At 37.8% G+C, this 72,089-nt stretch overlaps 1 protein-coding gene across 1 annotated transcript; it reads right to left on the bottom strand.

Annotated features, from left to right (window-relative positions):
- Positions 1-36,205: 36,205 nt before the first annotated feature.
- On the bottom strand, positions 36,206-41,386 carry LOC129742402 (uncharacterized). The gene has a single exon (XM_055734301.1). The coding sequence runs from the start codon at positions 41,384-41,386 to the stop codon at positions 36,206-36,208; it is 5,181 nt and encodes a 1,726-aa protein (XP_055590276.1).
- Positions 41,387-72,089: the final 30,703 nt, after the last annotated feature.

Raw genomic sequence — 72,089 nt, 5'->3', positions numbered from 1 at the left:
GCATCCGGTGAGTCAAATAAAAACCCATGTCTTTGGAGACAGTCCCCAAATTGGTTTATTGGAGATGGCCTTCTATGGAACAACTAATGAATTAATTCTTGACTGGTGCGAATGTTAGTAGAGGAGCGAGCTACGTGCGAGCTTACGCCACTGTTCAGGCTGACCATAGGTCTCGTGAAACTAACTTAGGCCGAAAAGCAGAATGTTTCAAAAGCCGCTCAACTCCTTTCCCCACACAACTGCTATCTACAATTCGGGAAGAACGTTTTGGTGGTAGAAGAATAAAAATTAGTGACAAAGTTCATCCGCACCTGTAACAATTGGTTCGATACATTGAATTCGTGAACCATGTACCGTGAACCGCGTATGTCATCTTGAAACGACCATTCATGGGAGATGAAGATCAAATTCGAGCTCTGGATGCGATGATGGTCATAATGAAAAATATTCGAGGAATTCGGCAAGATTTTGTTGTATGTAGTAACATTGGCCACCTTTCAGAAATCCGTCATCATATCCTATCGCTGAAGAACCTGTTTTTTGAAATGCGATGCAAATATGAAGTAAAAAATATCATTACATTCAAGGTAAAATAGTGGTAAAATGATGGCAATACTATTCAGAAACTCGCGCTTAATGTGATTTTCTGCCGCTCACAGCCATTTACAACGAATATGTAATTTCTGTATCGTATTACCTTACGCCTTAAAAATTGTTGTGTTATATATTTTATATATTAAATTTTATTTATTCTAGCTGAATCAAGACCTTTTGGAAAATCTTATTTCCCAGCTGATCGAATGGATGTCTAAATGATAAACCAACACCTTTCAGCAGAGTTCACCGTCTAAGAATAATTATACCTGGCAAAACACCCGGTATAACTCAGCGTAACACAAATACCATAGAGCATGTCGAAAACCGAGATGAATATGTGACTGCTGTTATGTTCCAGAGCTTCTGATCGAACCTGTTGTAAAGCTCATGAATGATAATAGATTACCATTATCGTGTTTCGAGTGGGAGGAATTCCGGTTACTTTTAATTCCCATTTGTGCAGCATTAGGTTGCACATTGAACCGAGAAACTATCAAAGGTCACCTTCAAATAATGTCGTCATGAATGGAGAAGATTCTCGAGAATGAGATGAAGACTAAACTTATAAGGTTGATGCTGCACCGGCATCTACTGGGTGTGAATGCGCAATACGCCTTACGAGACAAAGTGGTACGACCACTCGGTAATACTTTTTACTTTAATCAAATCATTCCACGTTTTCAACATCAGATGCATTGAGCATGTTTTGGATTGCCTTAAAATGCTTTGAAAACTGTTAAGATTTCTAGCACAGACTTATTTTTCTAGGACTTGTCCCATTGTATTGAAGTTTTTATTGACCCGAGATACACGATACACTATTTTCACCGTTTCAGAATGACAATCCGTCAACCGGTCAACGCCTACTAAGAGATGACGGCCTGATTTATTTATGACAAAAAATTGACCAATTTGAGCAAGCCAGCAATTGATCTTCGTTCGATGCATAATGCTGCGGAATTGTGCTACAAATGAAGCTTCGCTCGGAAGGAAATAAAGATGCCGCTTTGATAAAGAAACAAGCAACAATATTGATAACACATCCGTTATAAAAAAAAAGAATTAAGGAACCATCCATACCCCAAATGGAGCGGGGAACTCCAACACGGGCAATACAAACAGAATATTTTTTGGAACGCAGAAAAATCATATGAAATAACATGTCGTTTATCCACTTTTATTCCTAATTCTGGTTTAAATAGTTTTTGAATATTTTTCGTTTTATGAATACTTTCATATCTTGACCTCGAATTTGCCATTTTTTTCATTTCAAGTCTACACAAGAAATGTAAGAAATTTTCAAAAAACCTGATCCATGCATGAAGGCTTGATAAACCATACTGATACATATCATCCCTGGTTTGTTATATTAAAACTCACAAAAAACAAAAAAAAATAAGACCATTTTAAATGAAGTATGATTTGGATTTCTACAGAACCATATTTGCTTACCTTTTCAATATGGTTCATTTGTTTCGGAGTTGCATTACAAATTACGCAGGTTTGCAATGATTTATTAGAAACTATCGCATAAAGCACTTGTCCATCTATCATTGTTAGCAGCATTTCGTATTCGACTTTTATTGAACAGTTCTTGATAGTGCATGTAAATGAACTAGAGGTGAAATTTGCTTGTCGACATAGCTCTTTTCATTTGCATGAAACGTTTGAATTTTGAAATCGCAAAAAGCATTGTAATCGCAAAGGATGACAGAAGCGTGTTGACGATCGCCTATTGGAACAATTGTTGTAAGAAAAATGTGGCCATCGTCGTGCTTCAAGGATTCGATGGAAGGTGTGATCTAGCAATGACTGTGACTGTGACTTAGAATCTGTTACCGATATCTCAGCTGGATAATAATCACGCTTAACATCTATAAAAAATGATATGGAGGGTAAATGCAGGGTCCGGCAATTGAAGTGCCACATTGAAATAAACATATAAATTGATCAAAACAACAACTTTTTATTTCAAATTCATTCAATTTCTCTCGAAAACAAACTACTTTTTCAAGATTCATTTTTATATTCAATTATTCAAGAACAACTTTGAATTTGAATGTTGACTATATGTGCAATGAATGATCAGGGAAAAATGTCTTTTTGGATTTCAACCCTCAACCCCTACTTGAATGTGAAGTTTTCCCTCATTTGTAAATAAACCATGGGTCGAGATAAAGCATCATTTGAAAAGCCCAAGAACCTCGAAGAGCAGAAAGTCGCGTTTTTAGAGCAGTGTTGAGTTTTTGTACAAAAATATCATTCTCAACATTTTGTACTTCGTTCATTGCCATCAACCAACTGATTTTGATTCGAATAATGAGATGTGTGCTGCTAAACGCCCAGTTACTCGAGAAAACTGAAATATTATGTACTACCTAGTTGAAATTTAAAACAGTTAGTTATTGAGAAAAATCTACCCGGAAATTGTGTTGCAAGTTCATAAAAAAACCTTCTGATTAAAAAAGCTCTCGAACATTTGATAAACTAACACCTCAAACCCCCCGCCCCCACCGAGTCTGGCATCACACAGGAGGATAGCTGGCATTCCGATACTCGAACAAGTCTTGGTAGCGAGTTAGTTTTGCAATTTCGATGATCTCCTAGACGAAAGGATCGTTCCGTTTCACAATGTCATGAACTACAAGTTGCAAAAATGAACAACACAGCGAACCAGATTTAACCTTTTATGAAATGCTTCTTGCATTTTTGTGGACCAGGTAGACTAAACTATTTTTCTAAAAAATCCAATACGCGAGTGAGTTAAAATTTACTAAAGGCATACAAAAAAACAAAAAATAGTGTTACACAGATAGACTCTCTCTCTCTCTAATTCTCGCAAACCAAGAAAGATCGACATAATGGCTTATCTTGAATTCTCATAAAAATAGAAACTAAACTTAGCACAGGTGAATTTTAGAACCCTTTTGGCAGCCAGTCAGCCTTTCAGCTTCCGGGCGGCTGGCAAGATATTGGCACCGTTGTCTGACGTTATAGAAAAGATTTGTGAATTTCAACTCCATATAAACCCAGCACCTCCAAGATCTTTGCCATAAGAAAGGCAGCAGTTTGACTACCTCTAACTTCCAGCATAGCTAAAATCCGTGAAAATGAAATGTACATAATTGGCGCTAAAATTAAATTAAAATACAACGAATAACTTACCCAAGATTCTCACAACTATTCCATTCCACTTTAAGTATTGAACGTTTATGCCCAACATGTGGCGATTGAATCGGAATGCAGAATCAATTTTAACAGAGTTGAAATTATTTTCCGTCTCCCCGCTAAGATGTTTCCGGATTCCGAAAGCAATATTTTGCAGGTGAACAAGACCGAAAAGCCATTACATAACCTTAAAATCATCCCGTTCGGAAAAATTATTTAATATGTTTTAAGATTTAGAAAAATGTTGGAAATGTTCACTTCACTACCACAACCGAAAAAATAACTGAAAATCAAGTTTCTTAGCCCCCGTGGTTATGCAATTAAAAAAAATGTTACTACTAAACTAGGCTTCTATGAAATTTCAAGCGAAAAAAAGTTAGCGCTATCCAACATAGAGACAAAAGATGATTGTATGTGATTGATATACTTGTCAGTTTTGTTCTTCCCGTGAACAAATTGCTTCATTACCGATTCATAATCGATAATGCAGCAATTTTTGTGAATACAATGCATTTGATCGCAATCTGACAATTGCAGAGTATTTCCAATTTGCACTAGCGATGAAAGAACAAAACAAAAAACCAGAACTACCGACAGACAGCATCATTGGAGTAGGTATCCATTCGGTTTTCTGATGACCGAATTCGAGCTCTTCTTTTTTGCCTGTCTCCATATCTATCTCCATTTCGTTGATGATTTTGTTTGAATGACGAGTAAGCAAGCAAACAAACAAACAATGATAATGGAATTGCCATATCATCATCAACAGCCAATGGCCTCTTCTGACAATAACAACAAAAACACCCAATAAAAACCGACCTCTATTTTTCTCCCTCTTCGCCGGCCCTGGGCCAACATAAAATTTGTTCAACTACTCCGCATAAAAATAAGCCAGCCATCGATCGTGCCCTGTTGTGCAAGCAGTTTGTGTCCCTAAAGGGTGGCGGATGGGATGTGGCTTAGGAGACAGACCAGAGGAGAATTCAACCACCGGAACTTGGAAAGCGGCTGGGAGGGTCGTGGGGAAGGGAAAACGATTTTTCAACAAATAGATTTGCCATCTGCCCTGGCAGAGGTTGAGATTCGATTGTAGTTCCGGTCCATCAGAAAAATGGTACGCTGTGTCATCATTTTTGTTTTGCCGCGCGTCGTTTCAAAGGTTTGTACGTCTGCTTCTGCCCAAATATCCGCCACGGAATGGCGAGGAAACGATTCGTCGATTCCCGTTTTGGCACCAACTAAGTGGCTGCGCCACTTCTGGAGCGGTGGTTTAGGACAAGTTTGGCTTCAGGTTGGCGTTCCAATTATTTATCATGTAATTAAAGGGAGAAAATGTTTACAATGTAGGGTTATCAAAGAGACACCCATCACAATGGACCACAAATAAATAATCACAGGGATTTCACTAAGATTTGAACAAACCGAAAGAAAATATAAGAAAAAAACAAAATGAGTTCGCTGCTTCAGCGCCCAAGTATAAAGTCGTGATTGACCGTTCTTCCCTGCAAAAACTCCCTTTCTTTCAAGTTTTACTCACAACAACCTAAGACAAAACATTACTGCACTGGTTAACACGACTAAACCCTTAGGGACTTTATTGACCATTTATTCATTTTTTTCTCAACCTGTTAGGGACTTTCATTAACCCTAAAAAGGACTTAATTTTTTCTATTAACCTAATGGCCTACTAATGTGTTCTGGTAAATGCAACTCTATCTGTATCTACCACTTCATAGTAGTTGGCCGGTGAGGAACAAAAATTTGATATGTGATGATAATGCTTCTCAATAAATTCTACCCGCTCATTTTCATCTTACGTTCTATCCAATGTTCCGAAAATCAATCATTTTCGAATAGCCATGCTTTACTGCATTCAGAGCAAAAAAATCGAAGCAGTCAATTTTTCCTTCTTCAACCAAATCATATAAACAATCATGCATGACAACGACGCTTCTGTATTTGAAACATTCCCCCAAAACATGATGTGGTAAAGAAGGACGCAGACTATCAGAAATGAACGTCTCGATGGTGATTGCCTTCCTTGATGGTTTTCAACCTTCTAAGATCACAACTGATATGTATCAGTTCTGAGCGATGCGTAAAGGTTGCAATATGATTTTTAGCGAAAAGCTTTGCGTAGAAGAACAAAATCATGACTTAGTAACCGCAATGAACTGTCCAGCATGTGCTACGGCTTTTTTCAACATTCGGTTCAAGTATTTCTTCAGATTTTCCTTCTGAGACATTCATGATCGCCTATCAATAATGAACATTATGAACAATGATGCAAGGATAGGCGTTAGTGAATGATTGTGGTAACGACGTTCAAAATTTATCATCAAGTATGTCGACCACCTTTGAAAAGCCACGTGACGAATAGCAACGGTAGCCCCCGATGGGGCATGGTATATTTTTATGTATCTATAATCTAGTGTTGATGTTCGACAAACATTCAACGGATACGTTTACCACGTGCGTATCACAGCACTCGGAAGTGTAAGTATTATAGCTTGAAACGAATCCTGACTGCTTTTCTTGAGCGATTTTGGGAACATTGGTTCTATCCATCTATAAAATTTCATAATCTTAGATGTCCCTACTAAAAAGGACATCACTTTTCACCCATGAGGTCGATAATTTTAATAAACAAATATGTTTCTATGTTCTCACAAAGTTAAAGCTGTGAAATTTAAAAAAAATCATTTAACTAAATTAACTTTGACTTCCTAAATGATAAAGTTGCTTCTAGAGACAAATTTCCTGCCATTTCTTCATTTTTAACCGGATTTGGCGATTCTCAAAACAATCTCCTGTCATTTCGCCACAGTTTTGACTATTGTTGACATGTTTTCTCGCTAGAAAATTATAAAAAAGCGAATTAGCATTTAAAAATTTAATGAAGAATTGAACATAGCAATCCATAGACTTAGGATAGTTTATTGATACTAACGACCGTTTTGTTGCGGAATGCATTTGTTCACGGTGGCGGGCAAGCGTGTACGAGTTAGTGAAGATTCTACTGCATTCCTCGCATCTTATAACGCATTAGGGGTTCAAGTCCCAGTGGTTTTTGAGATTGTGCAGTCCCTCGAACGATGCCAAACATCTACCACACCGACGCCACTTCGTAGATGGATCAGCCTCATCATCCTTCGTTGGCGTCATGATCTGCGTTTCGGGAGTTAAATTCTTAAACGGCGTCTTCGATTCCGAACAAGATGGTGCTGGTGATGCCGATAATGGTGCAGATGTTGGTCGTTAAAAAGATGGTAGTGGCGATGTTGGTGGTGAGGTATATGTTGTTGCTGGTTGCGCAGAAGATGGTGGCGCTGGAGATGGTGTTTGTTCAGATTGCACGTGAAGCCGATGTTAGTATTGCTAGCGTTGGTTTGGCAGATGGTGGGTGGTGAATGGTGGGTACAATACCGAGTTCCCGGGAGAGGTCGTTGAGGTCAAAAAATAACCAAGACATCTTGAAAAACATGAAAAATTTTCGAAAATGAAAACTTTGGAATGAGATATGAAAGAATGAGAAAGAATTATTTACTGAAATCTTCACTGCTAAATGGAGGACCATAGTTAGACTTGATCGACCGAGGAAATCCTTCACTTTTGAATATTTCATTCAGCACCCCTTTCACAGAATCGATCCTTGTTTACTTTACTGCTCTAGCTATCACTTAACGGGATCTGTAGTCTACAATTACAATTAAACACCCCAAAAAATTCAAGTCTATCGCGATCGTTTCCCAAACGGCTTTTGGAACTAAGAATCGGGTTATTGGAGTATTTTTTTCCGGTATTCCTGTAAGAAAAAAAATAAACTGTTTCATTCATTACATCTAGTAATGGATCAATGCTACCATTTACGCAAAACGCTTGGCAAGATCTAACCCAAAGTTCTGCGTCGGTAGACATCCCTGGCCACCATACTCGCTCCCTTAAAATGCTTTTAAGCTTTGCGACATGTGGATGGTCTGGATGAGCTACTTCTAATGTTTTCGCCTGCAGCGACTTCAGGACCACAGCACAGCTCCCAAAATCATTCACTAACATCTATCCTCGCATCATTGTTTTGAATGTTTGTTATTGATTGACGATCATGAATGTATCAGAAGGAAAATCTGAAGAAATACTAAATGTTTATAAAAGCCGGAACACTTGCTGGCCAGTTCATTGCGGTTACCTAGTAATGATTTAGCCCTGCTACGCAACGCGCAAAAACAAAAATTATCTGGTAGATAGGTATCAGTTGTGATCCTAAAGGGTTGAAGTTCATCATAGAAGGCAATAATCATCGAGACGTTCGATAGCTGATAGTCTGCGTCCATCATGTTTTGCAAGAGTGTTCAAATACAGAAGCCATGTTGTCTTGCATGATTGTTTATACATATGATTTTGTTGGAGAAGGCTGATTGGCTCTGAAGCATGGTTCAGTGAAAGGATCGATTTCCGGAACATTAGGTATAAGTGCATTAGAGCATATTTAGAAAATACACGCATTTAAGTTGTTGTGTTTGTTTTGTTATCACGACCAGGGCTTGAGGCGATCCCTTTTTTCATCAGCAGTCAACACACTAGCTCAGTCAATTGCATGCATTCCTTTTTGTGCGGTCCTTCGCAAGCCATTCGTTTCAAACCCGACTGGGAGCATTCGTGTCGCATTCGTTCTTCCATTGCTCTAAGAAATCCTCTCTCGTTCAATTCGTCCTGCTTTGCTCAAACCCCATTCATGCTTCTACCACTGATCATACTGACAGGACACTTAAAACAAAAATTCGATCATTTTCTGGCTAATTTTTTTCGTCAAATTTAGCAGGTTCGCAATACCGACGGCAGGTGGCGAAACTATAATTTTCCCGGTAGAAATGCCCTGTAGGAAAAATGTACCTGTTTTGCACGATTTTATCGTCTGAATTGCCTGTTTTTTTGCGAAAGTCGGGTGGCACTTTCTAACTGGGATAGCATTTCTTCAAATCGATCGATGCGCACTCTGGAATCGATATTGCGTACTATCGATTCCAGAGTGCGTAAATTATCCAAAAAACGAAATCGACTGTCCAGTCAGTATGGTCAGTGCTTCTACCGTCCACGGTCATTTTGCAGTCAAACGACTGCGAAAAAAACATTCACCTCGGCAGTCAAACCGCAGTCACTGAATAGGTAGAAGTGAATATGCTTATTCGGTGCAGCAGTTCTGTGTGGAGTGCTTCGCGTAAGCATATTTTTCTATATGTTGTTGACTTAAAGACGCATCATATGCTTCTTTTATTTATCAAGCTAAAAAAAGCACTCGCAAATTGCATCGATCGGGAACCTTAAATTCATAAAAAATATGCTCATACGCTTATGATCTTAGTTGTGTCATTTTTTTCACGTGGAAAAGGAATTTTTGATGAAACATCAATAAAAAGTCACATAAACGCAACCAATTTGCAAATCATAGCTTGTGGACAGTGGTGGGCCACATTTTGTAGGGTATCTTAGACCACCTATATTTTTATGTTCATATACACATTTAGAACTTAAATTACGATTTTCCTTTCTGTAAAGTATTCTTATGCCCAATGAAGAGTTATAAAAAATATTTTATCCATCATATGTAAGGAATGTTGCCAAAACGTTCGCCTGCTAGGTTTTTAAGTTTTTTCGATCATACGCAACTTTCTTTTGTATTTCATAATCTGAAATTGCTTGAAAATAACGGAATAAATTATGAAAGCACAGTTTTGGGTCAACTGATAAACTTTGCATGTTATTTGGACAATTTGGATTTAGTGGCCCACACTTCTCCTCGGTTTTTCAAAATAGCTCTTTAAAAAACAGTCCGAACTTGCTGAAAAAAACCTTTTAAAAAATAAAAAATAAATGATACCTTGAAAATGTGATAAAATGAAAGTTTTTTATTTTCATTATATCTTTTATAATAAAAAAGTTATGGAACAAAAAAATAGTGACCAAGGATTCCACACTCTCCCATATCTAAAAGGTTTCATTATTTTTCAGTGTAAAATTTTCTATTCTTTAAAAACCAGTTCTCTTCAAAGCGTCCGAAGACATGATTTTGGTGCAATGTAAATCATAGTGAATTATTTTTGATTTTATATTTGATGGCATTGCTGTTTTGAGTCTTTGGCAATGGTTATTAGACCGCTGCAAACCTTGTATGAAAATTTCCAAATTTTAAATTTTTACAGCTCCCTTAACTTGTTTTGGTTGTTTTTGCTACCAGAAATAGCAATATAATTTTTTGAAGCGATCCATCCAGTCCTGAATAAGCGCAACGAGTTTTAATTTTGTTTGGAAATTTATATGGAAAAACAAAAAAAAATATTAAAAAATTTCCAAGAGATGTACTGCAAGTTTCTAAAAATATAACTTTGGATGAAAAATATTCCTTGATTCTTGCAGTAACATTCATGTGAACAAAACACACTTTTTGTTTCAAAATAATTGAATTTAATTTTAGCCTTTTTGACTGCTTAATTGCAATAGCCAGATTTTTTGTTGATTTTTATAATCTTTGCAAAAACATTTCATGAAATTATGAAAAGCTCTAGCAAGCAAAGTCTGCCCTTTTTAAATACTTTTCAATGGATTCAGTTTTTTTTTTATTTTGAAATGTTTATAACTTTTTTCGTGAAATGCTTAGCTGCTTGTTATGTTAGCACAAAATGAAGCTTAAGAATAGTCAAAACCAAAATTCAAAGACCGAGTTTATTTCGAGCTTATTTGAATTTTCTGGACAATTTAATGTGCTTTTTTTCATACAAATTTCCATACAAAATTGAAACGCGTTGCGCTAATTCAGGAATCTACCAAATTATCTCAAATTTTGCACTGATGCTTGGTGGCCAAAAATTCATCGAAAAAACATATGGGAGCAAAAAGTCGTTTTTGCAGCGGTCTAATGGTTATATTTCAACTTCACTTCCAGAAATGCATCATCAAGACATAATGCTTTAAAAGTTTTGAATGTCCAATTACTAAGAAATGAGCTATCAGCATCTCATTTCTAAAAGAACTAAGCATTAGTTTAAGCATTTAATGATCATGTTTAAAATAATTAAATCGCTTGTTCTAGAGTGGCTTAAATTACTTCAGCATTTTTTTCCAAATGTGATACAAACTTTCCACCCAACCCAACCAACACATTCCATACGCTTTACCTAGTTGGTTGGTAGGGGCTAGCAGTAGCAGCACGAGGCACACGACGAATGTTACGACCGGAGAGAAAAATTGAGAACGAAAAATGGCTTTAACCTTGGCAGAATCGCAGTCCCGCTTCCATTCGTTCAAACTTTCTGTTTGCAACCTTCGGTATGAATGAGGAGCGGTAGAATGAAGGACTAAAAAAATCATCTCTCGTAAAGCTGCAGCAGCGAATACCATACAAGCAGTCAAGAAACGGCAGAATGACTGCGACCGTTTCGCATTCAACTGAATGCTTATGACTGTGAAAGTCAATCGGCGCACATTCGTTCGTTCACGCAGTCACAGTCAGAATGCGATCCCTTACCAAGCCCTGATCACGACTGCGAGACATTTCCCAAAACCGTCTATTAGAAAATATCGAATCAACTCTATTCTGTCGATACTCGAGTCTATGTTTCATCGAGTTTATATTTTCAGTGTCGATAAACCTATCCTTGTCAAAAAATCGTTTTATCATCCTTTCTGTTGTTTTCAGAGTTAATTTTGTCTCCGCACAGAAATAACGTACAACAAAAGTAAAAACGTCATTTTGTCATTCGCACTTTGTAACCAAGGGTTGGCTACTGCCCAGCACTACTAAGACTCCCCTTCATATGCCTCAGGGTCGGCTTTTCGTCAATCAAAAACTACAAGGAAACGCTAGTAAATTCAATTTCGAGCTTCGCTCGCCAACCTTTATTCCGACTTGTCGACAATCTTCCAACTATCCCCCAGTGACTGTGCAATTACTCTCCTACCTTACTCTTCTGCTTCGGGCCCTTCGTCTTTGGTTCACCCCTTCTCACACCGTCGGTTGTCCCGTGTCTCCTCGTAGCTGTTGGAGGAGGCACACTCGTGGCTTAGGTGGGTTCGTGGCGCCGGACTTCGGCACGGCGGGTGGAGCTTACCAAGTGGCTACGGCGGGCAGCTAGGGTTCCTCGGAGGCACTTCTGGTAGGCCTTTGAAGGATTTTGGAGGAACACGAGCGGTAGAAGTCTCGAACTAAAACCTCGGGGGCCTGGTGAACAGTAGAGGGAAGCAAAATGGCGTCAGGTCGGGTATATAGGTATTCACGGGGATATAAGGCTACCTGGCCGGTTTTTCACGCACACTTGAACTAGGTTTTCACGGTGCGAACTGCTGTTTGGCTCACTGCGCCTTAACTATGCTTTTCGGAACAGCGTAAACGATGGTAGTATTAGCTAAGATAAAACGACTAGCCTTCAACCTTTCGTTCTCCGCGTTGCACCATGAAATGGCCATTTTGGATCAGCACAATGCCGCTCATACCCGACCGATGACCGCCCCTCCCTTCGTTGCTGACCCTTTCTCTTGCCTCTTGCTCCGTGATCCTTTCATCCTTACTGCGGCCCTGCTCCATTATAGCACGCTCATGCTGCCCTCTGTTGCATGCTAGCCCCTGCCTGTCAGTTTTATGCTGCTGGGCTGCGTCCGGGATATCTGAGGTCTAAAGGCTGGTCCATTTCACTCTCCACTGAATCACTAGCACTTCCTCGACATTTAACGTTACCGCGACGAATCTTAGTAATCTTGAACAGTAACTTTCACATGGTTACAACTTTAAGAAAAAAAAAAATATAAAAATCATTCGTCAGCTTTTCGGATGAATTTTCGAACTTTTTTTGTGATACCACCCATCATTTTCTGCACAGTACTGCTGCTAACCTCATTCGCCATCATGCTCCACCACTTTTCCATTTGAGCGGGTTTTTTCATGGTTCTGCCACATTTCTTCAGTTTGCCCTTAACTATTGCCCAATATTTCTCGATGGGACGAAAATCCGAACAGTTTGGTGGATTGATACTTTTTTCAACAAAATCGATCTTGTTCTCCTTATTCCACTTAACGACATCCCGGCTGTTGCCAGAACTTCACCGGACCTTTGTGGGACCGAATGAATGGCAAAACCCTCTTCTGGAGACATTCTTCTTTGTAAACATTTCCATTCAATGTGTCCCCAGTGATGAAAATCGTAGACTTCTTCCCACAACTACAGATCCCTTGCCAAATCATCATATTACGGGCAAATTTATCTGCAAAAACTAACTTGAATCTACCCGCAACATTCCTTTTACGCTTCGCAAGGTAAAATTCGTTACCGAGTATTTGTCCAAAATCCATTTTGACATAAGTTTCGTCATCCATCAAAATGCATCCGTTGTACTTCGTCAACACTTTCTCGTACAACTTCCTTGCCCTGGTTTTGGCAACCAGGTTTTGTTTCAGCTTCCTGTTGGGGTGTTTGCTTGCATGATCCGACCGCAAGCCTTCTCGCAATCAAACTCGTCGAGCTGTACTGTGGTTCGTCTTGAACTTTTTCGCCAAATCACGCAAGGAGATTCCAGGATTATTGTGAACTGATCGAATTACCTTTGCTCGCAGCTTCCGGTCATATTTTCCACTTTTACGCCTGGTTTGTTTTGCTCGGTCCACCGCTAGGGTCTCCCGGTAACGTTGCAGCACCGAATTTACAGTCGATTTTGTATATTTCAGGAATTTCGCGATCTTTATCCCTGACCACGTCGGTTTCTCTACGTGAGTGTGCAGAATTTTCTCTCGCGTTTCGCGTTCCATCGTCGATAACTTTTGACTGACTGCTTCAAACTTGATGAAATTTTCACCACTAAGGGCTGTCCCAACGGTAGATGCAAAACACGGTTTTCGACCACGCTAAAACATTTCGGCTGGCACCGGTGGCGTAAATTGCTGTTTTAGCACAGTTATCGATTTCGAAATTCCCAACAGTTATACGCCTTTGTTCCAAATTCATGCAAATTTGGAACAGGATTTCAAAATATACGACAGACCGATTTAGTTTACGGTGAGAAAATTTTAGCCAACAATGATTTCTTTCACACATGTTTGGGTAACATTGAGTGTGATAATAGTTTCTTTTTGAGATATTATTTGAATGTTTTTTTTTCGCTTCAACCACCCTATACGTAACATAAATTGAGAATAGATGTTAAAAAAAACCATATCAAGTATAAATAATAGATGTCACATTATTCTCGATTTAATATCATTAAATAAAAAGCTTTTCATCTGGGCTCGACGAATTAGTGAATCCAGTCAGCGTTCTAAAATTTGAAAAAAAAATAAACGAAAAGAAAATTTTAATACTTTTTCGATGAGATAAAATAAATGTTTATTGTTTGTTCTATAATTTTTGTTTTATTTGATATATTGAGAGATTTTTAGTTTCGTATGGATTGCTCGGAGTTTTTGTCAATATCAGCATATTTTTCTGTATCCATATATAAATTTACAAGTAGTGAAACAAGTTTTTGTCAAACAAAAATGTGGACAAATCAAAGGAAAATTTCCTTTGACTTTGGGATAAACATTTCTCATTCATTTCCTTTATCAATGTCAGCAATAACTTGAAAAAAAATATTGCTTTTCATTTCATTTTAACAAAACCTTATTCCATTGATTCAAAGCAATTTGATTGAATTAATTGAAGAATTGTTTCAATTGACCTTTTTTCCTCGTTGTGTAGTCATTTTTGCTTTTAAATTAATGAAATCTTTTTAGAATAGTTGAAATCAAGATCTTTTTTCATCCCTTTAAAATGTTCCTTACATGGAAAAATTGTAGCCAAAATATTTGTTCCAATATATCAATCGTTCGAGCGTGATATGAACTTCATAATAGGTACCATATTTTCAAAGCAATGGAAAACCCTCAAAAAATGTTTTTCTAAAATGTTGATTATGGGTTCAATTGATCCCTAGAGTTAAAAACGGTATATTCTTCTTCTGAATTGATCGTGATCATTGCTGATTACGAGATTACTAATTTTTATCTAATAACTAATATTTATCCAACAATTGTCTGTAGAAAAGGGCTAATATCATTAATTTTCTCTTAATCATAGAAAATAGCGCCTTTAAGTATGCAATGTCATTAGCGTTGCGACAAAGTTATAGAATTTTCTTCTTCTGTCAGTTATAAATTGTGAAGTGAGAACAAACATGACCAATATAGTCAATTGACACTCTATCTTGGGACTTTGTTTGATTTTTTTTCAGAGATTAGGGCTTCTTGAATAAAGGATCAAGTCTCCTTCAATAGAGGATCAAGTCTCCCCTAACTTCAAAAAAATATCGCATGTTTTTACTTCCACGGAAATGCTTCTAGTTCATCTACAGGTTCAAGTATCGTTCTAATTTAAAAGGTATGGTGAAAATAAGAAAAGTGGATCAAGTATCCCCACTCTCCCCTAAGGAGCAAGTTTAAAAAGAATTTGAAAATAGGTTATTTTTAATCTTTTCAATGTATTTGTAGTGTGAGCTGGTAATTTCTTAGTTTTAATAAAAAAGTTTTAAACTTAAAAAAAAGAAAGTTGTTGTGTTTGGTTATTTAACATATGGTTATATTACATTGATTGATTATTCATGATGGAGTATGAAGTTGAAACTGTATCGTTTTCTTACCCCTGAATTTATGCGGTTCCATATTTTTCATTCGAATTTAAAATTGAACTAAACATTATCCTCTTGAAATATACAAAAATCACTATTTAAACATCATCATAGGTAAATAGAGTTGAATTTGACATAAGTATTTCGAACATTGTCCCGATTTAGCCTTTTAAGTGAAAGATAAGTATTGAATCCTTTCCATTACACAACACAGTGTCCACAATACATTGCGCGCGACATATTGATCTTACCTTCATATTTTGTCTGCTTTGTGTCAATGGGAAAATATTTTTTCCACCCTTATCTCAACAAAACACCAGCACCAGGCCACAACAGGAAGGAGCACCAGGAAAAAAAGAGTAACACTAGCGAGGATCTAGATTAGCGACCCAAGTTGTTGATTGTGCTTTTCATGGCTGCCACAATCTGTATTTAGTTGGAAGTTCTTGTTCGGAATAGCTTTATTTTCCCGCCGAAATATCGCACTTTATGTTTTTGTTTGAATGGACCCTTCCTTCTTCTGTGAAACCACTTCATTCGAAGAGATCGAATTTTATGACGGCATGAACCCTCATTGTATCGATTTTGCCTTTCGGAATGTGGTTAAAAATATATTGTTCTTGATTTATTTTGATCATTCACTACCAGTGAGCTGTTTGACCTTGTTTTTGATAAAGGTCTTAGGAATAAACCTAAATGACGTTATTATAAATAAGCTTTTCTTAGAAATCAATAATTGGCATTATAAAATAGATCCCTTCTAGTGAACACCTTAGCGCAATCATCAAATTAACGACAGAATGAGTCGGAATTTCTGCAAAATCAGAGCAGCGACTAAACAAATCGCTTTCGAATCCGGAATCTTGGAAAGTAAATTGATTATACGGCTGTTCCGGATAATCACTGCTAACGGTTAGGCTTTCTGGCCCGGAGGCTGCAGAATAATGTTCCTTCCAGTTCAGTTGGAAAACTCATTCTAAGCAGAGAGCCTATTTTCGAAAGCTCTCGAGAAGGATTAGAGGCAGTGAATTATGTGCTTCAAATTGCCACGCTCAACGCTTAATGTCACCGCAAGAAGTCTCGTGCTACCCGGATCCGGAAAGACTCCTAGTTTCCGCACTCTCTCTTTAACGGAATGTGAAGAATAGCACGACTAATTCACCCGTTCTCGCTTCTGGTTACCGTACCGTACCACTGCCGTGATATGACGAAGTGACGTATATCCATTTTTTTCGATTTTGACTTTTTGACGATATTGTGTGCGTTTTCCTATGAGCTATCAAATGCTTTCAACAAATCTAGAAAATATCAAACAGTTTTTGAGAAAATCGATAAAAACGAATCGCTAAAAGTGCGATTTATACGCCGAAGTGACGTATATCCATGCGTTTTTGAAAGTGATACAGAACAATTTCAATAACCCGTATAATTTACAGGCGACATTCCTCAGATTTGAAAAAAATCATATTTTAACATGACAATCAGTATAGAATAAAATAAAAAAGCCACCCCCCCTCCCCCCTCCCTCTCCCTTTCCTCAGAATATAGGGTTCTCAAACAAAGAAGTTGAATGCAAACGTCGACATCTACATAATTTAAAAAAAATTCGAGAAATTATTTAACATTTGTAGAACAAAACTTATTCTTTATTAATTTTGCATTGTTTTTGTTACAAAGAAATTTGTTTGTGTGGTCATTTGTTTGTGGTAAGTTTGTTTGTCAAGCAACAATATTTTTTTTTTTAAAGCTGTGCACTCGAATTTTATCAACGAGAAGAATTCTGGTTTAAAAAATGAGATAATGTTTAAAAAATTCAAATATTTTTTAAGTAAGAAAATCATAAAAAAACAATAGTTATAAATTAGAATTCTTCCAGAAACTTTTTTTCCTCGAGCTTTTCCCAAAAATCTTTCTTATTATCTGGCATTAGTGGACAAAATTTCTATAAAATCGTTTTTTTTCTTTCAACCTCTATTCCTCTTTTTTCATTTCTGAAGTGAAGCGAAGATTGAAGGTCAAAGTACGGGCGCGATACTTCCTTAAGTTGTTTCACCGTAAATAATGAAAATCGCTTCCAATCTCCTTTAAAGCACGATTTATAATCAAACGAAAACGATCCTCTGACGAATCTCACCTCTTTGATTTCGGCCAATTTTGGTCGCAGAGCACCTTTCTTAAAAACGGATTGCTTAAATTTAACGCTGCTTGTGAAAAAATCTCCATAGCTCATGGGAACTACTACAACTTCTGACGCTGTTTCCACGCATCTTATAAAATCTTGATATGTATGTATTTCGCCATGATTGAAACTTTTCGTACGTTTTTCGACAGCTGCGTGAAATGAATCAGCGGACATGAAAGTATGCCTTGTTTCCAAATATTTGAATGTAATTGTTTTTGAAGGAATCATTTTGGAGTTTACCAGCAACGTCATGTGTATCTTCAGGTCCCAGTTCTTGTTTTGTCCTGAACAATTGTCCATCCAATAGAGGATTGATTCAGGACAGTCCAAGAGCATCAAGTGCTTTGTAAAAGTGCTGAATATATCAGTAGCTTTTCTGCCACTTATTGTTTCGTTTCATAACGCGGCGTAAATTGATCCGTGGTTCCACCCAATGGAGCAAACGTTTCATTCATTGCAACTATTCTTTTGCAAAAAATAGCTTCTTTGAATCCTTCCATCCTTGGCAATCGGATTGATATTTTTTTATGAAATTTTCACACGATCTAGGTCAACTATCCAACTAACGCTCTATGAAATTTGAAGTCTTTACAATTACTGGAAACAAAGATACAGCTATTCCCGTTAAAAAGGGAAATTTGAAATAGTTTCACTAAATGTGCTGTATCTTTGACAATTTTCATAAAAAACTCTTGAAATTTGGTCCAATGAACCTCATTTTCTACCCGGCACCATTTTTGATCACGTTCATTGATTTTGACGAAACTTGGCCTGGTACTAGATCAAACATTTTTACATCTTTGGACCAAATTTCAAGATTTTCCAATGAAAATTGTCAAAGATACAGCATATTTAATGAAGCAATTCCAAATTTCCATTTTTTTACGGGAATAGCTGTATCTTTGTTTCCAGTCATTGTAAAGACTTCAAATTTCGTAAAGCGTTAATTAGATAGTTGTGTGAAAATTTCATGAAAAAATATCAACCGAGAGAGAAATGGCAGCTTGTCAAAGTTGGAAGTGGGTACACCGCTTCGCGCAAATTCATTCTTTTTTTAACGCAACTGTATGTCAATTTTCATCTAAATCCAATGTGAAACACTATGAGTCATCTACAAATCTGACATTTTCCTTCATTCCTGGTAATAATTAGCACCCACTTATACCGAATTTCAGTTCTCTAGGTCTTATCTTAACGCTAAAACTAGGGCTGAGAGGGCAATTGAGGTCAAATAAAAAAAACTCACAAACGAACAAACGGAAATTGTTTTTTATGTACAAAGAAATACATACCTTGAGAAGTTTCTCCGATAGCATCACTAAAATTTTCTTCCTCACTCGAATACAATTTAAGAAGATCCAACGCACTGACCATTTTAACTAACAACGAAATTTGTTCCAACTGCACGAAAAGACTAAGGATAAACGTCACTCCGACGGAGAATCGTCTAATCAAAACAAACGTTTATACGCCGAACTGACGCATATCCATTTGAAGTAATTATACGAATTTTACGCCAAATAAAGAGTTGTGTTTCAAAAGGCTGCATTTGTCATCTATCTATGCATAAATTGTACAGATCACAATTTATGAAAAGTCTCAGATTAACGAATAATGAGGAAAAAGATAAAATCGCTTTTATTCGCTTAAAACGAAAATGGTTTATACGTCACTTCGGCGTAACACGGCAGACCAGTCGAAGGTTCATTTTCCCATTCGAAACTGGGACAAGTGTTTCATTATTCACTGCCGACACAAAACAGAACCGATCTATGTATGTAGATATACCTACCACCATATCATATCGAACATAAGAACGAACACTTGTCTAATCGTTCAGCCGTCAGCTGCTGCTCTGCTCTGGCCTATTCAAGAATACAAATGAGTTGGTTTGCGGCCTGAAAATCACGATAATGAAGCGATATGTTGAACGTTGATTCCGGATTTGTGGATGCAGTTAGTTATACAGAAGAAAGCACTGCCCCAGAGATCATTGACTTTTAACTTTTTATGAACCACAAGTATAACGGAGATTTGAAATTTGATTTTTCTATAAATATATCACTAGACATTAACCTTATCCATTCATGAAAAGCTACTTTAAGCAGCAAGTTCAACCCCAGAAGGTTTGGTTAGAAAATGGTGTCGTTTAATTCAATATTCAGAAAACATATGTTGGAGTTAAGCTTTTAAAGCTCCCTAAAGAAACTATAACAATACTATTTAACCTACATAAAAAACCTTTGAAAAAGAAAATCGAAGAAGTTTCTAGAATTAAAATACTAATGAGCTGTTTAAACATTGTTTTGAACAACGCAGAAATAAGACAAGAACGCCAATCACCAGTAGAAATCTTACCCGAATTCACAATAACGGTTCCTGATATACGTAGAAAGATTTTGGAGCTCGACAAATCAAAGAGTTGTGGTCCTGATGGAATACCTAACTCATTCTTGAAAAAATGTGTTAGTGGAATCGAAGAGCCCTTACACTTCCTCTTCACTTCATCGATTCGAACCGGATTATTCCCAAAGTTTTGGAAAATCTCGCATGTTATACCGATCCACAAGAACGGTTCCAGGCTCACCGTAGAAAACTATCGTGGTGTTGCAATTCTCTCGGCAATACCCAAACTTTTTGAGAGTATTGTATACGATAAGATATACCCGTGGAATGAAACAAAGATTTCGGACGTTCAACATGGTTTTCTCAAGAAACGCTCAACCATAACGAATCTAACAGAGTTTGTATCAAGAACCTCGCAGTGGATGATGCAAGGTTTTCAAGTTGACGCAATATACACTGACATGTCCAAAGCCTTTGACGTAATCAATATAAACGCTCTACTGTCGGTATTATGCAAGAATGGAATAACCGGATCCTGTCTTCAATGGATTCGTTCGTACTTGAGCGAAAGAACGCAATATGTCAAACTGGAGAACGTGAGATCTAGTAGTTTCTCGGTCAACAGTGGTGTTCCACAAGGGAGTCACTTGGGACCCCTTCTTTTCATCACTGTTATGAACGAATTTCCTGAAGTGCTGACTGATGTGTTTGTGCTGGTTTATGCCGATGATTTGAAAATGTTTTTGCCTATTCGTCACCCAAAGGATTGCCTGACTCTGCAAAACGCTTTGCACAGATTCACAGAGTGTTGCAGTAGATTCGGCCTAAAGATCAATTCCTCGAAATGCAACGTGATAACATTTTCCCGGAAAATAAGCAATATCACTTATGAATACCGCTTAGAAAACGATTTCATCATTTCTCGGCAAAGCTCAGTAAAAGACTTAGGAATGGAGTTGGACGCGGAGTTAACTTTTTCAAAACACATCGAAAAAGTTGTAGCAAAAGCCAATTCTATGTTCGGAATGGTTAGTAGAATCTGTCACGAGCTGGATAATCCCTACACGATTGTTTCTATCTACACTGGATTAGTTAGGACCGTCATTGAATATGCCGGCATTGTGTGGCGACCGTACTACAACATACACAACAACAGACTAGAGAGAGTTCAGAAGAAGTTCTTGAAATACGCTTTGAGAAACCTTGGTTGACAAGCGGAAATGCCGGAGTATCGAGTCTTGTGCATGCTGGTAGGTTTGGATACGCTGGAAACCCAAAGAAAATCGATCGACGCACTGTTTCTAAAGGATTTAGTCTGTGGAAGACATTATTCGCCATATTTATTATCTCTTATATCTCCGTACGAAGGTCGTAGCAGTTTACGAAGCGTAAGGCCGTTTCAAATAGCTAATCGGATCCAGAATTACGCTCGAAACGAACCGATGTACCGAATGATGGCATTTTACAACGCAAACGTCGATATTATTCAACTAAGCATGACCAGAGAACAAATTAAAAGTAGAATTGTGCAGTGCTCTTTTACAAATTAACAATTAGTGTAGTTATTAAGTGTGATTATATTATAGAATAAGATAAAGGGCAGAAGCCTAGGATCTAATCAATAAAAAAAAATAAAAAAAACATCTTTAAATATCGTTAAACGGAGCATCATGCAACAGCAGTGTTAGATGCAACATTTGTACTCCGTAGCACTTATTATAATGTAATAAAATAATCATTCAACGATAACAATATAACAATATGACATAGTTTTTCGCATCTTGAATTAGTTTTTTAAAGTTTTTTTTATTTTTATAAAAAATTTGAAAAATTCGAGCAATAAATGTACAAATTTTAACATTTTTTGATGCCGTAAAAAACTTTACCCAGTATGGCGGATTGGCTTGATAATATTACCTGCAAACTTATCACTAGTTTCCTAATGCTATACCAACACTGTTGGTTTAAAAATGTTTTTCGAACAATCACTCAATTTTTTTAAATAAATATTTTTATAATTCAGTTAGGTGTCTGGGATAAAATGCAACAAAATGCAAATCAAAGAAACACCTTGTAAATCTTTAACCCCTAAATGTATGCAGCATCATTATTTTGAGAAAAAAAGTGAAAATTAGTTTTTACAGACCAAAAAATTACTGCAATTGATGTTTTTATGCGTAATGGTCTTTAAAGCATCGCAAATATTTTAAGAACTATAAATTTTCATACGTGTTCATAAGATTTTTCATTAAAAACAAAGTTTGTTGCAAATTACCCTATTTTGTGGGCTTAAATGCATCAAAAGCATATCAAAGATTCACCTTTCAAATTTCGTTTCCATATGCTGGAATATTATTGTTTTGCACCACACGTTTGTTAATTTCAAATTTCATCCATCCAAACATTAGTGTTTATGATTTCAGCTAGTAGTATTTTATAGTAATTTTTACCCCTTAATGTATGCAGCACTATTATGCTCCTTTGAAAACAGAAAAATGTAAAATTTAATTCGAACAAAACCAAAAATTCTGCTATTGGTGCTTTATGCGTTATGACATAAAAAATATAGGTACCGCAAAACGGGGTAACATTGATCACCGGGGTAGCTTTGATCAACTTAAATTGTTTCGACATAGGGTAAAATACCTAGATTTCGACAGTTTTTGCATGTTTCGTCAAAAAACCATGTAAATAAATTAATTGATTAGAGTTTTTCATTTCAAATATGATTGGTTCTATGAATTAGACTTTTTATTTCATTCTCTATTTTTTCTTATTGACCAAAAGTTAATAAAAAACGTTTTAATTATATATTTTTACTGAAATCTCTAGATGATCTAGTTTTCGACATTTAATTTTAGTTTTCGACACAAAAAGTATTAGTTTACGACAATCATATTTTCACTTCCTTTGTTAGCTCAGGAATATGAATATTTGCATATTGAAATTGCTTGTTGTCGGATTCGTCGCTCGAAGACATTCCACAAATCTATATAACACTCCAAATTTATATAACACTCCGAATTTCCTATCATTTCCTTCCTTTCATTTTTTCACTGACTCTCACTCTTTCTCTCAATCCCTTTCCAATACTGAGCACGCTTAATGAAAAATAGCTTTAAAGTTTAACTTTTAATGCACACTGAGAATAATAGATACTTTTATGTTTATATATTTTAAAGCTTATTTTATTAGTCTAATTAACAAGTAACAAACAATAAATGAAATGAAACATTAAATGAAGCACAACTCCAAAGTGTAGTTTTGAATGAACACTGAGAAAAATAGAATATTTATTTCACTCGTTTCAAAGTTATGTTTTATTAGTTTTATTACCAAGTTCATCTGTACCCAACACTTGTCTACTTCACGGCGTTTTTAACATCATGGAAACAGTATAAACATACACAGGAAAATGGCTGTCGAAAAATAGATTTCTAGGTGAATTTTCAGCGCTAGTTTTCGACAACTCAAATACAGTTGAAATTTCATAAAATGTTAGCAAAAATATAAAATAAATTACCGAAAAGATGGATATTTCAGAACTTTATCCATCCATTGATTCCTTTTATGTTGCTTTTAATCTAATGAAAGGGGAGTTTTTTCGTGATACAAAATCATTCTTATTTGGCCGATGACATTGAATTTCACAGGTGATTTAGAATGTTAGTTTTAAATTAATAATTTACTACAATTTATGAACTGGAAGAGCAAAAATAGAAAAAATATGAACATAGATTGCTTGAGCAACCCAATAGAAAGATAAACCTTTAATTAAAATTCTGTCGAAAACTAGCTTCTGCCGAAATCTAGAGTATCTACTAGAGTGCCCCAAATAACCCGACTTTTGAAAAAGTTATGCGCTGCAGGCTAAAATTGTTTCTAGGCCTAGTACAAGATCTCATGCCAAATTTGGGCGAGATCGGATCACGGGAAGGGGTCGCTCAACGAGCTTGAAGTTTGTATGGGATTTTGAGACATTTTGTTCGGGAGAAACATGAAAAACCAGTTTTTCAACAATAACTTTGATTCCTGTTGACCGATTTTTTTTCAAAAGCGAGTTTTCTTAAAGCCTAAATTATGAAAAATATTTCATCCGAAGACTTCATTTCGATAAGAGTTAAGACAAGAAAGTTAATAGGCTTCAAAAATTGGATAACTTTTTTAACGGTGTATTCACCACTGTTGATGAGGCGTCAATATGTTCGACCGCCTGGACTCATTAACAGTGATGAATACCATCCTTAAAAAAGTTAGCCCATTTTTGAAGCCTAATAACTTTCTTATCTTAACTCTTATCGAAATGAGTCTTCGGATTAAATATTTTTCATAATTTAGGCTTTAAGAAAAATCGTTTTTGAAAGAAATCGGCCGACGGGGACCAAAGTTATTGATAAAAAACTGGATTTTCATGTTTCTCCCGAACAAAATGTCACAAAATCCCATACAAACTTCAGGCTCGTTGAGCGACCCCTTCCCGTGATCCGATCTGGCCCAAATTTGACATGCGATCTTGTACTAGGACTAGGATCAATTTTAGCCTGCAGCGCATAACATTTCACAGGTTTTGAATTTCCCATACAAATTTGGGGCAGTCTAGTATCTACACTAATGTTTAAAAAATTTAGCTCCTTAATTTATGCAGCATCATTGTCCATCTTTCGGTTTTAATAGTTGTTCGGCCTTAACACACGAACTGCCTTAGTTTACCAATAAATAGCATTTGTAAATATTACGAACGTGCCCAAGTAACATTTTAAACTCTGATTGGTTTTATAAAAAAAATAAGTTGTTGTATAAGGGATTTATAAACTATTATTTGCTATGTAACGTAATTTATCAAGATAACTATATAAACGCTCTTCAAGATAGCTTAAAAACCACTATAAAGTCTTATTATAGAACTGCTGTCAAATTTAGTTTTGGTTTTATAACCAATAATTTTTTTGGTTCAGTAGAGCACTACAAAGTAATTATAAAACCTCTCTAGAAAACCAAAACAAGAAGTTCTGAAAAGCACCAAATATTCCTTCAAAATGCCCCTATACAACTGTTATGTAATAGTGACAACGGTGACAACCATTTTTTCCGAAAAATAATTACATGAAGACACCAACGAAGAATGACATTTCAAATGTAATGTAAACAAAAACAAGTGCAACGAAGATGCAGATTTCCTCTATCTGATAGCACGCAGCAAGAAGTGGACCTGGAAGACAGAAATCAATTGCAGAAAATCGACATCTGCGTTTAATATAATCCGTCAAGATGAGCCTGCAAAACTCCTCCAACAACCTAATCGAGGGGCCGAGATTTGAAACAAGAAATTGAACAATTCTTGTTCAATTTGTCGCAAACTGGATGCTCGAATCTGAAAACAGTTTATTTTTAGCTGCCTCGATCGGCTAAGCTCTTCAGAAAACCAGCTAGGAACTTCTTGACGAATCTTCGAACATATTCCTCAGCTAATATGCAGATTGAAATAAAAATCATCCAGCAAAACCAAATCAAAATAAAATAATAATTCGAGATGAGATAGAAGAGATGAATACTATTGAAACAAATTATTTTCTAGTTTCATCACTAACTGAATACCATTAGATTTTTATTATAATCAAATTACATCACACAACACTTTAAAAAACTGCACAAAAACACAAATTTTTCAATTGGTCATCCGGATCAGGTTTCGTTTTAGTTCCTATCCAGGTTGCATCCGTTCGTAGTCTCCTTCCTCCAACATACATGCGAGTTGTTTTCCTGGAATCATTTCTGGAGAACCTATGAATAAGAAATATTAAGTTGTTGTGACTACTTACTTACTTACTTAATGATCCCGCGCCGATCCTCCGGTGCATAGGGCCGTGGTAAAAGACCTCCACTGCTGACGATCCGGAGCCAGCGTCTTCACTTGGTCCCAGTCAAGATTCTCGTCGACAATTCGGATTTCAGCGGCTAGGCCTTGCCGCCACGAGTTTCTGGGTCTGCCTCTTCTTCGATGACCTTCTGGATTCCAATCTAGCGCCTCTCTGCAAATCTCGTTTTCATCTCTTCGCAGCGTGTGCCCAATCCATCTCCACTTACGTTCCCGAATCTCGATTTCTAGCGCCTTTTGATGACACCGGCGATGTAGCTCCTCATTCGAGATCCAGTTGCCAGGCCACCAAGCGCGGATGATATTCCGCAGGCAGCGGTTTACAAATACTTGCAGTTTTCGCGTCGTTACCGCATATGTGCACCAAGATTCGCACCCGTACAGCAATACGGATTTGACGTTTGAGTTGAAGATTCGGATTTTCGTTCTTAGAGAGATCTGGCGTGACCGCCAGATGTTTCGGAGACTCGCAAACGCAAATCGGGCCTTTCTGATCCGGGTTTCGATGTCTTTTCTGGTACCACCATCAGGCGTTATCTGGCTACCAAGATACTGGAAGCACTCCACTTTCTCAATTTGTTGCCCAGCTACCATGAAACTGGAGGGATTTTCTGTGTTGATCTCCATCGACTTGGCCTTTCCGACATTGACTTTGAGACCTGCTGCCTTGGAACTTTCGGTGAGGTCGTCGAGTTTGCTCTGCATATCTGGTTGTGTTTGGGCGAGCAAAACAATATCGTCAGCCAGGTCAAGGTCGTTCAGTTGCTCCATTGTTGAAGGATTACACGGCAATCCTCGGTTCGGTGCACAGTCAATCGATCCAATCAGAATCTCATCCATTACGATAAGAAAAAGTAGCGGGGATAGAATACATCCTTGTCTCACTCCAGCAGTTACCGGGATTGGTTCGGATAAGACACCGTCGTGCAAGACCTTGTACGAAAATGCCTCGTATTGTGCTGCGATGAGATGGACTAGTTTCTCTGGGACCCCTCGTCGCCTTAGAGCCGCCCAGATGTTTTCATGGTTAAGTCGGTCGAATGCTTTTTCGAAATCAACGAACACCAGCAGAAGAGAGTCCTGGAATTCGTTGATTTGTTCCAGTATGATTCTTAGTGTTGTGATGTGGTCCACACATGATCGTCCGGATCGGAATTCAGCTTGTTGCCGTCGGAGTGTAGCGTCGATTTTCTCCTGGATCCTGTTCAGGATCACCTTGCAGAGTACTTTGAGGGTTGTACAGATCAACGTTATGCCTCGCCAGTTACCACACTCTGTCAGGTCTCCTTTCTTCGGGACCTTAACGAGGATACCCTGCATCCAGTCGGCCGGGAATGTTGCAGTATCCCAGATGTCAGCGAAAAGACGGTGCAACATTTGTGCTGATAGGGCAGGGTCGGCTTTCAGCATTTCAGCAGGGATGCAATCGATCCCAGGTGCTTTGTTGGATTTCATGTTTTTGATTGCCGCTTCTATTTCAGCCAGCGAGGGCGCTTCCGAGTTGACGCCATTTATGCGACTCACTGTTGGCGCTTCGAGCGGCGGGTTCTGTTGGCCATCGCTATTCGTGACTCGGAAGAGTTGTTCGAAGTGCTCAGTCCATCGTTTGAGCTGATCTGTTCGATCGGTCAATAACTGACCTGCTCGGTCTTTCAGCGGCATTCTTGCATTAGTCCTTGCACCACTGAGGCGGCGAGAAATGTCATATAGTAATCGGATATCTCCATTGGCGGCGACTCTTTCTCCCTCTTCGGCTAGGGAGTTTGTCCAGGCTCTCTTGTCTCGTCTACAAGCTCGTTTAACTGCCTTTTCCAGCTCCGCATATCTTAAGCGGGCGGCTGCTTTGGCTGACCCGGTACATGCCTGCTCAATTCCGTCTTTCGCCTTTCTCCGATCATCGATCATCCTCCAGGTTTCATCCGACATCCATTCACTTCGTCTTCCACAAACTTTACCGAGAGTACCATGGCTCGTCGTGATAAAGGCATTCTTGATTCCACACCACTGTTCTTCGACTGTTCCGTCTGTCGGCAGCTCTGAGGCTCGGGATTCTAGCTGTTCAACGTATGCCCTTTTCACCTCTGGATTCTCCAACCGGCGGACGTCGTATCGACACCCGACTTTCTCCTCGCGCCGTTGGACACGCGCAACTCTCCGTCGTATCTCGCCAAGGACGAGGTGATGGTCAGATGCAATGTCTGCGCTTCGTTTGTTGCGGACATCAAGAAGGCTCCTTCTCCATTTTCGGCTGATGCAGATGTGGTCAATTTGATTTTCTGTTCGGCCATCTCGGGATACCCAAGTGACCTTTTGTGCTGGTCGATGGGGGAAGAGCGATCCACCGATCACCATGTTGTTGTTGCCACAAAATTCTACAAACAGCTCTCCGTTTTCGCTCATCTGTCCTAGGCTATGGCGCCCCATGATGCGCTCAAGGTCCTGATTATCGGAGCCAATCTTTGCGTTGAAGTCGCCAAAATGGATTTGAATGTCACCCTTCGGAATTTTCTCAACCACGCTGTTCAGTTGACTGTAAAACTGCTCTTTCTCCTGCAAGTCGGCAACGTCAGTTGGCGCATAACACTGGACCATTGTAAGGTTTCTAACCCGTGTTCTGAATCTGGCTACGATTATTCTTTCGTTTATCGGTTCCCATCTAATGAGGGCCGCGTAGGCCTGCGGGCTTAACAGGAAACCAACTCCTCGTTCCCGAGTAGCATGTTCTCCTCGTATGCCAGAGTAAAGCAAGACTTGCCCGGATTGTGTCTTGTGTTCTCCAGTATTAGGCCTACGGACTTCGCTCAGTCCCAGAATTTCAAGCTTGAGGCGGCTAGCCTCTCTAGCAAGTTGTTCCAGTTTGCCTTGTTGGGCAAGGGTTAAAACACGTAGCGCTGCCACGTAGCGCTGCCATTTCAAAGAAAATTCTATGAAAAGGCAGCGTTCTTTGTAGGATGGCGTTTATGTGTACTAAATTACGTCGTTTGTTTTGATTCAAATTAAATTGAATTGATGATCTCATGCTAATCGTGTAATAGCGAAAAATTCGACCATTTTGTCAAATTTAAAAAAGTGAGCACACATGCGAGCGGTTTAAGAATTTTTCAAAATATATATTAAAAAGTTTGTGGATAAAAGTTTGTGGAAAAAAGTTTGGACAGGTAAGTAAAAAATTTGAAAAGGGGATGAGGGGATTCGGGAAATAGCGGAAATAGAGAATTCTTTCGAAAATGAGTTGAATTTTGGCTGAAATAATTTGAAATTTATTATCAACTTCAACGTAGCCTGTTAGTTACAATTAACTTTATAGTTGTTGTGACTAATATATAATATATAATTTATAAAGTTAGAAGCAGCGAATATTTTTCGTAGCATTTTTACACCGGTTCCGACCGACCGCCTTCCGCGAACCAGGGAAGGATCTTGAATACGAACAATGCTGCTGAATCCGTCTAGGTCTACCTGAATAAAATTTCGTCAGTATTTTTCGGCGCACGGAAAACGAAAACGCGTTATTAAATTTAGATTTATGAGGAAATCGCGAGACGCAAACGGAATTTCTTTTGTTTTGATTCATGCTGTGGTGACGTTTGCGGATGCGAAATGCACTGAGTCAAGTCAGTTTCAAGTTTTGAAGACTAAAACACTAGAAAAGATCCGTGACGAGATCGTTTGGTTCTATAGGTAGCAAAACTGATTGCCAGAAGAAAAATTGCTCCTTGATTGGCATTCTATCAGAAAAGCTGGACTTATAACAAATTTATCCAAATCAAATAGGTTTTTTCAAATGATGCGCCATTTTATGAAGGATAAATGAAATTTCCAAAGATTATTTTTATGTAATATTTCAATATTCGTCAGTTTTATTGAAATTTGCTTGCAGTAAAGTAATTCATAAAAAATGTTATGCAACATTAGGACATATACGAGCAAAAGACAGACATTTATTCGAAAGTGAATAATTGAATACTTCAACAATTATTTTATAATTAACATTTATTTGCTAAAATACGGTGGGGCGCTTTATTTTATTATGAAGCGCAACAACTTTATCACTGAAAATAGGGAAAATGATCCATCAATCAACTATTTATTATTCCAGTCTAGATCAAATAATAAATGTATGTTACTTTTTACTCTTATAAGGGTTTTAAAGATGTTTTAATGGGGTTTATATACCAAAACATTGTTTTATAACGAAGTTTTGAGGCGTTCTTCCAGTTTTTTATAAAACTAAAATTGTTACTTGGGGTGTTTTATATCCCTTATGATCAAGAAAACTCGTTAAAACGGTCAAAATTGAAACTGATCAATGTTACCCAATGTTTGTAAAATATTGAAAAAAAATGATCAATATATATTTTTACGGTATCAAAAACTATATATTTTCAAATATTTTCATTTGATTTTTTTTAAACAAATTTTATTGAAACTTACACCATTTTTCTATAGGGTCCGGCAATTGAACTGCTACATGACTTCATTAGTAATTATTTCGTTGCACACGAAACAGTATTGAACGACCCCTCGTCGCTTTGTGTACATTAAGTGGATGTAAGTGTTACTTTTGTAATCAGGTGTTATTCGAAAAAAAGAATCTCGTACAGAAACGTAGCGCTGTGGTTGCCTTGTTCCCAGCTGGCAAACGGCAGAAGGACAGAAGAAGTTTTGTATACCATACAGTTAAAAGATACCTGGAGACCGAAAGTGCCAAAAAGCGGTATGGTGGGGGACGCCGACCTACTGTGGTGACACCTGCCATGGCGAAGATCGCCAAGAAGCGCCTTAAGAGAAATCCTCGTCGTAGTGCCACTAAATTGGCAGAAGATCTCAACATATCGGATCGAAGTCTCCGTCGGATCCTGAAAGATAAACTTCAGACCAAGCCCTACAAGATCAAAAGGTTCAAGGCCTTACGGTGAAGCAGTAGCAGAGCGAAGGCGCTGCTGAAGAGGGCCGCGGAAGGAAGGTTGAAGAATATCGTATTTACCGATGAGAAATTCTTCACCGTACAGCAGTTCGTGAATAAGCAGAACGACAGAGTTTCGTTGCCAGACAGACCACGAAGCCATGACCATGACTTGCTGACGGTCACCCGGCGACAGAAACCAGCATCGGTGATGGTTTGGGCCGGAATCACCCGTGATGGCCGGACTCTGCTGTTTTTGTCCCTGAAGGAGTGAAGATCAAACAAAATAAATATCGGGAACTAGTTCTACAGAATGTCGTCGAACCGTTTGCACGTCGACATTTTGGTTCCAGGGATTGGGTTTTCCAACAGGACTCGGCGCCGGCTCACAAAGCGAAGAAAACCCAACTTTGGATTGCGCAACATTTTCCAGAGTTCATTTCGAGCTCCGAGTGGCCGGCGAGTTCGCCAGACCTGAACCCTATGGACTTCGCTGTTTGGAGTATGTTGGAGCAGCATGAAATTCAGCATGAAAAGTACCGTGAGTACCAGACGATCCATGAATCTATGAACAGTTCAACAGTTCATGCGATCCTTAAAATTAGACTAGTTAAACCTGTTCCGTTTATCCCTAGATCGATTCCCCATCCATTAGCCCGAAGACAGATTAGTTAAATCAAACCCGTTCTGTTTACCTCTAGATCGATAGTCAGTACGTTATCCTGAAGTTTGAGACTGTTTGCGGTAAGAGCTAGCGACTGCATTGTAAGTTGAAATTATTCCTTTTATTGGAATAAGATTCAAAAACAACCTTCGTTTACAGCCTTCGTAACAAACATTATCGTTTAACTGAACTTAGCCTAAAAGTAAAAGCGAAAAAACAAATCCACTAAATGTATTCACTAAAATATTAATTAAGAAAACTCATCCTAATGTAATGATAATAAATAATATACAGCTTTTGAGTTCAAAAAATTGGTTTTCCGTAATGCAGTTCCGAACACAGGCACAGGGCTGTTTTCATTAATAGCGAAGATGGATCAACCTGTTAGGCCTTCTAATGCCGATGCTTTTCTTCCCTAAATGTCGAATTTAGTGCGAGTGTCTGCACAATCCTTTTTTGCAAAAATTGAAAGAATGAAAGTGAAAGAATGAAGTGAAACGACGCTAAGTATCCATTTTCTTTCACGTGTGCATTCTTTGAAAAGTGAAATCGATATGTTCAAATAGGCTTTTTTTAGCAGCGGTTTGCGATAAACATTAATTGCTTTAAGTAGAATGATGAGTTAGATTAATTTTTGTTTCCGTTCCAAATTGCTAGCCTAAATTCAAGTTCTCTTTTAGATACTTTTCATTTCGTTTGAAAAATCAGTAACGTTCCTCAAATCGGATTTTTTTTTATCATATCATGATTTTTGATCCTACAGTTTGCCTTATGTTATTTATAACGCATGTTAAACGATAGTCGACATTCACTAGGTGAAAATGCAGTGGATGGATTACAATGGTTGCTGTGATTGGGAAAAATGAAAAAAAAAAAAAACTTATCAAAATAGCGACGTACATCAAGATCTAAATCTTAATCTTAAACGTTTTATTTTTTGCGATTTTTTTTTATTAATTTGAAATAGTTGCAAGGTAAGATTTGCAACATGAGTAAAATTGTATAAACTAAGGTTTTTTTTACACAGGTTGGTTTTGTTCGATTTTTCCAACACGGTTCTTTTTACATGGTTTTTTACACTAGATTTGATCAACATCGCCTAGGACAACAACATTGAAAACTATTAAGAAACATTTTTTGCAAAAGATGACCAAAAAGCATCTTCCCGCTTCAGATGAAAATGTTCTACAGGAAACTAAGAAATTGGAATTAATGCCCGAAGTTAACATAACCTCACCACTTATTCATGGATCTTCAAACTTGGCACAGTCAACTTCATCAAACTCTGGTGGCAAACGGTTTGACAATTTGAAGTACTGGCTTGGTATGAAGAACAAAAATATTCTGAAATGTATCGCTTGGCAACCGTGGAACTGGCTGCTCCGTCCACTCAAGTGACGGTGGAATGAGCATTTAGCGAGTTGAAGCTCGTACTTACGAAACAGACATGACAACAAAATTAAAGATGTGATGTTCCTCAAATTAAATGAAGATCTTCTTTAAGCTATTACTGAAAAACTAAATACTGGAAAACAATTTGCTAATTGAATTCTTTTAAACATTTTCTCGCGTTCTTTATATTAAATATTTTTGACGAATACATACAATGACATTCGGAACACGGACGACCGTGTTTGTTCATTACACTACGACAGCTATCTGGCCGGAAATTAGACTATTGCTATTCTCAAGACAAAATCTTACATATCGTCATGACATAACAATGCTTGCATTCAAACAAAAATTGAAATCCTTGATGAACTGCATAAAAAATTACATTTCTTTAATCCTACACGCTCCTTCATTTGGATTGCAAAAGCGATCCTTCAACCGATAAATTACTGTTCGATAGCGTTACTGTAAACATGATCCATGGCCCATGGCCAAGAGTATCCCGAAAATGTTCACCAAAGAAACGATCACAAATGTCGACGGATATCCAATATGTGGTCGAAGAAATACTGACTGTGGTGGACAATCATTTACAAAAACTATCGACAACGTTGAAATAGACACGTTTGCGGTTCTGCCATATTCGCCTCTGCTAAGTAAAACATTCAATGCTCATATTAATGTTGAGTTTTGTTATTCAGGGAGCATTTAATACCAATGTTTACCAATTTATGTCGTAAGACGGAATCCAACGTATGAAAGGCTTGCTATGTCTGTATGTCCTTGATAGTCTCGAAAATACTGTGGGTACAGAAAGACGTGAAAATTTACCTGAAATGCTTGATAGGCAAACAAACCGCAATTTGTCCAACGCTCTAGAACAAGTAATGGAACTTTACGGAATACATCGAAAACAATTATCCACCGTCATAAGTGATAATGGGGCCAACATGTTGGCCACCGTCAAGCGGTTGAATCATGCGGGATGAATATACAGGAAGAAACTGTTTCGGTAGACACTCTTATTGTCGAAGAAACACATATGGAATACGAAATAGGAAATACATATCAAGAAGAAGTAGAATCCGACGAAGAAGGAGAAGAAAATAAAGAAGAATATAATAACGAGTCAGTGTCGGATGATTATGTTACCAATAATCCCATAGGAAATTTGGAAGATCCGGATCTGAATTTTTTTGAATATCAAGAGGATAATCAGTATTTGACCATTGACAGTATAAGATGCGCCGCGCATACCGCCCAATTATGTGTATGGGATGTACTAAAGTATAATAGCGGGCGGCTTCATAATATCAACAACAATTGCAAAAAAGAAAATCGCCATAAGAAATTCAGAAAACTTTTCGAGTTACACAAGGTTCCCTTGGCTCCCAAAGTTACGGAAACCAGGAGGAATGTGTGGTTTATTCTATTTACTCAAATATGTTAAAAATCTAAAAGAAAATCTAACTTAAAAAAAAATAAAAAACGCAAGAAATATGGAGCCAGATATTCCCATGAACTAAAAATATGGCAATAGCATTACACTATTGCTCCCCCAAGGCATATTGACAAATGCGACGCTATTTTGCTCTTCAGTCAATAACCACCATTCGCGAATATTTGTCGCAAATTGAGGTTAGAGATGGATTTGCACTGGATATATTGAAACTCTTAAAAAAGAAGGCTTCATCCCTCTCTGCCTCAGACAGGCTTGTAACAATTGCATTTGACGAAATGTCCATAAAAGAAAAACTAGTTTATATTGCGAATTCAAAGCCGGACTATTTCGTTGGGTATCCAACACCATTACCTGGTTCGTCGGAAACACATATTGAAGTTCGTGCTAACTCTTGCCTGACTATCATGATCAAAACGATCAAAAGCGGATTCAAACAAGCAATTGGATTCTTTTTTTGCTGAAACATGGATGCTGCTAAATTAAAACTTATTATAGAGCACTCGATATATGTAGTGAGAGAAACTGGATTCATACCAAAAGTGCTGGTATGTGACCAGAACTCCACAAAGAGATCACTCTACAAAACATTGGGTGTTAGCGATACCCATCCTCATATAGAATAAGATGGCGAAAAGATATTTTGTCTTTACGATGCTCCCCATCTCCTAAAATCAGCACTGAACAATTTACTTAGACACAACGCGATCTACAAATCGAAGCTTTGTTCTTTCGATCATATGAAACAATTGTATTGGGAAGACATTAAATATCTTCCTAGAAGCGTTCCCAAATTTAAAAAATATCGCATTGAAATAGGGTAAGAACACTATACATTGAACACCATCTTTGGGATTCAACACATTTGTGGCCAATAAATAATAACGAAAGGTTTTTCTGATAAAATTTTGATAGCGTAGCTTAAGCTTAATTCTCTGCTTCGAATCGAGATATTTTTTTCGCGGAAATATGTTTTGAAATATTATTTAAGCCTTTGTCACGGCGTTGTCTGTGACTAGGTTAGGTAAGATGAAAAACACCCTCTTTTCAGCAATTTATAAGCTAAAAGCTAATTTTATATTTTAGTGAAATTCCAGGTTGAATAATAATGAATTCTGACTTACAATTTGGTGTTCTGTAGTATTTTAACTAGCCTTTAAACAATTTCCGCAAAATAAGCACTACTGGCAAACTATTCAACACGTTTTTAACACGCTGATTAATTTTATCTTTGTTTTGATCGTATGTTTCTACTTATCCATTCCCGCCGGGTTGCCATCCTTGTCCTTCGGTGAACCGTCAGGAATCGAGGGGTTGGAAGATACATTTTCGGCCGTAACATTCCCCACCCCGTGAGGCGAGGTTGTAGCTTTAGCATCCGCTGTCTCACCATCCTTAATGACATCAATAACGGCTAGATTTCCGACACCTCTGCGAATAGTACCAGCACTTGTTCGAACAAGTGCTTGCCTGACCACCCCATCTTTTCCCGGAACGATCTCCTCAACTTGGCCTCGGATCCAGCTGTTCCGTTTCTTGTCGTCGACCACAAATACTAGATCCCCAGGTTCCATCGGTTTGGTTTCTGTGAACCATTTAGTGCGCCGAGCAATCGTCGGAAGGTACTCCTTCAGCCAACGTTTCCAAAAGCCATCAAGAATAAGTTGGGCCAGGTTCCAACTACTACGGAGACTCTCGAGAGCACTTGTTGGATTTTGAGACGGTTGTTTGACCCCATTTGAACTTCCGAGCAAAAAATGGTTGGGTGTTAGAGCTTCTTGATTCGAGGTTTCCAATGGTATGTAAGTCAAAGGTCTACTGTTGACCATACTTTCCGCTTCTAGAATAATGGTTTCAAAAGTCTCTTCATCGGGAACTCTCGGTACGTCGTAAAAACACTCAAGCGCTGTTTTTACCGAGCGAACGAGCCTTTCCCATACACCACCGGTATGTGGTGATGCTGGGGGATTAAATTACCACTTTGTATTAGCGTTTGTAAACGATGTGGCGCATTGTTGATTAATGTCCTGTAGTTGGGCACGAAGCTCATTTGCGGCACCTCGGAAGTTAGTCCCGTTATCAGAATAAATCTCTATGGGAGCTCCTCTGCGAGCGATGAATCTACGAATGCACATCTTACAGGATATTGTAGATAAGCTGTGGGCAACTTCCATGTGAATTGCTCGGGTGGTCAGGCACGTGAAAAGTGCCACCCAACGTTTTACATGAGAGCGACCAACCTTCACCATCAGGGGTCCGAAATAGTCAAGACCAACGTAAGAAAAAGGTCTCTGGAAGGCGACCAGGCGTGCTCTCGGTAGTGGCGCCATCTTGGGTTGAACTGGATACTTGTTGTAAACTTTGCACCACTGGCACCGGCTGGCGACGGTACGAATTAATCTTCGCATCCCAGGTACGTAAAAGCGTTGACGAAGCTCGTTGAAGACTGTTTCGGCGTTGTGGTGCAGGAACTGTCGGTGATAATAATCAACAATTAGAAAGGTTAATGGATGGGTCTTAGCTAAGATTATAGGGTACTTAGCTTCGATCGGCAAGTTGGGGGCGGCGCCGATACGACCGTCCATTTTAACCACTCCTTCTTCACTGATGAACGCTGATAATTTGTATAGCGGACTGGTGATCGGCACCACCCCCGCAGGCTTTCCATTTCTGCTTCTCTCGAACACGGCCAACTCATCAGGAAAGGATTCTCGCTGGGCAATACGAAACAAGGCAAGCTCTGCCTGTTTCAGATACTGTTGCTCAAGGTATTCTAAAGGTTTGACGCCAATGGGTCGATCAGCTGTTTTTCTGGGCATGCCAAAGCGAAACATGTACGCGACAGTTCGTAGTAGTCGTTCCCACTTCGAAAAGCGGGCTATGTCGATAATCAACTCCAAAGCCCTCTGGTGATGGAGACATGTTGACCGCATTTCTTCGTTCTCGTTAGATGGTTTCCACTTTTGTTCTGGCCATGATTCTAGGTGATCCCAGAGAAATTCTGGTCCACGGAACCATCGGCTGTTTACGTTGAAACACGGACCTTGTCCCCACTTAGTCGCTTCATCGGCTACATTATTTTTCGTTGGGACCCATTTCCACTCAGCGATCTCGGTGGATGTCAATATCTCCCCGATACGGCATGCAACATAAGCATTATACTTGCGAGCGTCGGAGTGGATCCAGTGGAGCACGGTCGCCGAGTCGGTCCAGAAAAATCTTTTAGCGATGGATAATTGATGATTCCGCTGGATAAAATCTGCTAAACGTATTCCCAGGATTGCTGCTTGAAGCTCAAGTCGGGGTATTGAAAGCGGTTTCACCGGAGCAACTTTGGCCTTCGCTCCTACGAGTACGCAATGTGGAGCACCTCGTTCGTAGAAGCGAAAGTATGCCGCGCAAGCATACGCTTCTTCGCTTGCATCGACGAATGTATGTAGCTGGATTGGATGACAATTTTCTGGAATGGCGGTATTGAAGTAAGCTCGAGGAATCCGTATGTCACCCAGGTGGCAAAACATGCTAGTCCATCGCTTCCAATAAAAAAATGAAGAATTGTCGATTTGCTCATCCCACATGCAGCCTAACTTCCATAAACTTTGGATGACGATCTTCCCGTGGATAATAAACGCTGCCAACATACCAAGTGGATCATACAGGCTCATTACTGTTCTTAGAATTTGCCGTTTTGTCGGGCGAATTGAGCCATCAAGTACAGCTGGGTCTAGACTAGGGAGATTCAGTGTGAATGTGAACAGATCACTCTCTGGCAACCACTTGATACCCAAAACGGACTGAGATTTCATTTGAACTGTCAGGTTTAAATCTTTAGTTTCAGGAAAATCTTCACCACCAATTTCGGTCAACACGTACGCTGAATTCGACAGAAAATTGCGGATTTCGAATCCACCCTGTTGATGCACAAACTTCACTTCTTTGATCAGCTTAATAATCTCCTCTTCATTGTCTCTGCTATCTAGGTAATCGTCTACATAGTGGCCATAAACTATAGCCTCAACCGCCGCTGGAAATTGCTGTTCGTGTTCGTAAGCGTTGATGTTTTTAACATATTGGGCGGAACATGGCGAACAAGCCGCGCCAAATGTAGCTACATCCATCGTATAAATTGTTGGTTTATCAGACGGGTTATCCCTCCAAAGGAATCGCTGTGCAGATTTATCATCTTCCTTTATTTTGATTTGGTGGAACATTTCCTTCAGGTCACCGCAAATTGCCACCCGACGAGTCCGGAACCGATAGAGAACAGCGGGCAATGACGAAAGGAGGTCAGGTCCTTTTAACATCATCGAGTTGAAGGAAATGTTCTGGACTCGGGCCGATGCATCCCAAATGAGCCTGAGCTTCTCCGGCTTCTTGGGATTTGTAACAATGCCGAGTGGCAAGTACCAGACTTTGGCCGGGTCCGCTGAGGATAGTTCGGATGGTGTCGTTTTGTGAGCATATCCTTTTGCTAGGTAGTCAGCAATTTGATTCTTGACACGTTTAACGAGCCGTGAATCCTTGTAGATTTTCTTTTCAAGACACCGTAAACGAGTTTCAGCCATGGGATAGCTGTCTGGGAGCTTTATGTCGTCGGTCTTCCATAGCAAGCCCGTCTCAAAACCACCAGATATACGACGAGTAGTGGACTCAAGTAGAGTGCGTGCTCGCTGCTCTTCTTTCGACTCCAATGTTGTTGGGCTGACGACCACTCCAATGTTATCGATCATAACGTATTCCTTCACTAATTCGTATAGTGTACGATCTTCTTCTGCTGCTCCGCTGAGAACAGTGTGATGCAAGTTAAAATTAAGCTGTGCGGAAACGCCTCCGTACACGCACCATCCAAGTCGGGTTTTGGTAGCGGTCGGATGCCCTTGCACTCCTTCTCGAACTTTCAACGGAGTACGCAGATAGATATTTTCGAGGCCAATGAGGATCTGGGGACGAGCGCAGTCGTAATCAGCTATGGGCAATCCCCTAAGATGATGATAATTCTCAGCGAGACTTTTCGAATCAATTGACTGAATGGGGAGCTCAAGTTTTTCAACTGTTCGAGCGTTTTTTAAAGTGAACTTTTTCAATTTCCTTTTAGCAGATATCGCCACATCTACAGTGCGTGAGTTCTCTTCGACCCGGGTTACATTGCCCGTCCATTTAAGGTGTAACGGATCTAAGGTCCCGCCTAGGTTGAGACTTTCGGCAAGATTAGTTTCGATCATCGTTACCTCGGATGCTTCATCGAATAAAGCAAACGTGTCAATAGATTTGGACCCGTTGTAAATTGTTACTGGTATGATACGGTAGATTATCGAGGAGTTGACCCTGTGGTAATTTTGAGGACTTGGACCAGATGGGGGAAGGTGAAGCCAGGGATGGTGACGAACACGACAACCTTCTGCAGAACATTCCTTGGGGCGCCTACATGACCATGGATTGTGATCTTTCAAACAGCTTTTGCATAAATTGTGCAAACGAACAACCTGCCAACGCTCGTCCGCAGACAAACTGACAAACTTACCGCAGAGCTCCACATCGTGGCCAGACTTTTCGCAAGCTGGACATACCTTTACAGTGCGGGATTGACCACCCTTGTATTCCGAAGATTTCGTGTCACTGTGATGCAAATAACCCTTCGGTTTCATTGCGCCTCCTCGGATTCGATTTTCTTCCGGTTTTGTCGTCTTGAAGCTGCTCGGGAAGGTGACCGTACTTGCCTTCCTCACTATTTCATGCATGAACTGCCCAAAAAGTTTCAAATCGACAGCTTGAGCTCCATCCTTGTAATCTGCCCATTTCATCTTATATTCTGATGGAAGTTTTTCCAACAGCTCGTGTAGCAGCATGGGGTTTGAAAAGTGCTCCTCAAGTTTAACTGCTTTGATGTGGTTGCAGTAGTTTTGGACTGCTAGACCATACATGATGAGTGTTTCCAGCTTTCCTTCCCTCGGAGCTGGAGTGTTCCGAATTTTAGCGAGAAGCGAAGAGAGCAATATTTCAGGCCTACCATACAACATTTGCAAAGTCTCTATCACGCAGGGCACCATTTCAGGCTCCAATAGATGGCTACGCACAGCTTCTAGTGCCTCTCCCTTCAGGCTACGTTGAAGTCGGATAAGATTTTCGGTATTTGACAATCCACACTCTTGTGAGATATTTTCGAAACAGCGGAAGAAAACGGGCCATTCCTCCGGGTTTCCCGTAAATGTTGGCAAGTCCTTAGGGAAAGCTTGTCGCGCAGCTATCTGTGCATTAGTGAGGACTCTGTTGCTCACTGTGTTCCACTGTTCGTTACTTACCCGATTTCTTTCCGAGCAGCCTTCCTGATTTTGAAGCGCTATTTCCGGGTTTATGGTAGATTCATTTGGGAATCCGTGCTGACCATCGTTGGCTCTATTTCTCATTATAGGAGTACTGTATTCCCGGGGCAAAACTGACGGTTTCTGGACGGGGATATGAGTAACTGCTTGATTACCTTTATTTTCAGGTCCATTTTTCGGGATTTTATCTTCACTGGAAGGATGCATCAGTGGCTTGTCCGTTGTTACTGGATTTGGTATAACCGGAAGACGTTCAATCCATTCATCGGTTCTCGATTTTCTGGAACAACTGAGGACGCTTCTCTGGCTACTGGTTTCGTCGATCTGGGCATGGAGGATTTTGTACTTCTCCGCCAAATACATTTCCTCCAGTTTCTTCAGGGCTTCCTGTTGGCGCTTGGCGATTTCGATCTGTGTTTTTTCTAGAGCATGTTCTTCTTCACGTTTTTTCCGTTCTTCTTCGAGCCGTTTCCTTTCTAGCTCGGCTTCCTGCATTTGTTGATCCAACTCATTGTTGATCCGCTTCATCTCCAACTGCTTGACTTCCTCCAGACGTTGCAGCTCCAGAGCAGCTTTAGCCGCTTTAACTGATGCTGAGGTACTCGCCTGGGATATGCGCGATTTACTGTCATCATCTTTCCTGAGGTTCATGGTCGTTGCTTCAGCCGTCTTATCAATATCGCAAAGGGGACAAAACCATGAGCGCTCTGCGACGGAGTCTCCAACCTGAACACACTCGAAATGATACCAACGTTGGCATTTGTCGCAAGCTACCATCCGATCACTATCGGGTTTGGTGCAGACATTGCAGCTCTTTTTCGGTTTTCGTGGCATATTTTGCGGTCAAATACGTGTAATAGCCACAAATTCTTTTAGAATGTCACGGCGTTGTCTGTGACTAGGTTAGGTAAGATGAAAAACACCCTCTTTTCAGCAATTTATAAGCTAAAAGCTAATTTTATATTTTAGTGAAATTCCAGGTTGAATAATAATGAATTCTGACTTACAATTTGGTGTTCTGTAGTATTTTAACTAGCCTTTAAACAATTTCCGCAAAATAAGCACTACTGGCAAACTATTCAACACGTTTTTAACACGCTGATTAATTTTATCTTTGTTTTGATCGTATGTTTCTACTTATCCATTCCCGCCGGGTTGCCATCCTTGCCCTTCGGTGAACCGTCAGGAATCGAGGGGTTGGAAGATACATTTTCGGCCGTAACAGCCTTTTTATTCAAAATTTTGTCCCAATGATTAAACACAATGATTCAAATATTGAACAGGCAATGTTCTAATTATTGAACACGAAAACATTGAATATCATTGCATATATTTAGGGGTATTTCGCTTGATAGTATGCCTTGCAGGGGCGATTTTGGTTGAGCTAGCAACCAAGAAACAGTTTGTTTACATTTCCAAACATCAACCGATGTTTGTTCAATAACTGGTAGGTACATGCATTTCTTTACGAAACGAGTACTGCAAGATTGAACGTTCAATAATTGAAACATTGGCGTTTTCTGTGATCCAATGATTGAACACTTTAATTTGTTAAATTTTAAGAAAATAAGGATAATAAAGGCTGCCACTCTTCCAGAAATCATTCAGAAAGACTTAGTTGAAAACACTCATACCATTATATTAGACGTTTATTTGTCTTTTATCCAATTTTTCTCCCAATCAAAAATAGGCTGTTTTCTTCATCCAGTCGAAAAACCAAGCCAAAATTTGAACACATATTCAAGTTTAGGGGATTGCGGCTTTAAGAGTTCGAGATTCTTGATAAAAATTTGAACAGAGGTGGAAAATGCTTCAACAGTGGCACAACGAATTTTGATTCATTTTTCTACTGTATATTACTGTTTTAATCGGTAAATGTTTTACGAGTGTTCAATATCTGGTACCTGTTCAATAACTAGTGCTTCTACCCTAGAACAATTAAAAAAAATGAGCGTCGGTTTAGGTACACTGTGCGAATCAGTCACGGAGGGGTTGAGAGCATATGTTCAAACGGCGAAGTTATCAATGAATTGCCTCAATACAGCAGACTTTTGTGAGGATTTCGATAGCTTATTTGACATCGCAAACACCTCTACGTTTAATGAAACCAAAGTGATATTTTATATTCAAATTTGCTTGCGGAAATACCGTGTTGAACAGAAATTTGTAATTTTTATAGTTTTCAGTCTTTGAAACGTCCTCTTCAAGCGAACAGTCTCCATTTGGAAAAACAAACGGAGTTGGCAGAAAATTTAAAAAGTCTTTACTTGGTTAATAAAATTGTAAATCTATCAAAGAGGTAAATAGGTTAATTTTGAATTTATTTGGACATCGACAATGTTTGCCATGTTTAAAACTAAAAAAAATCTTCTAGATCAATTCATTTAAACAGTTACCTACTCAGTCGAGAAAGCCATACTTTATAGACGGATGGATTTTATTCATAAACTCGGTAACAATGCTTTGGGAAGATCTGCAAGTTAAACATAATTTAAAATTTCTTTGGACACGAAACCTTTCCCAAGATTGCTTAGACCAGGCCCACCAATGGTTGCTAAACCTCGAATCGAGTACGTTCAGCAACATATCTACCAACCCATCATCGCACCAACAATTGCTAACTTGATTCGAGAAATAGCATTCGAGCAACCTACAAAAAATTTAGGAAGGAGTAAGCCGTGACTTTTGGGCATCGCACGCGTTTTTGTTTTCGTCTTTAATTTTTTTTAATCAGTTACAATAAAACTGGAAATTTTAAAATTAAACAGTGGAAAATGATAGATTAAGTGACTGGTGGTTGTTCCCGGAGTGGTTCGTACTTTGTTTCGGCATGCTGAATCCTGGTTGGGAGAGTTCTGAAGGAATTTTAAAGTCAGCTGCTCCGGACTAGAGGAAAAGTTTTCTAGTCGAAAACTTCCGAGACTTATTTGGTGAGATCAAACCTTTTCCATTACATTAAACGTTATTTTCCTAATACACATTGTCATTAGATAAATGTAGCTATTTTCAAATTATGCTGAAGGTATTTAAGTAATCCATATGAAGCGTTTGGTAGGGAACTCCACGCTTTATTCCTCCCCTTGCTCCAGAATCTTTTGTGGTAATTACCACATGGTTGGCCTGGCCGTAGTTATCTCTGCAATGCATGTTTCATGTAACAGAGATAACGTTGAAAAGAAAAATGGTTAAAAGATCATATATTCGCAAACCTTATGTCATGGAGTCCTCCGGAAACACAGATATAAGCAATGAGAACTCGCTAGTATCTACCACACTACAGGTTGGATATGTAGCACCTTAGCGCATCAAGAATGCCTGAACCGTTTAAACATTGACATTGATGAATTGTCTGCTGAATCTTCATTTTTGACTGAGCTGAAACGATTTACTTCTACCTCAAGGCTTACAAATCCGGGAGACACAGTTTTGAACTACTGCCAAAGCATTTGCAGCATTTTTGATCAGAATTTCGAATCATTGCTGAAAAACAGTCCAGTGAAGCTTGAGGGGGTGAAGCTTGAGCTGATTGATATCATAGAAGATCAGCATGACTTTGAAAACAATTTTGATAACGCCATAACTCGGAATCCATCTGACGAAAATAAGAAGCACATTTCAGATATATTGTGTAAAATGTGTACACAAAAAATGATCGTTCGTTACATCAATATGCTCATAGGATGTAAACTAAACCAAATTTATATTTATTTCAAAATCAAAACAGAAACGCAGAAAAAATCAAGAAAAAACGCAAAAGCTATAAAACTGAATATTGTTAGAAAACCCATTCGATAGGTTTTGCATTTATTAGGTATCGATTGCGTTGCTTATCATCTAGCCTTAATTATATCAATAATGTATGCGTTAGAATTCATTCAATAAATATGATTTCAATCCCGTAAGAAATGTTTAAATTCAAATTCAATCCGCAACTTCATCATCCTACGCACGCACAAAATCAGGCTGTACAAAAATATCTGTTCGACATTGTTTTAATAATTCGTTTGAATTTACATCTGGTCGTTTCACGTATAAAATACAAAATGTAATACTCATAATGGTCTCTTATAATATTTGGTAGTTACTTCTTAGTAATTTCAGGCTACCAACCTGACTCAAATTATGAAGTCAACATGTTTAACATTCTAAGGGCCAGTTCAACGTGTAGCTAGCTAATTTCAAAATGTCATCCATCCAAACATTAATTTTATGATTTCTGCTAGTAGATTTTTTTTTGGTGAATTTCTCTTACCCCTAAATATATGCAGCAACCCTTACTGTTAACCATTACTGAAATTAAATCAAAAACTATAAATAAATTTTCACACGTTTTGATTTGATTTTTCATTAAGTTTTCATATGCCATTAAGGTTGAAAAGTGTTGCATGTTGACGGTAGCCGTTTTTAAGTTCAAAGTTAAATTTTGATAGAAATTTCAAATTCGAAATTTTTCTTTATTGTAAAAACTTTGGAGCTCCACGAAAATGCCTGTTTTGTATAGTTTGTGCAAAATTTGTATGAAATATGAGGTCATTTTTCGGGAGATGCATGAAAAGTTTATCTGTTCCATTCCTTTAATAAACGTTGATGTGCACCTAGGAGTCTTGAATTCATAAAATTTGTACTCATTTGGTGGACTTCGTTTGTGTTATGATTGCTTGATTCTACGATCCTAGATGAAATAAAACTACATATTGTCGATTGTAAAAATTTCATGGCTGAATTTTCACCGAAATTTACGTTTCATTGTGCAACGAATAATGAAACTATATTTCAGCATCTTCTGACTCTTAATCAAAATGCTCCGCTTTACTATTTCGGTCCAACATAAAGCACAAAATTCCATCGTTAACCAACTTACCAAGCAGGACCAGTAGTGTTCAATTGTCTTTTGTGCTCCCTCAAACTTTTAATTCCCATCTCCGGGTGTCACTTTTGCTTTACAGCTTTCGAATGAAAGATTTCCTCCCACTGCACCGTCATCAATCTCGGCAGCACCGAGAGGGAAGAAAACAAGAGAACCAATTCAATGAACCGAATCTTCGCCCCAAAATGGCTCAACTTTGTCTCGTTGTCATTTTCAGTGCCATTTTCTGGGGGAGCCTCTTTCTCGTTCTTGGACACTTTGGTTGGACCAACAAATGTCAACAGCTATGCTTCTTTGACTCACCCACAGTCCCCACCAGAAGAAGAATGTTCTGAGGAAGGAAAGGACATTCTAAAGGAAGAAAGTCACAAAGTTAATTGGAACGTCTCTAGTTTTTTCGGACCATTCGTCTTGAGCGGTGTTCTTTTGGTGAATTAAAAAGGAAAACAAAGAATTCGAAATCTCTACTAAATGGTGGCTCCAGAGAGCTTCGCCTACTTAAATCTTCACTTATTGCCAAGAAATACTGATGTAAAGTGGGTTTTTTTTTAATAAATCACATTAAAAACGTTGCTTTGCCAATCAATAGACACTCACTTGTTCATTAAAAATCCAAACTTTATTGCAAAATTTACTATTTATTTTTAATTAACAAGTTGCTTTAAAATCTTGTGTTGATCAACCAAATTTCTGTAAGTTTTTTGTTTCAATTTGGAACTCATTTCAATCAATTTATTTAATTTTAATTTTTAAAATGATTTTTTACTTTTAAAAATCTGCTCAACAAACACCGGCAGCTTCGGTTAAATCAATGCTGTGGCTCTGTTTTCGGTCGATTCTCGTAGCAGAAAGCATTCACCGCCCCAGCTGAGTCTTCTCGGTAAAACCACCCGGGAGTTCTTTTTCTGCTCGACCAAAATCTGGATTGAGTAGTAGTGATTGGAATGGAATTTTCACTTTCGACAGAAAAGCTCCTCGTCGTCCAGTTTTGAGTTATGCTTCTGTTGAGTGGTGTAAATTGAAACGGAGCACTCGGGTTTGGCTCCTGGTGGGACTTAACTACTTTGTCAATGAGACTTTGGGATGGAAAATGTCAAAAATGAACTTCTTTACCTCGCTTAGCAATAAAGGCATTTCAACATTTTCGTCTTATTTAATATAAATTCTTGAAAATATTTTGCAGATTTATTTATTTTTCATTTAGGTCGTTTTTACGAATATGGCATTTTTTATGTAAAATATTTAGAGTCAACATTACTTATTCAGGTATTGAACTAAGATTATAGAATTTGGCATAATTTGTGGCAATTTTTGTGTTCGCCAGGTTTCAGTGTTTTGGTGCATGAATCAAGGATAGAAAATAAAACATATACTAAATGATCACAGATAAAGATCCACTTACTCTGAACCCAACCTTCAAAATATTGAAATTAAACTAAATGGAGATTTAGAAATCCTCATACCTACCAATTTTGATTCCAATATAATGTAATAAAGTTATCATTTAATGATAACGAAATGATGATGACATAGTTTCTCACATCGTCAGAAAGTTTTCGATTTTCATAGAAAATTAAAAAAATCGAGCAATAGATTTTTACATTTTTCGATGCCATAAAATACTTTACCTAGTATGACGGATTGAATTATTGATATCACCTACAAACTTTGTATTGCTTTTATAATCCTATACCAACACTGTTGGTGTAAAAAAATATTTCGGACCAACATCAAATTTTTGAAAATAAATACTTTTATAATTTATTTACCAGCCCGGGATAAAATGCATCCAAATCCAAATTCAAGACTCAACTTTCAAGTCTCGTTTCCATATGCCGAAATATGATTGTTTTGCACCACGCGTTTGTTAAGATCAAAATTTCATCCATCAAAACATTAATTTTTATGATTTTGGGTACCTAGTAGAATTTTTTTGTTGTATTTTTTACCCCTGAGTGTATGCAGCACTCTAATGATTTTTCTTTAAAAACATTTTGAACAGAAAAAATTACATCAATAGGTACTTTATGCGTTAAAATAAAAAAAAAACTATAAGCTTTCAAACTTTTCATTCGATTTATCATAAAAAAAAGTTGGTGGTAACTTACACCTTTTTCTTAGTAGGGTGAAAATGGCATGTTTTTTTAAATGTAAAAAATAATTAGTGAAACTAATAATTTTTCTGACATCGTATATTTGATGTCCCATCAACCTTAAAACTTTTGTTGTTCATGAGGTATGATAATCCGTGGACATTAAGTTTTTAGAAGCCATTGAAGTCGAAAATATTGCATGATGCCTCAGTTGACGGTATCTTATTTAGACATTTTACTAACAAATTTAGACTCCTTTCGAGGCAATACCTGTTGATTTATGATACAAATTTTATTTTCTAACGATATGTTTGCACTCAGTTCCTTCTGGTCAAACAAAAATGTTAAAAAAACTAGTATGCTACATCATTTGACTGGGTTATTTGTTCTATATGTAGGAGCCTACTTATAGGCGCTTTTTTTGAAGCTCTCATCACTTATTTTACCTTATTAGTTTAAGGCTAGCTTTAATTGATGAAAAAAAAAATTAAATTTTAATGTTAAGAAGGTATTCACTTAATTTGAGCATAAAATGGTATCAACTTTGAGATTTCATGAAAATTTCATCATTGAAAGAAACAATTAAAAAATTAGGGAACGTTAGAAAAACGCTTGTTCTTCCTTTCATGCTTAGATGCTTAAAAACTAAATTCAGAAAATCAAGAATAAAATTTAACAATTTTGATTTTAATTTTTTATTAACAGACCTTTGTTACATTTAATTCTAGGCTTAGAAATTTCGATACGATAAAATGAGCAAATACGCAAACAGTTTACTTTTACCCATTTCCTATCAAATAATTGAGAGCGTGCAAACAAGAAACACACCCCTGTCGATGAAAAACAAATATCAAAACACTGAGCAAAAACAACCGAAAGAACTCGGAACTCGGAAGGATTGTCAACCAGACATCGGATTGAAAATTAAACCGTTTGAGCGCAAGTTGGCCACAAGAGAGACGCCAGTGAATTTTCACTCGTGGGAACGTTTTGTTTTTTGGGGGCAAACAGCCACTTCGCCGGGCATTTTATCAGCGAGTTTGTGCTGCATCTGGCAGTTTTTGCTTGCCGTGTTGATCGCGCACGAGGCGACGAGTACGTGCACGAGGTTGGCCTTGGCAGAAGGCACCGATCGCCCCTTCAGCATCACATCGGTTTTCGCAACATTTTGCATCACGCCTTTTTGTCGCCTACGGAGCCTTTTTTGGCAAACTGCGTCGCATCGTCGATTGTTTTTCTGCTGAATCAGCAGTTTTTTTTTATTTCGGTTTCCCTGGTGCGAATGTCCGTCAGTGGTCTTAGATAAGTCCCACGAAAACCACTTCGGCCTTGAGAACCAGTGCGTGACTCACTGTTGGTGGTCGTAACAGCACTAAATTTTGTATAAGACACGAGGCAAAATAGATCCGGTTGCAACCAGGAACTCCCAGCGAGTAGCAGCATTCTTGGTGGACTCATCAGCACGGCACACAGTGCGGCGTCCCATAGACAAAAATCAAAAATTCGAAATTTTTATTTCACCAAATCAAGTAGCCGGTGCTTTTCATATATGTTTGAAGTGTGCTGCATGTGTATAAGTAATCACGTGGGAGCACTTATATGCCTGTATCAGGCTTATATTGTCAGATAGTTTCAACGCAACTCGTGCACAGTATTTTTTCAGAAAAAAATACTCAATTTTACTAATTTTTCTCTAATCTATTGGTGACATTTAATGTGTTAACCGCAATGGAAACTCAAGAAGCAAGTAAGTAGAAGACATTTAAGGGGTTATCTCTGTGATTTATTTCCATATATACAAATATGAAGGTGTTATCGATAAGCGTAAATAATATTTCAAGAAAATGGACATTCAAACTTCAATTGGACATTACAAAAATATATATCAAAATACCTCTCTGATTTTTTCTCCAGTGATCGTTTAAAGTATCCTTTAAAAGCTCAAAGTAGTTTCAGCTGCCCGAAATTGCCCGTTTTACAGATATTAACGTTTTTCTAGATGATGTTCTGACTGTTGAAAAACAAGATTTTTCACTAGTTTTGTTTTAAAGGGTGGTACAGACTGGCCGTTCCAAGCAAAAAGGTTGATTATTCAGTTTTCTTTTACCTCAGATATTGGAAAAGGAGGGCAAAAATACTGCATTTTAAGAAATATCTTAATTTGCGCAAAAATCGTCATTAAACACGTGTTTTTTATGGTATTTTAGATAAAAATGGCGTTTAAGCTACTTTTGCGATCACGAAAAACAATGTTTTCGGAATAAATTTCTATTCTGATCTAAATGAGATATTATCAGAAGGTAAAATCATTTTGTATGATTTTTTATGCATATATGTATATGAGTCACTTTTGTGAATATTGTTTTAACATACGCCATTCATGCCAATAGTAGCTCACATCATTTCCAACAACTTTCTATATGACATGTATGAGTAAAAGTGCCAAAAACCATCAGTTTTGATTTTTGTCCCGGTATCCCATACATTCAACGCACTGTGCGGCACGAGGAAAGTTCGGGTCTTTACGCCCGCCGGAATTTGGTCAGCGGATGACAAGGGCGAGGAGGCGAAACAGGAACAGGCATGTGCCCAAGCGGAAATGCTCACTGTTCAAGAAGACCCAACCCCGGGCTCCAGCAACAAACCACGTAAGTCGCTTTTTACGTATTTCATTATGGGGGGTGAGATAAATGGGTAATTTGTGAATTTTGCAATCAATCGCTGAGATTGCACTGGATATATGTTTGCGAATATTTACATTATTGATTGTGGCATTAGATCACATGCGAGCCGGCACACATTATCACACCTTAAAACGTGTGTTTTAATTTTTAAAAGTGATTCAAATGAAGAAATAAAAAATGCTATAATTCTCTACGTAAATTGAGAGTTTTCAATACCTTTTTGTGACTTTAAGTTGCTGTTCGATCTGAGTTCGATGGATATTTTAAATGTTCTAATTTTCTTTTTCTAATACTTAAGCATTCACATTTTGACAAATATTATAAATTGTAAATTGAAAAGATGATGAAATAATTCAAAGAAGATAATAAAATGGATTTCAGGAACAGATAACAAGAAACAGAATGTAAAATGGAAATTTGCTAAAAAAATTGAAAAAAAAAATTTATTTGAAGCATAAAAACCGCGCAATTTCATACCATGAGAAGTGTTGTTTGAAAACATTGCAATTAGGGATTTGCTATGTTTGCATTGATATATGATAAAGAATACTTTTAAAATGATTTTGGAGAAAAAAGAGGAAAGCAATTAATTCAAACTTCTGAAAATGGCAACACATTTTAGCAAAAATTTCTTTGAAGTCGCGTATGCCATAAATATGGTAGAACGACTATAATCGAAAAAATCATTTTTTTTAATCGAAAATGGACATAACTGTGTCTAGGATCCTTTCGCTGGATATCAAAAAAATAAAAAATTATAAATTATTACGATATAGTTTGCCCCTGGAGGTAGGCAATACAATTAACATTCATTTGAATTTTAGTAATGGTAATTATTTACAGGGAAGAGGATTAACCAGCCCGAGGCTGAAAGTCTCTATAATAAAGAAAAAAAAAACAGGGAAGAGGAATAATCAAAAATATCTGCGAAGCACTTATCTACGTTCAATATTATCAAAAGCAAGGAAAAGCAACAGGAATGAACGAATTACTCGGTGAAGAAGCCCTTGTCAGTACTTGGGGTGTAAAAAAAATAGCATTATTAAATTGATATCAATATATCCGCACATCTTTTTTATCTTTAATTGAGTTAAGTTAAGGTTCACTTAACATAATTTGTAAGAAATATTACGAAAATAATTCGTAACTGACCCGATTCACTCCATGTTACGCTTCCAATCCAGTTCAATGAACATAAATAATGATTTTCTGTCTTCTTACATAATTTTTTTTTTTTTGTGAAAAGTCAAAGGCTCAACAAAGTTTGCCGGGTCATCTAGTCACATATATAAAAACGAAGGCGTAAATATATGCGAACACGAATAACTCTTGCAGGGTTCTTACGATTTGCATACAATTTTTTGTTTTGTTCGTCTTCGCGTAATGAAAAACAAAACGGAGAGATATTTACGAAAATGTTTTTGGATGAGGAATGATCTTAATGAGTTCAAATCCTATGAAAAAAAGAAAATGTTTTTGTTGAATTCGATAATTACTTTTTAGTTTTTCTCACCTAGAAATTTTTTTTACACACATATGAGAGAATGTTACTCAAGGAAAATAATATTAAACAATACAATGCATTGCAATTTCAAAATTTTTTCCATCCAAACATTATTTTTTATGATTTCAGCTACTATAATTTTTGTGGTATTTTTTAGCCCTTAATTTATGCAGCATCCTTATGCTTTTTCTTTAAAAACATTTTTGACAGAAAAATGTGAAATTCAATTCAAACAAAACCAAAATTTTCTGCAATTGGTGCTTTATGCGTTATGACATCAAAAATATATCAAAAACTATGTGTTTTTAAATGTTTTCAAATGTTCAAACTTTTGAATTTCACCCTACTAAGAGAAGGGGTAAATTGAAAAAAACATTGTTTTCAATGAAAACTATGAGTTTTCATAGTTTTCATTGAAAACAAAGTTTGTTTCAATTTACCCCTTCTCTTAGTAGGGTGAAATTCAAAAGATTTTGTGAAATCAAAAATAATTGGTGAAACCAATGATTTTACTGACTACTTCAATTTGATGTCCCATCAAACTTAAAACTTTTGATGCACGAGCGGTATGATTCTCTGTGAACATTAAGTTTTTAGAAGCCATTGAAGTGGAAAAGTGTTGCACGATGCCCCAGTTGACAGGTACTTTTGATGTTCTCATTTTCTTTGTTAAGAACCTAAGCATTCATGTTTGATAAATATTCTCAAATGTAATTTAGAAAAGTGAGCATATGATTTAGAATAGATAAACGGAAGCAGAACGAAATATACAAAATTAAAAAGTATACGCTAAATTACATACCATGAGAAGGGTTGTTTGGAAACACTAAAAATTGTGATGTGTCATTCGAGCAAATTTGGTATGCATTAGAGAATACTTCTCACAGGATTTTGGCGAAAAAAGAGTGAATGCTTTAAATGAAATGGCGACACATGTCAACGAATAGTTAATCGAAAATGGACATTACAGTGCCTAAGATCCTCTGTAAACAAAGAAAATTATGTAAATCGAGAAAAATCATTTTTTAGTCCATCCCAGAAGATTTCGCTTTCAGCTTTCGCTGAATCAAGAAATTGAAACAAATAAATTTATCCGACAATTTGTACCCCTGAAGGTAGGCATAACCATTAACATTTCTTCGAATATAAGAATGGTTGATAAAAACTGTGATTACAGGAAATTGAAAAAAAATATCTGCGAGCCTACGCACGAATCCACTGACGGAGGGTGAACAAAAAAATAGCGGTTTAAAATTTGATAGTAAGAAATCCTAACTACCTACCTACTTTTTTTCATTGATATTCGTTTAAGGTCCTCTTAAATTAATTTGACAGAAACATACAAACATGGGTAAAATGCAACAAAATGCAAATCAAAGATATACCTTGTAAATGTCGTTACCATGTGCTGGAATATAAATGTTATGCATCACGCATTTGTAAACATTGAAATTTCATTCATCCAAACATTTTTTTTTATGATTCAGCTTGTATAATTTTTCATGGCATTATTTAACATTAAGGTATGCAGCAGCATTATTTTGTATGTTGGTAATGTATGTTGGTAATCCACCATGGGTGCACGGATTCACCGCAATTTTACCAAAGTATGAACACCACTGCATTCTTCGTATTAAAAATCAGCCATATCTCTAATGCAGAATTTTCCATACCCGGCACTATGGCTTCGTTTTATCTGTTGTGGCTGTATGTACTTCGTGTTTATTTGTGTTTATTTTGGATGAATGTTTCAATCACCTCCACAACCATTCAAAAATTTACAAAAATTGTAAATTACAATTTTTATAAATTTTCATCAGGTATTCCGGCATCCGTGTATATACCTGGAAAGTTGGCAGGTGATTGATCATTCTAATATGAATATAAGAACAAAAAAAAAGGAAATTTCAAATACACTGGACATCTTACCTTGCTTCCAAAATTCTACTTACCTCACAATTTGTTTTATCTTCTTTTTTGTATTCAAAGGTATGCAGCAGCATTATTTTCAGAAAAAATTAGATTTTACAGATAAAAAAATGACAGCAATTGGTGTTTTTATGTGTAACTTATGGTCTTTGTGGCATCGCAAACATATTGAAAACTATAAATTTTCATACGTGTTCATAAGGTTTTTCATTAAAAACAAAATTTTTTGCAAGCTAACGCATTTTCTAAGGAGGGTGAAAATCGCATGTTTTGAGAAACTTAAAAATAACTGAAGAAACCAATAATTTTTCAAACTACGCCAATTTGATGTCCCATCATCCTTAAAACTTTCTATGCATAAGGGGTAGGGTTAACTTTGAACATAAGTTTTTTAGAAGCCATTGAAATTGAAATATGTTGCATGGTGCCCCAGTTGACGGTACGTTTTTAGTGGATAAGCGTAATTGTACCGGACAAACCAAATTTAACATTAAAATCTAATTCTAATTTATGATCACCAGAATCAATACTTGAATTCAGAGTTTGATTTTTGCTTGAAAATTCTTAAGTTATCAAAATAGGAAGTTTGTATCTAATTTAAGAATTCTTTCAACATGTATGCTTAAATAATCAGTGTATGCATCACTATCTTTTTGTAGCTTACTTTTAAAAGAACAGTTTCGATTCGATTCCATCCCAGGCGATTGGAATAAATCAAGAAGAATATTGGATTGAACTGGTATTGCGACACGATTAAGCCGGAATCAGCGGGAGCAAAAGTAATCAAGATAATACCCCCGGAACGCCATAAAAGCTGAGCTGACTGATGCAAATGCATTCGGAAGCGGAAATCCACCGAAATTCCATTTCCATTCATTCCGACACCATCTCGCTTCATGCATATCTACATTCATGCAACATACATGGAGAAAAAAAAAACATTCACATGAGAGCGCCATCACACGCACTCAGATCCTATTTCCTCGAATTGCCGGACGCAGTCTAGCGCAAAAGTAGAGAACCGAGAAAAGCCGGAAGAACGACGGTAATTGGAAAGAAATCAATCTCGGTCCGTTATTCCCGTTTCGCCTGGATTACAAATATAAATATACATCCATATACATATAAATTGTGGAGGTTAAGTTTTTTTTCGTGTTGTTTTGAGACCTCGTGCGTATTGGTGACTTTCTGAATGTAGATACGCAGTGTAGTGTGTAGGCAGATTTACCTTCTTATCCCTCGACGGAGGAGAACTTCCGGCGGCCGGCCGACCGAGCCGAGTTCTTCTGCATGGCTAGGCTAGGAATTGTTGGCAATGTCCCTAGCTCCCAGGGAAATGTAATAAGTGATATCTCGACAGCTCTGGTCAGCTAGCTTAGGCCCGGTAATAGCATTTCATGGACAATTGACTGCGCCACCCCGAGAGAATGGGAAAAAGAAGAAGAAAGGAACCATTCCAATTCCGACCCAGACCGGGCAGGACAGAACCATTTTGCTCGTTCGCTTTGATTTCATTCCTGCTGGTTTGCTAATGGGGAAATGGATTTGGTTAAATGAGAAAATGGTATTTGGAGCTGATCGATGAGTGTATCCGGGCCGAACCGAAAGAAAGTCTGTCTGCAAATCAATAGACGACAGTCAATTTCTTCTTTGGCGGATTATCGGTGAAAGTTCGGTGGAGATAGAGCACGACGCAAATTGTTACCTAATTTATGGTTTCTTGGGTTAAGATTAAAAGTTTCTTAAATGAATTTTCAGAAGGGTTTTTTTAGCAGAAAGTTCAATTTAATTATTTTAAATCAATTCTTACAATTTTGTAGCATAGGCTCATCATCGCATGAAAGCGCCTAAATTCACCTATATTTAGCGCCTTAATATATGCAATCAATTTATAAAAATAACTTACACGCCGAAACTTCAGTTTTAAATTTGTGGGACGGTGGAAGGGCTGAGAGAGGTTGTTATGGAACGTCATTAAATAGGCTGCTATAAAGTAAGAGCCACCCCAGTGTCTGAACGAAAATGTGAGTTCCCTCCTGATTACCCCCTTCGGCTCGGTTCAATAAGTTGGGAATAAAAGTTAAAGTTTTTCCTTAATCGGTCGGTTGGTTCATTTGCGGAAGAAAATAATCATTTAATTGTGAAAAATATCACTGCACTCAAACAGTGCCAATAAAAAAGTGATTGGGCAGCCTTAATTACGCCCAAGTGTTACTCAACATAGTTATACAGTCCACTACGAAGTTTTTTAATATTAGTCGAAACAGAGGTCGTGGGATCATTCATCACATTTTCACATTTCACATATCATTCTAAAGCTCATATACTGTCAAACGAGGCATCATGCAAAAGCAGGGTTAGATGCAACATTTGTATACCACAACACTCATTCAATTTTTATTTCAATATACTGTAATAAAGTTATCATTGAATGATAACAAATTGATGATGACATAGTTTTTAACATCGTGAAAAAGTTTCTCAAAGTTTTTGATTCTCATAAAAAATTTAAAAATCGAGCAATAGATGTATAAATTTTTACATTTTTCGATGCTTTAAAAAACTTTACCTAGTATGACGGATTGGCTCAATGATATCACCTACAAACTGTATATTGCTTTCATTATCCTATGCCAACACTGTTGGGGTATAAATATTTTTCGGACAGTCTCCAACTTTTTTTAAATAAATATTTTTATAATTCAGTTAGCCGTCTGGGGCAAAGTGCAACAAAATGCAAATCAGAACTAAATCTCATAAACCGCGTTTCCATATGCTGGGATATGATAGTTTTGCATTATGCATTTGTTAACATTAAAATTTCATCCATCCTAAGATTCATTTACATGATTTAAGATTATAGAATATTTTGTAGTATTTTTTACCCCTAAATGTATGCAGCAGATTAACACTTGTTTCTTAAAAACATTTTTGACAGATAAAATTTTAAATTTAATTCAAACAAAACCAAAAATTGCTGCGATTGGTGCTTTATGCGTTATGACATCACAAATGTATCAAAAACTTTAAATTTTCAAACGTTTTCATATGATTTTTCGTTAATTACAGAGTTTGTTGCAACTTACCCCTTTTTCTTAGTAGGGTGAAAATCGCATGTTTTTGTAAATTTAAAATAACTGGTAAACCCAATAATTTTTCTGACTACGTCAGTTTGGTGTCCCATCAACCTTAAAACTTTTGATGTACAAGATATATGATTATCTGTAAGCATTAAGATTTTAGAAGCCATTGAATTTGAAAATTGTTGCATGTTGCCCCAGTTGACGGTAAAGGATATTACTAAACTAAAAATAACGTCTTATGGACAAGAATGTTTGAACCATAGAAAAATATGGTATACAATTTCGTATAAGATTTATTTAAACGAAAATGTTTTGAATTATTATGCTTGAAAATAAAATTTATTCTTAGATTTTATACATACAGTACCGTTCATAATTGTATAGAAATTGGAAGCAAGCGCACTGTCACTTCGACTTTGAGCTTCCATAACTTTTTACTCTGATAATATTTTTGGATAATTTTTTTTTGCGTTAGATAGATCAACTATCACACTATTATATCAAAAAATTTGAGCTTTCTGGAGTGTGTGTGGCCTGAGAAACAGTAATTCTACGAAAATCGGACTTTTTGGACTTTTCTCATTCAAACCGCAATATCTCTGAATCCACGCTACATTTTTTATTGAAATTTTGCACAGTGATTGTTGAAATATGATGCCAGCATGTCTGAAGTTTTCGAAAAGTTCTATCGATGAGATCAAAAGTTACACGAGGTGCAATATTTCAGGCATGAACCATGAAACGCGATTTCTATAGAATTTTGGACGATTCATGAGAACAATATCGTTTCCTCCACCAATCAGACAAAAAATGTCTGGCAATAGCAATGAAGAAAAGAAAAAATGGAATAAATGATCCATTTGTGTTTTGAATTCAGAATCTCGCGATATTGTTGTGATTTTTCGGTTGAAATAGATTTACTGGTTGTTAAACAGAGAATTTGATTTTCCTATGGAAACATTCGTCCAAAATTCTATAGAAATTGCATTTCAAGGATCATGCCTGAAATATTGCACCTCGCGTAACTTTTGATCTCATCGATAGAACTTTTCGAAAACTTCAGATATGCTAGCGTCATATTTCAACAATCACTGTGCAAAATTTCAATAAAAAATGTAGCGTGGATTCAGAGATATTGCGGTTTGAATGAGGAAAGTCCAAAAAGTCCGATTTTCGTAGAATTACTGTTTCTCAGGCCACACACACTCCAGAAAGCTCAAATTTTGTGATATAATAGTGTGATAGTTGATCTATCTAACACAAAAAAATTGCCAAAAAAATATCATCAGAGTAAAAAGTTATGGAAGTTGAAAGTCGAAGTGACAGTGCGCTTGCTTCCAATTTCTATACAATTATGAACGGTACTGTACATGAGCCATGGATTACCAACAGTCAACATAGATATTAAATTTCTCTTCAAACAGAACCACGAAATAAATTTTGTAATATAAAATTAATTTCGTCTGTTTTAAGATTCTGGTTGGACTTAGTTAGGATTGCCAGATTGCCCGGATATTTAATACAAAGTTTGATTTCATTGAACTAGCCCAGCTTTTACGCATCCAAAACCAAATTTTTCGAGCAAGTTTTATGAAAATAATCACAATTTTTTTCTGTGCAGCTGACAGTAATTTTGCTTTGGATTCTTTTACCTCAGATGTTCTCTAAGAATGTGGATTATTAGTTTTATTCTTCACTTGATACGAAAATTTCGCATCCAATATTTTACTTTCATAAGGAAAAAAATAAAATCTGGTTTTCATTTTAACAGTATTACACAAGTCAAACGTGTATCCTGACCGAATCATTTTCCCACATTCTACCTCCTAATTTATTTGCTAGGATGCAGAGGTAACCTCGGTCTTAAGGCACAAAATTATTCTTTCATCCCCATCTCTCTTTTCAAATTTATCATTTGACTACCAGGACGTGGCCGGCGCCGTTATTGATGTTCATAGAGAGAGTATCAGTTTAGGACATTATGAATGTGCTATCAATCCCACACATGAATCTTTTTTGACCCATGAACAATTGATTGTCTCGGTCAATCACGGAGTGGCAATCTGGTAATGCCATTAGCAAGCAAAGTCAGCCATTTTTAAATACTTTTCAATGGATTCAGATGTTTTATTTTGAAATGGTTATAACTTTTTTCATGAAATTCTTAGCTGCTTGTCATGTTGGTGAAAAATGAAGCTTAAGAATAATCAAAACCAAAAATCAAAGACCAACTTCGTTTCAAGCTTATTTAAATTTTCTGCATGATGTAATGTGCAAAAATTTCTTCTTCCATACAAATTTCTATACAAAATTGAAACGCGTTGCGCTAACTCAGGAATTGACCAAATCATCTTAAATTTAAAATTTTACACTGATGCTTGGGACCCAAAAGGCATCGAAAAAACATATGGGAGCGAAAAGTCATTTTTTTGCAGCGGTCTAATGTACATATTTCGTATTATCTGAGGAGGCCCCTATTAGCTCGATTAAGCGGGATTCTACTGTAATTGAAAACCAAGATATTTTCATTCAATCAAATTCTGTCAATTTGTTGAGGTTTTGCAAAAGTTAGGTTGTTCGAAGAGATAGCAGTATTTGGATGTTGACAAACTACAAAAAAAAAAACAAAACTTAAAAGATAATATTAGAGACTTGTGCGCATAAAAGCGTATTACCTAAATTGTGTACATATTGATTACTGTTTGCATACTCAAAGGCGCTTAAGTTGCTGACTATATACGACTAAAAATGTATGGTTATGAAAGCAAGATGTTAAAGTAATTTGTTGTAAGTCGTATCTATTCCTTTCGTAGTTTTAGAATAAGATGTGAAACAACCTCATAAAATAGAAGAAGTACGTAGATTTTTCAGATCGAATGTCTTTCAATAGAAAAAAGAGAACATTTGGTAAAATTTCACAAAAAGATGAGTACGCCCAAATCTCGACCGAAAAAGAGTACATGTACTCTTAAAAGAGTACGTGTGGTAACCCTAGTAATGTGGAACTCATTCTACTGAGCCACGCCTGCGATCATGGAATTCGAAATGTTTGTAACCTCAATCTTGAATGAATAATGAAAATATAATATTATTAGAATTTTCAATGTTGGAGTCAATGGAAATGGCAAAAATGCGTTGTGCCAAAGTTAACTGGGAGCCACATTAAAGGAAAAGATGAAAAGCATGTTTTGGTCATGAAAACTGATTTTGTGCGAAATAATCTCATGTGTGTTGGTTTTCCGTGTTGTTGGTCCGGATTTCAGAAGTGCGAAATTTGTATGGCTTGGTTCACACTTGCTGAACAGAAAAAAAACCATTTTCTAGCATCAGCCATACTCGTTGGGTGCTGTTTGTAAGCGCCTATAAGTAGGCTCCTATTTATAGAACAAATTGCATAGTGAAATGATTGTGCATGGCAATTTTTCGAACATTTTGGTTCAACAAGAGTGAACGTCGACGTCTTCATAAGAGTCCAAATGTGAAGGTAAATTGACCAAATGAATTATGCAAAAATAAAAAGGTATCAATTGGTAGATAAGCTTTGCGAGATATTCCGGTTTCGAGATATAGTATATCAAGTCACCTCAGCGATAAAGTATCCTCATTTTCCCCTAATCATGTCTAATTTAGTTTTCCAAAAGAGGAGAAATATTTTTTCCATTTTTTCTCTATTCACAAGGATTTTGAAGTAGATTAGGGTTACCATATCCCGCAACAGCAAAAAGCGAACATTGAGATCATTTTTGAAAAAGATCAAATAAAACGTTATACAGTTGAACCCCGATTATCCGAATTCCAATTTCCGATCTTCCACGTTATCCCAGCCATCAGATTGATACAAGATCCATGTATTTAGCGAGCTTTGCGCCCGAATGGTATGCAAAATCGAAGACAAAGGATGGGCAGTAGAACCCTGCTTATCCAAGGTAATTCGGGGAAGGACCACTTCGAATAAGTGAATCCTCGGATTAAACAAAATACTAGGACAAAGCCTATCATTTTGCTCTAGTATTGCATATCATCCAGGTGCATAGCTCGGGATTTACATGGATTTTATTTCTGTCAAAACAAAATAAAAACATGATAAAACTATCCATTTAAAAAAAAAAGTTTTTTTGACACGTAAATTCCCTTAACAAATTCCCTTCCCCTTAACATAAATTGGTATTTGTGCTTATTTTATTTGTGTACGAGGCATTTAGTTACGCTCACTGTTTATAAAAAACCATATAAACATGTTTATGAAAACAAGATACAAAAGTAATTAGTTGGAAGCTGTATTCCTTTCGTAGTTTTTGCATAACATGTGAGACAATTTCATAAAATGGAAGAAATTCGTTGGTTTTTCTGATCAAATGTCTTTCATCAACAAAAAAAGACTACGTTTGGTAAAATTTCACAAAATAAGAATACGTCCATTTCTCGATCGAAAAAGAGTACATGCAATCTTAAAAGAGTACGGTATCCCTTATGTAGATGTGTGTCATATTGATATCAGAAGAAAAAAGAATGGAGAAACTCAAGAAAAGTTGCATATTTGTGGTATTTAAACACGAACGATGTGGGATATGAGTAACTGAAAAACTCGACCGATAAATTATATGAAGCTTATTATGGGATGTTTACCTTACATTTTTTCTAGGCAACATATAACGCCTTTGTATAGGCAATACAATGTTTTTTTTGGCAATTATATATTGTAGAAGTCCGCTTATCCGAGCTCCGGTTATCCGAGTTTCTTCGTTGATCGGACCACCGGGTTCGTTCAAAATCTCCTTATTTGCACAGTCAAAATACTGCGGCCCTTTAAAATTATTCAGTGGGCAGGTTAGACTTTAAATTAAATACAAAAAGACAAACTATGTGCGTGGAAGATATGCAAAACCAGAGCAAGAGGATAGTGTTTTCAATGTATGATGTTTTCATACTTTTTAAGTACCGTAAAACGGGGTAATATTGATCACCGGGGAAAATTTGACCAACAATAAACTTTTCTACAATATCATACATAACTAGGGTCTTTTGGATGAATTTTTGAAAACAATTTTCTACGTTTGAAAGCCAATAAATTGAGTATCAAATAGGAAAAATTTGGTTTGTATTTAAAAAAATGTTCTGCAAGTAAAAATCTAATTTCAAAATCTTTAAATATCTGTTTTTTCCGAGGCTCGCAAACAAACAGCTCTCCTGGTGATACCAAAAAGCATTTAGAAGCAAACGGGTTGCTCAATGTGAAAGAACAACTTTTTTTTTTCTTTGTACATAAACAGTTATTGTGCTATTTTTTGAGTCATTTAATGATACATTTTTGATATTTAAAAAATGAGGACATTTTTCAAGAGTAAGCCAGTATTGGATAAATGGATAGGAACCTTATAAAATCGTCAACTTTGAAGAAAAAATGATAATGAAAATAATGGGAGGGCATAGGGGAATGAGTGAAGGTAAAATGTCATTTTTATTTTGAAGCTCAAACTATTAAGTAATTATTATAATTTTTGCCCCTAAATGTAGGCAGAATCATTGTTCTTTTTTCGGTTAAAAATATTTATAAAATTAAACGTTAAAATCAAGGTAAAATTGATAAACTAGCTTTTGTAAATATTATGAAAGTGTTTCGTATCCTTTATGATCAAGAAAACTCGATAAAACCGTCAGAATAGGAACTGATCAATGTCACCCCAAAGCATCAAATTTTTATCAGAGACGAAAACGATTTTTAAGTCAAATTTACAGAGGTCCAATAAATTTCTACATCCATGGTTTACGTTCATAGGAACCCAGTACTGGTTTTAAAAATATAAAACATGCCACATTCCCCTTAACAGAAAAAATAATTGAAAAATATTGAAAAAAGTGATCAATCTTACTCCGGATTACGGTAACGAAAGTACATTTCTTGCTACATTGAACCATAAAAAATAATCATTTCCGATTCAGTATTTAACTAATACAAGTCCTTTAAATTAAATTCACGAGTAGCTAGAATGTTAAAAAACAACAACGAAATAAACAATATTAGCATTTCTGGTTGTCATCGCAATGATGACTGATCGAACCCGTAAATCATTTTGTCACTGGAGCCGCACAACTAAAATGTTCACCCAAACCCAAAAATCACCCAAATTTCTTTAAGCCAAACCGAATCCTTCCTCATGGGTGGTTCTTAAACACGACTGGATCTTAAACGTAAGATAAATAACGGAACGAAGTAACACAAGTACGTGAGCGCATTTTTTTTTCTGCAACAATAGGAGAAGATGGCGACACGTGGGCGAAAGGGGCAACAATTTACAAACACCAAACAAGAGAATGGAAGCAGCAAGACCTTTGGTGCCGGGAAGCTAGCTGAAAAATGCTTCACAATCATTCTAGCCGAGTGAGAGCTGGCGGCTGGGACGAAGAGGAATGGTTTAACGGGAGTCGTGCTTTCCTTGCAACACGATTATTCTGATACGAAAGCGACGGGGAAAAATTGTTCCTCGGGAAAACGTGGCATAGAAGAAAAATTTATGCTTTTTCGACGGAATGTCATATTTTAGGCAAAGTCATGCATCAAATCGTGTTTTTGTCTCAAGCTGTGGAATAAGCTGATATGATTCGCTGAAGAAAACTTCCGGAAAATTAGTGGTGGGTATCAGAAGTAGGATAGAGGATTGTAAGGAATAAATCTGTCGAGGGCTTGCAAAGTCACTGTTATAACACTTTCTAATTTACTTAAGCTCCCAAAGGACTATTAAAAGAATGTGTACAACTGGCCCCGAATCACTCCAGCTCTCAGAAGCCATCATCCTCAGGATTATAGCCGACCAGGGGAAGCCAAGTGCCTATAAATAAGTTGATCTTATGACTATCGTAAACATCATCCCTAATAGGTGGCGTGTAGCCAAAATCCCAAAAGTAAAGAAGCGCTCAGCTCATCCGCTGTCAAATTTGCACCCCTCGTTCGTTTCCATTTCCATTCGTGATATTTGCCAAGATGTGCTAAGGCTCCAAAATTAGCTGTAGGTTTTGCTGGGCAGGAGACGTTAATGAAATGCTCTCTCGAATTGGTTGAATAAAACCATCCCAAGGTTATTGCATCTACCATACTGTCTGTCTGGTGGAGGATAGGATAGAAGATCATAAAACAACTCTCTAATTACTGGTCGAAAGCGACTAGAGGCATAAAAAATAATGCTTCTCGCGGCATTCGTGTTTTAGTTCTTGTTGAGATGCTTTTTACTCTGTCTCACTTTTTATTATTTTATATAGGTCATAAGACAATCAACAGTACATGCAGGAATGCAATAAAAATAAGATATTTTAGTATAAACTTTCTAAGTTGAATGAAGCTCGATAGAATAACTATTCTCATGCAGTGTTCATTTCATAAGGGATCTAGAAAAGGATTTTTAACTAAATGATTCAATTCCAGGAGATTCAGAACAGTTGATCAAGCAGTATGGATATGGGTTATATCCAAACGAATATTTTTTAGTTCAGCGGATAGATCTGGATTTCTGCTGTCTGTGGGTTCTGCTTTGGGGTAGGTTCCTTTGCGGGGTTCTTACCTTTTGTGGTCTGCTAATGTCCGGCGAGGAAAAGCCATCGGCGCTGCGGGAAAAGTCTGCTGCTGCGGTGATTGCCGGAGTACGCGTCAAGGACGATGAATTGGCGCATGACTGGCTGGCTTGTGTGACAGTTGAATGCGGGCGAAGGATGGGCGATGATTCGGCCGACGAGGGGCTACTTGATGTCAATGATGCAGCTAATAACGATATTAGTGCGCTTTGTAATATAGACACTCCACATCCCCCTTCCACTCTCAACAAAAAAACAAAATAAAAATAAAAATAACTCGAAAGATCAACATTAAAGGAGCCTTCATTTTTTGAGTTCAATTTATTTCCTTCCAGTATTCACTGATGCTTTTCTTATATCATTTTCAAATCTTTTTCTTGATTATTGACATTTCAGCCCCGTTGACACGGTTGACACAATGACACCGAAATTCCTCGCCTCTACTGTAGCTGTAATCGGATTCGAAATTTTCCAATTGGAAAAATAAAGTAAACACGCCCGATGGATTTTGTTTTTTCGAAATTCAAAACAGATGCAGGCCAAGAACAGTCAGTCAAGTTTTTTTTTCCAATCTCCGTCTATGTAGAGCCGCTAGTGCGAAAACTGGCTCAACTCGCGACATCCAAAGTTTGAAACACGGGAATTACGCAAATACGCAACGCCAAAACTCGCTGTGGAACGACATAAGATTGATCCGAAGTATCCTGGACCAGGATTCCTGGTCCCTCGTATATCCGATGTTCAACTTCTACCCTTTCGTACGTGCCGCGACAATACCAACACTTTTGGGCTGTAGGACAGATAGCAGGGTTGACGAAGCCAATCATTTTGCTAAGTGACGACAAGCATCATGGACAGTCAACAAGAAACTTTTCGTGAGTAAACCGCAAGATTCAACCGATTTGCAAGTACACGAGAAACGTTCCGGTGGTGATCCGCATGGCTCTGCTGTGTCAAAATCGAACGTCAGGCCCGATCCCCTTTGTCCCAAAGTGAAACTAGGCCTATGGCTAGCTCAGGACTCCAGCCAATCTCAGGGTCGGCTCGTCGTAGCTAGGAAACACTTACTCACCTGTTCGATGTCGTTACCTCCCACCCAGTTATAACCCGTATTTAAGGCTTTTCGGTGCACGCAATAAAGTACCAAAATCTTTAAGGGGCAATTAAAAATTACTTGTATTGAATAAAAGCAAGAAAACTTAGGAAAAGACGAATCTAATTTATTATTTAAAAAAACCTTTTCTTTGACTCACTGCTTATCTGCTTCTGGACCCGTCGGTGCTGCCGGACACCTGCTGGAACTCGCTGCCGTGGTACCACGTGTCTGGAACTTGGAGTTTCGCCGGGGATACCAATACCCTGGCGTGCTGTCAGGACTTCTTTCTCGGCCTCGGATTCCCTCAGAAGGGCCAGTCAGACGCTCTTGACTTGCGTCGACCCAGGCCTATTTCCGAGAGGGAGATGGTGGATGAAAACCGCAGTTTTTACGGTTGGTCCTTGGCCGTATGTTGACGGACGGCCGGTGTCTTCAGCCGTATGTTGACGGACGGCTGTTCGACCCTCTTGGGACGCACTATAGGCACTCGATTATTCACCGTGCCTGTTGCAATTTTCACTTGCACTTGCACCACCAAGGTCTTTACTTTTCACGACGCTTGGATGGCGGAACTGGTTGGCGGATTAAAATAAGCGCGCACAACTGTCGAACGACTTGCGGACTCGCGTTCCCAAGGGATAAAAGAGGCCAGCCCATTGGTGCGTCGGCCTTTTATAAACTCCCCCGGTACGACCAATCGGTGACGTCGACGATCCTGATTGGGCCACGTCATCCCCTTGGTGTTTCCGCATGTGGCGCGGATTTCGTATGCCGCGGATGGTGTCTCGGCTAAATAGGTTGGCATAACAGTAGAGTCGCCCTAATCTGCTACACTGAGAAAAATGACTGCTATCCTCCTATTTTCTACTACAAATTGCCCAAATTTTTCTATTATATTTAAAAGTATATAATGCAAAACTTTATCACGTGAATATTTACATTTACATACATTTTATCATATTTCAGGGCAAAACTGCCACCGAAATGCATAAAATGCAGGTTGTAACCGAGTAGGAGGTTACAAAAGATAAAGAGCACAGTGTAAAGCATTCCGGTAGGTACTTAGGGAAGTTTAGTTAAACTCAACTAGGTAATTCACAAATTGTTTATGTTTCTTCCATCCCATATACCTTAATAGACACGATGGTGCCAGGAAACAGTCATCCTCTGGGCACCCGCGCTTCCAACGAACCTCGAGCCATGCTGCTGCACAAAGCTGTCGCAATTCGGACGTTAAGCGAAACTAATAGTGATGAAATGCTGCTGCCTATCATACTCGTCCCTTTTCGAAGGTGCAGCAGAACAAGAGCATCCGTGTGTGGTCTCTGCTTGGACATCACTAATATCAGAGCGCTGCTATCAGGGCTCTTTTGCAAACCTGAAGATTGATGGCAATTGTGGCTATTTTGCTTCCACAACCCAGATAACTTGGAACAACGGCAACCGAAACAGCATGAACAAATCCTACTGAATGAAACAACGCTACCCTTTTCTTTCGAATGTGACGGACAATTGTCACCAGGAATCTATGGATAAAAATTACCGCTACGCTGATAACACAACCACTACTCAGACAACAACACTTACGACAGAAACGGGTAACAGGCTTCGAAGCTTCGTTTCAGTTAGATGAAATGACCGCGAGAAACAGCTTTAGAAAAACCGGAATGATACCTGGAAACATCCACCAACGATACTCGTTCGCACAGTGACCAGTCGCAATCACCTATGGTATGGATCTGAACCGAAACACACCACCCAGCATCATAAGGATGATCGCCCTCTGGGCGATCTAAAAACATCTTCATCGGACAGGGAAAACAAACAACACAACACAAACATTTATCGGCGACAAGTGCCTCATTGCGTAAGGACCACAAGTATTCAACTCAGAACATTATCGTCAGCTTCTGTGAGTTTTTCATAGTATTCGAATGGGTTTCAAGAGAGAAAAACCTTTGTGTTCCCTTTGTACTTCCTGGTTCGCTTTTCGAGCAGAAAACAATTTCTTTTTTGTCACAGCTGGAAAATGAGCTTGCAGTATTCTTCTTGCAATATGAATAAAGACATTAAAGGCAACACAAATTATTATAATGTCGTATAGTGGGTACTGCTGTTTGATCTTGTTGATTAAAGAAATCTCTGTGGATTAAAATATATCATTCAAATCATTGCTATAAGCTTTCAGTTTATTTGTTCCAAACTATTCATATTTATTATTGAAATGTGAATTCTATAAAGGCTGCCAATACGCGCCTACACTGAACCAAATCGGGCTATAAAATTTATTGAATTGATTTAGTAGCTTTCATTCTAAAAAAGATTGATACAAAGTAATGGAAAATCCAATAAACGGAATGATAAAATTCGATAGATTGTACAATGATTTTTTAGCTATTATATACCTAGTAACAACTATTTCAAATTCCTATAAATTTTATACGTTTCTTCTGATATACTACACCAAATGAAATATATCTGAAAATCTAATAAATTTCTTAAATATTATTTGGTATAGTTTTTATATTATAGGTGTGTTTTTCTCTGAAGAAATGTTCGAGTCGGGCTGTGAAATTTTGATTTGTTCAAATCTTTGGTTGTCGGTAAACGTTTTTTTACTCGCTCAGCTGCTGTTCGAGGAAAAAAAATGTATGGACGAGTTCACTGGATGTCGAAGTGGAAGCTGCGAAGGATGATGTCAACGCTAGCGGTAAAGGTAGGTAAACACCTATTTGTATGGCGAGAAATTTAAATTCGGTTTTCTTCATTCTCGCTCACAGATCCGTAGAAAGAATCCGGTAAACAGTCAGCAGAAGCATTCCACCATTGAAGCAGCAGGGAATCGGCCGGAAGGGCATCAGCAGCAGAAAAATACCTTTTTGGGCTCCGATTTCCAAGTTCCTCAAAATTCTGCTCTTCCGGCAGCCGAAGTATGAGCCAGCCCATTGCACCGGCCGTGCGGTCATTTCTTCGATATGGCGAAAACCGATAAGTTCAATTGCAGAAAGTGCCTAGGCAGGTAATGATACTTTGGAAGAAATGGAAGAAACATTCGTGCATACGTTTTTTCTGGGGTTCCGTTTAGTGAATGAACCGGAAAAATAGTTTCTCCACGGATGTGCCAATGAAAAAAAAACTAAAACGAAATTTTCAGAATCGCTTGACCGGTTCCAGTTCCTGTAGTATTCGCCAGTATTCAGACCAGATTTACCAAACAGTCTGTAAATTGTTTTGGAAGGATCATATCGAGGTATGTTTAAATTGGTATACTAAAAAGAGGCTTAAATATTTTGTTACTATTTTGTTATTTCAGGTGCAATATTTTGCTGGTGGCTACTGTTTTGGAACATAAACACTGAGGGTGATAAAATGCAGTAATTAAAACGACCGACAGAATTCGGACGAAGGAATGGCTCAACCTTTTTAAATCAGATAAAATATCCTTACACGAAAATGGCAAACTCAAAAAGCCAACTGGAATGGATGTTATTTGTCATTTTAAATATCGGCAAAAATACCTCACCTATAACAAGAAACATATGGTGATACTCAAATGTTGCAAAAATCCATGATTATTGGATTAAAAACCGCGTAACGTAAGCAAAAAAATGTTATTTTTTTCTAATTTTCAAAATTATTCTTTTTGTTTTCTCCACAGGAAAAATCTATCTATTGAATGGAGAAGATCCGACTTTCCTAGAGAGCTTCAAACTCGTTTCACCCAAACCATAAAAATTTAATTGACAATATCACATCAACAGAGCTTTAAATTGTATTCGCAAGATTCTCGTGGAGCTTCAGGTAAGAATAAACAATATTCATCTTCAAAAATCTCAAACCATACATTTTTGTAAAGTAGAAATATTTTTCTCATTTTTGTTTAAGGTAACATATCTGCACTCTGCACCCATCCGCAGCGGCACGTATATTGGCGTTATATTGTCTGCCGGATTAATGATAGTGTGCACCAAGTGGCAATTTTACTCACTAACGATGGGTCAGTAGCAGATTTCAGCATATCAACGAGGAACGGAGACTGTTTTCAAGTTAAATAGTCAGACGACTATCAAAGCTAAATAAATTGTAAATAAAAACAATTGAAAATGAAATCACTATTTATTATTTGAATGAAAAAGAAAACGAAAAGGTTTAATTTACTGCATTGAGCTGTAATTGAAATCAAATTCACAAACTATTACATTCATTGAAATTTCTAATAAAGATAATCGGAACAAAAATCTGTACATTTCATTTTGTGTGAACATACGTAAAAAGTATTGGATTTTCTTTTAGTGCAAAATCACTAGAAAACCCGATAAAGCTTATAGCCCGATTTCGATCAGTGTAATTACCAAGAAGATTTTTTTTACCATTCAGATCCCCATTAATGGTCGTGTTCGACTACTATATATTTTTCTCATGCTTGTCCTCGGTAGAGTTCTTCGACCAGATACAAGGCATTCTTCTATTGAAACCTAGGCTAAAAAAATGGTTTTATTATTATGGTTATCCTGCAATGCATTAAACGTTCACGGTATGAAAGCTAAAGTACTATATTTAAGCAGAATGATATCTCTGTAAAATTGAAAGTTTTTTTTAGCAGTAAAAACCATTACAATCACCGGAACAGCAAAAATTCTTTTCAACTTCACGTTTTCCGACTAGATATTTACTACAATAGTATCTTGTTGTGTCGGGTATATGGGCTATCTGACCATTTGTGCCCATGACTGGTTGATCCAAAGCTTCAATCCGGCTTCTAAAGTAAATGTACCGTTCATTCCTTACGAATGGAATCGCTTGCATGGAACCCACTTCCATTTGATGTGTGCTATGTGACGTTTTCCGAAGTTTGTTTGATCTTTCAGTAATATGGTTTAACTATAGAAACTCTCTTATGTTTCGCTTTTTGGAATTCATTTACCTTTAATAATAATTTTTTTTTTTTTATTTACAAAAGGTTTTATTAGGCATTTTACTTATAAAGTTTTTATGTGCCGGGAGTATTTTTCCTAACTTTGGGTTAGTAAGAGGGGGGCCGTAATCGTCGCGGCTACTCAACTGTTAATTAAAATGTTATTATAGGAAAGGAGAGGGGATTAACTGGGGTCACTTCCAAGAACAGTTTCCGTTAGGGTCCGGTGGTGGCTTCCTGTAGCTGTGGTTTCGATAGCTACCTCAGGGTTTTCGACTTCCTGGCCAGCCTTCTTTGTGCTGTTGTAGGACCCGTCGGATGAAAGTTTGTTCTAATAAATAGACGAAAAGAGCATTAGATAGAGTACAGACAGAGGGGAAGAGGACTAAACGACCAGTTCAGACATTTTAAGATATTTGTATTTTATTTTATTTACATAGTATTCCGTCTCACGACATAACTTGACGAACATAATTCCTAAAATTCACTCGGTTCATAGCAACCGTTCTCCAATTTCTCGGGCACCCCACGTTCGCCAGATCACGCTCCACTTGGTCTAACCACCTCGCTCGTTGGCCCCCGCTCGTCTTGTTCCTACCGGATTCGTAGCGAACACCTGTTTTGCAGGACAGTCGTCCGGCATTCTCGCAACATGTCCCGCCCAGCGTATCCGGCCAGCCTTCACCACCTTCTGGATACTGGGTTCGCCGTAGAGGCGCGCGAGCTCGTGGTTCATCCTTCGCCTCCACACTCCGTTCTCCTGTACGCCGCCAAAGATGGTTCTTAACACTCGTCGCTCGAATACTCCGAGTGTACGCAGGTCCTCCTCGAGCAATATCCATGTCTCGTGCCCGTAGAGAACAACCGGTCTAATGAGCGTCATATACAGGTTACACTTCGTGCGAGGGCAAAGTCTTCTCGACCGCAGTTGCTTGTGGAGTCCATAGTAGGCACGACTTCCGCTGATAATTCGCCTCCGGATCTCACGGCTGGTGTCATTGTCTGCGGTCACCAGTGAGCCGAGATAGACAAAGTCTTCGACTATCTCCAGCTCGTCGCCGTCGATCGTGACCTTGTTATTACTGGACAAGCGGGTTCGGTCGGTCTCGGATCCGCAGGCCAGCATGTACTTCGTCTTGGACGTATTAATCATCAACCCAATCCTTCCTGCTTCGCGTTTCAGTTTGCGGTAGATCTCCTCCACCGCCGCAGATGATCTGCCGACTATATCAATGTCATCGGCAAAGCAGATAAGTTGACTGGATCTGTTGAAAATCGTGCCCCGCATTTCGCCCACCGCTCGTCGAATAACACCTTCTAGCGCCACGTTGAACATCATGCAGGATAGACCATCACCTTGTCGAAGCCCCCTGCGCGATTCGAATGAACTCGACAATTCACCCGAAATCCGCACACAGCACTGCGTTCCATCCATCGTCGCCTTGATCAGTCTGATCAGCTTCCCGGAATAGCCGTTCTCGTCCATGATTTTCCATAGCTCGTTACGGTCGATCGTGTCGTATGCGGCTTTGAAGTAGATGAATAGATGATGCGTAGGGACTTGGTGTTCACGGCATTTTTGGAGGATTTGCCGCAATGTGAATATCTGGTCCGTCGTAGACCGTCCCTCCATGAAGCCGGCCTGATGACTTCCCACGAATCTGTTTGCTTGTGACGTTAGGCGGCGGCGTAGGATTCGGGACAACACTTTGTAGGCGGCATTGAGGACAGTGATCGCTCGGTAGTTCTCACAGTCCAATTTGTCACCCTTCTTGTAGATGACGCATATTACCCCCTCCTTCC

Source organism: Uranotaenia lowii, chromosome 2, assembly GCF_029784155.1.
Source record: "Uranotaenia lowii strain MFRU-FL chromosome 2, ASM2978415v1, whole genome shotgun sequence".
Taxonomy (NCBI): Eukaryota; Metazoa; Arthropoda; class Insecta; order Diptera; family Culicidae; genus Uranotaenia; species Uranotaenia lowii.
This window is presented reverse-complemented; position numbering and strand designations above follow the sequence as displayed.

Bases quoted from the DNA above. Each gene is read 5' to 3' on its own strand.
- LOC129742402 (XM_055734301.1), bottom strand. From the start codon at position 41,386: ATGCCACGAAAACCGAAAAAGAGCTGCAATGTCTGCACCAAACCCGAT.